This window comes from Nuphar pumila, chromosome 7, assembly GCF_984573655.1.
Source record: "Nuphar pumila chromosome 7, dmNupPumi1.hap1.1, whole genome shotgun sequence".
Classification (NCBI taxonomy): Eukaryota; Viridiplantae; Streptophyta; class Magnoliopsida; order Nymphaeales; family Nymphaeaceae; genus Nuphar; species Nuphar pumila.
This window is the reverse complement of record NC_143255.1, coordinates 123,508,087-123,580,175: the sequence shown is the minus strand read 5'-3', so window position 1 is coordinate 123,580,175 and position 72,089 is coordinate 123,508,087. Positions and strand designations below refer to the sequence as shown.

Below are 72,089 nucleotides of genomic sequence, written 5' to 3'. Positions count from 1 at the left end.
CCTCGGCCCAATTTTTTTTTTAAATGTTTTATGAAGCAAGTAGGGTTCTGGATGTCTCAATGATGTGCCTATGTTTTCTTTCGGCCAAACCATTTTGTTGAGGTGTTTTGGGGAAAGATTTTTGATGGATTATTCCATATTCCTCAATATAGCTCTTAAATTCATTTAAGAGATATTCTCCCCCTAAATCAGTTCTAAATTTTTTTAATTTTTCATCGAATTGATTTTTAATCATCATATGGTAGGTTTTGAATGTTGCAAAAGCCTCGTGTTTATGTTTGAGAAAGTATATCCAAGAATATCTGGAATAATCATCCATAAAGATCACATAATATGCAAATTCGCCTTTTGAGATAACGGGTGTCGGTCCCCAAACATCTGAATGGACAAGTTCAAATGGTTTTGTAGTAAACATAGATCTTTGATAAAAAGGCAAACTTCTCATTTTTCCAAGAGTCAATCATTATATTTAAAATCATTTTACATAGATGTTTGGCAAAAGGTAAATAAGAGATATTGGTGACATTGGGATGTCCAAGTCTTTTGTGCCACATATTAATGTCTTTATGTTGCACAATATTACAAAAAAGATTCTTTAGAATATGAATAAAGTCCACATAGTATAGATCTCCCTTCCTAGAGCCTTCCCCCAATCAATTTCCCAGATCGACGATCCTATATCCAACATTTAGTAGATGAGAATTTTATATCACATCTATGGTCCAAGAGTTGAGAGACTGAAAGTAAATTTAAATTCAATTTTGGTACAAATCTTATTTTAGGAATAGAAAAACCTTGTTCTTCAAAATTTCTGATTTCTTTGATTTCAGGAGAAGTGCCATCCGCGGTTGAAACAAAAGTAAGAGATGAATTTTTTAAATATTCAAAAAGAGACAAAATATTTGGAGACATGAAAAGAGACACCCGAATCCAAAAGCCAAGAAGTCTTACCAGGAGGAGAGAAGGTGGATGTAGCCGCTCCAGAAATTGCCCCCTTGAGAAGTGGTTGAAGTGCTTCCACAATTTGATATAACGATAGAGCTCCATTTGAAGAAGATGAACTTTCTTCCTTTTGGGGTTGAGATCTGATAGCCATAGCTAGCAACTTCTTCCATTTTGGGCAAACCGGTTTGATGTGGCCCGATTCCTTACAAAAATGACACACAACCTTGCTATAGTCTCTTTTACCTCCTTGACTACTTGATCCTTTATTTTGATTTTTGAAATGGGAAGGTTTGTAGGTTCTTAAGTTGTTCCCCGGTCTTGAGACGACATTCACACCATCACTTTCTTCTTGATTTGAGGGAGTTGCATAGACACTTAGATTGTTTTTGCTTATACCCATACGGGTCTCTTCCCCACTTAGTTTCGTAATAACATCCTCAAGTGAAGGGGAAGTAAAAGAAGAAAGAAGAGAGGATCGTATTTGCTCAAATTCGAGTCTAAGCCCATTTAAAAAGTTAAAAAGGTGATCTTCCTCCAATTGCTTATATCTAAGTTTGCTGGCTTCACCACTCCACTTAGGTTCAAGCATGGCAAGCTCATCCCAAATGGATGATAATTTCACAAAATATTCTCTAATAGACATCTCATTTTGTTGAAGAGTCAAGGCTCTATTTTGAAGATAGTATTTGTGAGACAAATCTTTTGAAGTATACATTTTTTCAAGATATTCCCACGCTTGAGAAGCCTTTTTGAATTTAATGATGTTGGCATTGATCCTCGTCTCTACAGATGAGAAAAATCCATGATAGGATTTTAAAATTTCTCATCTTTCATTCTTCATGCTTCTTGAAGTATTCTTCAAGAGCTTTATTTCTTTCTTCACCTTCAAGAATTTTAATTTCACCTTTTTCCATCAAGATGATCTTAGGCTCCGGTTCCGAAATCGAACCTTAGACATAACCCCAAAGCCCTTTTTCTTTGATATGGGACTTCATGTTTTTGGCCCAAACATGATAGTTGGAGCCATTAAGTTTGAAGCCAAGAGAAAAGTGGGAATCTTTTTCACCCATTAAAGAAGAGAGAGGAGAGAAAAAAGTACGTACCACAATAAGATTTTTTATCTTAGTTGGTAGAATATGCTTCTAAAATATTGAATGAAGAGAAGACTCCATGCCAATCACCCAAAAATTTGAAGGCACGTTTTTCGAGGCACCCCAATAGCGTGAATAGCCACATGATCTTCTTTCTTCAAACTAAGCTTTGATACCATGTGAAAATGTTTACAAAGAGACAATACGCATACATGCACTAATACCTCACAAGAGATGTGAACGAAGGCACTCAAATAACACTTGAGCAAATATGCACAAAGGCATAAAATAACACAAATATGCACAATGGCATGTAAAGAATGTCTATATTCGAAAAGAGAAGGAGCTTGAGCTCTCAAGCTTGTTCAAATACAAGGGGAAGTCCCCTATTTATAATACACAAAAGGAGCCACTTAGAGGAGCTCTAATGTTGTCGTTGGAGCCCCTCCAACGGTCACATTTGTGATCGTTGGAGTGGCCCAATGACTACATTGCCCCCCCCCCCCCCCCCCAAGATGGGTACAAAAAGGACAAGAAAAAGAAAAAATAAATGTAAAAAATACAACCATATTTCAATTGAAATATGTGTAAAAGATAAAATGACAAAAATACCCTTTATCGGGCTCAATGTATATATATATACATTGAGTACATTTTAACACAGACTCCAGAGCTATGTGTGACAGAGACTCCATTTTAACTTCAGCTCCGTGTCCCCTTATATATTAGTAGTGTTGGAGACTTTGTGAAAAATGACGTTATCCCCGTGTCTGCAGCCATATCCATGTGACATAGCTCCACATATATCGATCCAGTAGGAAAGACTCCTGGTTTTAGTTTTCAATGGACTAAAGAACGCCAAATCACCCTCAAAGCAGCGCAAGGCCCTTCCAACAACCCTTTCCCCAAAAAGGGCCTAAAGCATTAGAAAAAGGATTGCCAGTACAAAAGATATCAACTTCCAACTGACCTCTATTGCAACCATATAATAGCGAATTGCCAAATCGATGTTTCCTTTCTCCTGGAAAGAAAAAAAAAGGAAAATGTGTGTAAATATTCATCTAAACTTAAGTTGAAAAGCAAAAATGAAGATACAATCAGAAGAAAAGGACACTTAGCAATCACTAAATTCAAAACAAAGGATAAAGAGAACATCATTTCAATATTTTTTTCAAACACCATTTACCTTCCAAGCATTGGCCATGTTACCAAAGCACTCAGCAAAATGAGGATTAAAGAGAAGGGCTTCCTCATTCTTCGCTATGCACATATCAAAGTTGTGAAGCTGGAAACGAAAAGACCATATATTATGAATATCAGCAAGTTCTCTCTATTCCAAGGATTCACATATTTGAGAAATCACCTAAAAATTGTGATAGCACCAAAAGGGGAACACGACACGCTCTCATTATTATCTAAAATAGGCCAACCAACAGAAAACTGATACTTTCGATAACCTGAGAATCTAAACACCTGATAATGAATTGCACCAAGAAGAAGAAGGTTGTCAGCACGCCTAGGATTCTTTTCATAAACAGAATTGCTGTGCTCAAGAGCTTGTTCATAATGTCCAGCTTTGTACTTTTGATGAGCAAGGGTGAAAAGTGTGCCTTCATCAACTGCATCACATCATTGGCAAAAATTTTGCAAACAGTGGTCAGTTATATCCGGCACGCATTAGACCGGAAGTAGCACATAATACAGCCGCATCAAACAATTCAAATTTACCGCATGAAATTATCATATCCAAAAAGAACAAATACAACAAACATCAATTGCAGAAAGGAAACATTTTAACGAAGACAAGAAAACAAAAGTCCAGTGGAATCAACCGCCAAAAATAACTCGAAAAAAACACGCATAAAAAATCTTCAACAACTACGCATTAATTCTTTTCTTTTTCTTCTACTAATTCTGGTGAAGCAAATCGCCATGACAACAGAAACAAACCAAACCCAAATTCATCAATCAAAAGACCCGATCACAACAAAATTTCAACACATAAGCAAGTAAATAAACCGCAGCTCATTTTTTATAGGCAAGCTGGGGTTAGGCAGACCCCTACCAGTTATACAACTATACCATTGGATTTTGAACCTGCAACGTCCCAACACAAGGTGACGTGCACAAGCTGCTCCTACCAGACAAGCGGAGCCCCCGTTGGTGCTCCCTTCCAACTCTCCATCACCAGAAACCCTATAAAAAATCATCCATTTTCCAATCCAAACCCATTCGGCGGCCAAGACAAGAGACAGAAAACACGAAAAAAGATTCATTAGATACCTTCGCGCGATTCGACGACGACGGATCCCGAGGATTTCAAGCAGGAGTCGATCTGTGAGGCGAGGAACGACGACGAATCCTCGTGTTCGGTCTTGACGGGAACCCTAGCGAATCCGACATTGCTGCCCGATCCGTGGAACTGATGCTGCAGCAGCAGCAGCTGCTGTAGCTGAGAGTCGGTCTGAAGCGAGAGCATAATCTTCGGCTAGACGAAGACGGCCCCGCCGAATCGCCGATCCAACGGCACAGAATAGATTACAGAAAAGAAAAAATATTTTTCCTAATCTTACATTAGAAGAAAAAGAAGAAGAAGCCCCAACTCGATGACTCCTTCCTCTCTACACACGTCTGCAAACTCCTCTTTGAACTCCCTCCTTTCAAGCACGCCGAAGAAAATGACAAAAAAGAATTTATTTACTTCTTTCTTTCTTTCTTTTTTTCCCATTTTTATCTTTAAAAAATAAAATCTCGAACCCAGGGAAAGATCTCAACCGGACATCTTGTACGGAAACGTGTCGAGAATAGGTTGGATTCTGCGTGACGTGGTTGCTTGGATCTCGACCGTTGATTTGCGGATGCAGAGATGATGACACGCTCAGCCGCGATCACATTTATTAAGAGTTTGCCCCCCTTTATTGTGGGCCGCCCTTCTTCTTCTTCTTCCATTATTTTTTTTTTTTTTTTTGTGTTCATGGTAGGCATTTTGTGGGCTACATCTTGCCCAAAGACTAGTCAGAAACTAGGGTCCGATATCGAATCCCGTTGGTGTATGAGGGCTGCCATTGCTTTCTCACGGTTGGGGCATGTAAGGCTCGGTGGTTGTGTGCTCAAGCAGCTCAAACAAGTCAACCTGGAGTTTTGCTTTGCAAAGAGGCAGGTCCATTACGTGACCCGGTTCGCGGTGGGGTTTCCATTCGTCATCAGAAAAAAAAAAAAAACAGTCTGAATCCAGTTTGTTAAAGCATGACTTGGAACGATAACAGATTTTATGTAACATATTCTATCCGTGGCTGATCAGGATTTTGCTTAAAGGGGTAAAAAAAAAGCATAAACAAAATATATATATAATAAAATAAAATATAAAACTAAAATATATCTAGGATTTTGCTTAAACGGGGGCAAACAAATTTTATAATAAAATAAAATATAAAACTAAAATATTAAAAGGGCAATATAATTTTTTTATAATAAAATAATGTTTTTTTTCAAAACATTAGGAGGGGTTCGAGCCCCTCGCCCTCCCCTGGCATCCTCTCTCGGATACAATGTGACTTGGTCTATATCCTACCCATTTGCACCCGTAAGAACCAGGGATGCAGAGGGATCATATATAGTTTTATTTTTTTTTAAAGGCAAGTTGAGGTTAAGTGGACCCTGCTTATACAACTATACCATTGGGTTTTGAACCTGCAACGTCCCAACACATGGTGACTTACACTAGCTAAACTCATTCGTATACAGAATTTTAGTACAACACAAGTAACCGGTGGCTGGGCGCGCCCACTGCATGTTGGCTACTGGTAGCTGGGCTACATTTTGGTACATCCCAACACATATTCCAGTTACCCTGCAACGTCCTTAGCTAAGGCGCTACTGGTGGCTGCATGAACCCAGCACGAATGAGTTGATAGCGAGCCAAACCACGAGAAGCTCAGCTTTTTTTTCAGCCCTAGGTTTTACTAACCGGAGTACAGCCAACATGCATTCGGTGGGTCCCTTGGATTATCCAAAAATAAAATATTAGTAATAAGCTAGATATTCTGAATATTTTTTTGGAAGAGACTTTATGAAAAGTGGGGGTGGTGGTTGACATTAAAATGATTACCAAAAAGAAAATATGATCTCTAATTTGGACTTTTGGAATTTGCAGCAGCACACTCTTGTGATAGTAAAGATTTTAAAATTGAGTAGATTCCCTAAAAATCAAATTGGTGTAAGTGGAGAATACGAACTTAATTCCCACCTCGGCACTGCCAATGACGGGAGTGGATACAAACGGATGGATCATACCAATTCCGGATATCAATCTAAAATGCAAACAGTATATATTCAAATGGGAGTCACAATCATATTCAATAAGCTAGGTATATATCTGAATCCAAGATGTAAGTGGTAATATTGGATCCAGTAGAAAAAAAACTATCCAAAATTACTATATCTCAAAAATAATGTATTTTTTTTTATCTCAGAATTTACCAAAATCTACCCAATGACCAAAGCTGCAAAAGGTGAGCATTAAAATGATCATTTAAACCTTCTATGTAGACCTTTCGAAGATATGTGATTTTTCTCTATGATAGAGGTTTCTACTAATTTTTTATCCAGAAAGAATTTTGAAGAAACAAATAAAAAAATAAAAAAACTAGATAGAAATACATTTTCAACAACATCCACTACAAGAAAATTGTGTATTAGCGACAGACGCCAACCGTCGCTAAGTCGTCACAAATCCGTCGTTAAAGACGTTAATGATAGATTTTATGATGGATTAGCGACGGATAATGTCTGTTGCATAACCCTAGTCGCTAAACTGCGGCAGAATTTATCTCTCGCTAAGTAGCGGTGGATCATGTTCGTCGTTAATCCATCGCTAAATAGAAACTGATTTGGTTTTGAGATGAAATTTAATATGTCGCTACTATTTAACGAGGGATATGTATCTGTCGCTAATGTCCATCGCCAATTTGGCGACGGTCATTAACGATTGATTAAATTTTGTCGCAAACCGACGACTGCTTCAAATTGACGACAGAGTAGCAACGAATAACATCCATCGCTAATTTTTTTTTTTAATTTAAATTTTTTTTTTGAATTTTTTTGAAACTCAAAAAAAAAATCTCGTTATACAATTCATATAACCTACTTATAAAAACAAAATACACATAAAGAATACATATACAAGTGGAACAAATTTAACACAAGTTATAAGTTAAGCAATCTTTAACAACCAAATACAGTCCTTGCTAAGTTATAATTAGTTACAAATACGTCAAACAAATTAAACAAATGAATCTAATCCTCGCCAAGATTTTGGGCATCATCCTCTTCATTTTGTCGATTTGCCCCTCCCTCCATGCCTCCATCAGCTCCTCTACGCTGATCATCTCAAGCATCCTACAAGATAACAAAAATGTTAGTATTTATAAACAAAATATAATAAAATAAATTATATGCAATGCACCTAATCTAATGCAACAAAGTAAATGGTTGAATGACATAGATAATAGCAATAAACTGAAGGACATTAACAGAATTCAAATATGCGTTCTAAGACCGAAAAAAAATGTATAGTGACTCAATCATGCAGATATATGTTTTAAGTTTGTCAAAGAATTTCACAGTGATTCACGCATGCATATATAGTTTATAAGGATGTCAAATAATTGTGTTATGTATCACAATCATGCATATATGTGTTACAAGACAGTAAAAAAACTTTCATAGTGATAAAATCATGCTTATACGTGTTCTAATGTTGTCAACAAACTTTCATAGTGATTCAATCGTGCTCATATGTGTTCTACAACAGTAAAAAAAACTTTAATTTCGATTCAATCATGGATAAATGTGTTCTAAAGAAAATTTTATAGTAATTCAATCATGCATATGTGTATTCTATGGTAGTAAAACAAATTCATAGTGATAAAAGCATGCTTGTATGTGTTCTAAGGATGTCAGAAAACTTTCATAGTGATTCAATCATGCATATATATGTTCTAAGGTTGTCAAAAAACTTTCATATTGATTCAATCATGCATATATGTGTTCTAAGGTTGTCAAAAAACTTTCATATTGATTCAATCATGCATATATGTGTTCTAAGGTTGTCAAACAACTTTCATATCGATTCAATCATGCATATAGGTATTCTAAAGTTGTCAAAAAACTTTCATATATGCTAATATCATGCTCATATGTGTTATAAGGCAGTCAAAAAACTTTTATAGTGATTCAATCATGCTCATAATTGTTCTAAGGCAGTCAAAAAACTTTATATGTGATTCAATCATGTGTATCATGTTCTAAGGCAATAAAAAAACCTTATAGTGATTCAATCATGCTCATATATGTTCTAAGGCAGTAAAAAAACTTTATATGTGATTCAATCATGCGTATCATGTTCTAAAGCAGTTAAAATTTTTTATAGTGATTCAATCATGCATATATGCATTATAAGACATTAAAAAACTATCATATATGCTAATATCAGGCTCATATGTGTTCTGAGGTTGTCATAGTGATGAAAGCATGCTTGTATGTGTTCTAAAGTTGTCAAAAAACTTTTATAGTGATTAAATCATGCATATGTGTTATAAGGCACTAAGAAAATTTTATAGTGATGAATTCATGCATATATGTAAAAAAACTTTTATAGTGATTCAATCATGTGTATATGTGTTATAAGGGTGTCATAAAATTTTTATAGTGAATCAATCATGCATATATGTGTTATAAGGTGTAAAAAAAATTCATAGTGAGGCAATTATGCATATATGTATTCAATCATGCATATACTAGCTTGAAATCTAACGACATAAAACAAATGACATGAATCTTTATATTTGACAGGCACCAGAGCTCATATTGAATGCAGACGAAGTTTTCCTGTCCTAAAAAAAGTTGCACAACTTATTACGGACAATATTGATAATGACTTCATTTAAAAAGTATTGTATTTTGTCCTCAAGACGCTGACAGACACCATCCCAAGACATAGCAGGGTCAATCGAACGTTGAAAGTTGATGTTGGCTGGAGAACTCTGAGAGTCATGGCTGCAGGAGGCAACGACTGGTGTGGTGTTCATGTTACTCTCAAATCCAAACACACGACCCCTTTTGGATTTACCAGTTGCAGTTACCCATGCTGCAGGATCAAAAGGCGGATGCTAAGTGGAGTCATCGTCATATTGTTATACCATTTGTTGCTCGTATGACTCCTACAAAGTAATGATTAAAATATGAATTAATAATTTAGAATTACAATACTTATGATAACGTAATTCAAAGTAACTTATATATTATAATGTTTATTAATATAATAAATACATATCGATGTCACTCTCGTTTTCTCTAATACAAAATCTTTCATGCTCTTACGTTTATGTGTTTCAACAAATGCATCCTTGTAAGGTACAATGTCTTTTTTTCTGCTTTCTACAATGTGTCAAACATGTACCTGCAGCAAATACACTCCAATATCCCGCTAACTACTACCATGTTGAGCATCGAATCCGTACTCCAAAAATAAGAACACTTCTATTCTCATACATTAAAATCATGTTCAATATGATATTCAAACTCTATCAAAGCAGTCCTAGATATTCAATACTAAGTGAGTGTGTGAATAGAAAAGTGTTGCATCCAATGAATTAAATAACATGTGATGCACTTGCATCACTTACTCACCACGGGTATTTATCTGATTTGAATTGTTTTTGCCTTTGCATTTTTTTCTTATTTCTTTTTGCATTGCATTTTTAGCTACATGCGATGCTTAGCACTAAGCATCACATAATTAGCTCAGCAACGTACCTGCAAAGCACAAATATACAAAACAATATAGGGAGGAGACTCGACCTCTACCTGACAAAGAAGGAAACAAAGAGGGGTCAGAGTTCCTCCCTCGCATCCCGTAAGAAAGGGAGGGGGCTCGGCCCCTCCCTAGCCAAAAAAAAGGGAGGGGGCTCGACCCCTCCATGGCAAAAAAAAAATTTAGGGGAGGGAGCTGAGCCCCTCCCTTGTATCCCGTAAGATAGGGAGACAGGCAGGGGGCTCAACCCCTCCCTGGTGAATAAAAAAAATAGGGAGAGGGCTCGACCCCTCCCTGGCAGAAAAAATAGGGAAGGGGGCCGAGCCCTTCCCGGCCATCCCGTAAGACAGGGAGGGGGCCGAGCTCTTCCCTGGCGAAAAACAAAACAGGGATGGGGCTCGATCCCTCCCTGGGGAAAAAAAGGGAGGAGGTTGAGCCCCTCCTTCGCATCCCCTAAGACAGGGAGGGGGCTTGGTCCCTCCCTACCGAAAAATGAAATTGCCAGCGAAAAAAAGAAATAGACAGGGGAGTCGGGGGGTTACTTAAGCTGAAGGGGGTCGGGCGACTAGCGTTGGGTGTTAGTTGACAGACCGAGAGGCGGCAGATGGCAGGCGACGGTCGAGAGGAGGCAGAAGACAGGTCGGGGGGCAACGGGTGGCAGACTAGGGGGAGACGGGCGGCGAAGAAGAAAAAAAGGGGTTCAAATCAGGGATTTACGAGAAAATTAGTGACGAATTAGCGACGGACAAATTATGTCGCTAGGTCGTCGCTATTTGGCGATGGGGTAGCGACAAAATAGTTCTGTCGCTAAGTTGCGACGGATATCGAGACATAATAAATTCTATCGCTAATTAGCAACGGATTACCGAAAGAATGTTTTCTGTCACTAATTTCGCAAATAAGCGATATTTTAGTGACAAATATATTTCTCTTGCTAATTTGTTGCAAATTTACGATGGATTTTTTCTGTCACAAATTTCTGTTACTAATTAGCATTTTTCTTGTAGTGATCTAAATCGTTGAAAAATGGTGAATGAACGCTAAGATACCGCTCCAATAACATTCCTTAAAAAAAAGATGAACATGTGTGATTACGTCTGGCACTGTTATTTTATGTTGTTTTTTGGCTACTTATATTAGAAATCGAAAAAAACAATAAAAGAGATGGACAAATTAGGATATTAGCTTTTCAACGCCACCAAGATCACTTTGATCTAATGAGTGGTTTATGATAAATGTTCTTGGAAGATAGACTAAAAGTAGCTAGATTCATATGATTTTTTTTATGAACCTCGCGAAGTTTGCATATAATATATGTAAAAATGAACAATATTTGAGAGGATGAAAAAATTCACATAAAATATATGCGAGGATGAGGAAGTTCACATATATTTTATGTAGACTTTGTGAGGCCTTCTTAATAAAATATATGTGAAGTTTTTTATCCTTGCATAAAGTATATGCAAACTTTCTCACATTCATATAAAATATATGCAAATTTTCTCATTCTCACAAATATTGATCATTTTGCCTATATTTTATGCAAACTTTATCATCATTTATATTTTATGCAAATTAAGTGAGGTTCATAAAAAAATAATGTGAATCTACTTTTTAGTCAAAGGTGTGATGGAACTGAAAAGTTTATCTTACAAAGAAAGTTTCTCCCAAACCAGTCATCAGATTAATGTGATCTTGGTGGCGTTGAAAAGCAAATGCGATGATTTGTCTATCTTTTTATTGGTTTCTGGATTTTTTATGCAAATATCCAAAAAATAACATAGAATAATGGCACTTTGTGCAACCATACATGTTCATCTTTTTTTTTTTTTAATTTTGTTAAGGTTGTTGTATCTCAGCTTAGTCATTTTCTAACAATCCATATGTCATTGGAAATATATTTTTGTTTAGTTTATTTGTTCTTTTATGTGTTTCTCCAAAATTCTTAAATTTTGAGGTCAAAATTTAATAGTAAAGTCTGTCACAAAAAAAATCACATTACTTCGAGAGGTTCGTACATGCAACGGTTAAAATGGTTATTTTAGTGTTCAACATTTGCAGTTTTGGTTATCGGATCGATTTTGATAAATTATGAGTTTTTTAAAAAATATATTAATTTTTATTTAAAAAAAAAAATATAAGCAGGCTCTCTACATGCGAAAATTGCAATCACATTAGAAATTAATCCAAATCGGCAAATCCTATTTATATAATACTTAAAATACCAGTCCAAAATCGAATTATCAGATTAAGTAAATCTGAATGTGATCTGAATGCACACTCAACTCTTACATGAAAGATCCTAATTTGAAAAAATATATTTGATTCAGATTCGGTACTTGACCATATCCTACTGGTTTGAAACCTACCTAGCATTTGAGAAAGAGTGATGAGTACGTTTGTATTTTCACGTATTTTTTTTTTTAAGGTCCACAGAGAAACCACACCTTGATTGCAGACGTGATACCTACAGTCATCGTCCCAGCTGTGCAAAACTATGTGAATGCCCCTCAACGCCCAAATCTTGGGGTTGAAAATTGCCCTTGTGATATGCGTGGGAGGTACCACTGCTGTCGTTACCTATGTGGTCAGCAGGGCCCTGTGTTAAGCTGAGGGCCCAGAATCGAATCCTGCTGGTGCATGGGGTATCACAGCAGTACGTAAGGTTGGGTGGTCGTGTCCTCAGCTCAGAGTTTTACTCCGCAGGGAGGTGAGCCCATTAAGTGACCTGGTTCTCTGTGAGGGTTCCTTAGTCATAAAAAAAAAAAGATATATGTGGCAAGTGTTTGTTGCAACTGAAAAAACCAAAATTTAGTGGATTCTTCTGGTTCAATGGCACTAGTCACGGTGGGTTTTTAGTGGCATTAAAAAATGCCACCAACTTTTAGGCAAGCCAAGGATTTCCGAACTTTTAGAAGATTTTATCATTGAAATTTCAGAAAAGGAAAAGTTGGCCCACCCCTTACATGAAACACGTAGGAGCGGGTTGTGTTGACCAAATCTGACACCATAAATCTACTTAACATGATTCAAATAGTAAGGAATGGGCTCTTGCATCACATTATTACAACATTCTTTGAGGGGTAGGGCTACTAGAATATGTGAATTGGAGTATTAACTGAGATTTTCATAGTTTTTTTTTTCAATTTTTATTTTTAAATTTTACTGTATGGATGTGATCTAAATGCTTGGTTTTATAGAAACCAGCTCTTAAATCATCCCATTGTTATGCATAAGAAAGATCTCTTAAGGCTTGAAAATCAATGGCTGAGATTTTTTTTTATAAATATTCAAGCATCTAAAAATTGCATTTTCCGTAAAAAATAAACTACTTAACAATTGTTTCCTAGCAAATGGACCATGCCAAATACATTTGCAGGGTTAGATTTGCAAAACAAAGTGTTAGAAATTCCTAATGCATACTCCAGTTCGCTTATTTCTAGTTAACATATTCTTGTGGTCCTTGAAGGTTAAATATTTGGTGCATTATAAGCGGTTAATTTTTGAACCCTTGAAAATGTACATATATATGTGGCCATGTAGATCACATCTGATGGGTTTGATATATAACAAATAAAAAATAATGTTTTCCACTCGTAGTTTTGGAACCCATGACTAGCCATTAATTATTTTTTTCAATAAAGAAATATCGACTGCAAATATACAGGGCAGGGATCAAATGTTCTGCAGGATTGAGAAGTGGAAGTGGATCTCGTGAACTTTGATCAGATTTTTACTTATTTCAACAACCTAAATAAATAAAATCATGATCACTTCTAGGGATCCGTATGTGTGGACATCCAAGCTAGATTAAAGATCAAATGATATCGACGATCGATGTTTGTGAGCACCAAACTCGTGATTAAAGATGGGGTTAGGCAGACCCCCACCAGTTATAAATCATACTATTGGGGTTTGAACTTGCAACCTCCAAGTAAAGTGCACTAACAGTGCCTACCAAACAAGCAGAGCCCTGTTGGTGTATCAAACTCGTGTTTGGTACCACCAAATGATCTTAAATTTGAAAGTCATGAGTTGTTTTTTTATGACAAGGAACCCTCACCGAAGCAAGAAAAACTCGAGTGGCCCCCCACGACCACCCAGACTTATGCCTCTGAAATTTGATGGCCATGAGTTAGTTGGCAGTTGGTTGGATATTTCATTTTCCTGCTATTAATAGGTAGCAGTGCAAAAAAGAAAGACATGCAAGTGGCAAGAGTGGCTAAATTCAATTCGACAAAGCCTCATCTTGTTCACTTGTTGAGGTGGCCCCACCCCTTGGAGTTTTGGTAAACCCAGAATTGCTCCAGGTACTTAAAAAAAATAGAAAATAATAACAATAGGAAGAGGGACCAAAAGGCCAATCAAATCAGATTTTTAAACAGTACCATTGTGATGTAATATATATATATATATATTATGGGTTAATATTGATCACTAATGAAGGTACGAAACTAATGAATAGAAATCACTTTTTTCTTCAATTTTTTTTTATTTTTTTCTAAATCAAATGTTACATATGTGATCCTCATAGTTTTTTTTAATAGAAAACTTGTTGTGAATCATGTGATTATGACAAGTAATTAGTTTTTTCAAGGGGTCCAAAAATCAATGGCCCACAATGTGTCAAAATTTTATAACTCAAAAGATCCCATTTTTTACATCAGAAAGGCATGATCCACGACTTGATCCCTTAGCAAACAAACCATGAAGAATGCATCTATGTGGTTAGATTGAGTTGATATACTTGCGCGGTTGAAAGCCTACTTAGATCATAAAATGAAGCGCAACCTTGCTCAATGCCCAAAAAAAGGTTACTTGAACAACCTTTGTCATCCTGCTTAGATCGACAGTCGAGCAATACTCTCAAATCACTATGCTGCGATGTCACAGATCGCTATTCAACGATAACCACAAATTGCCATACAGTGATGTCATCAATCGACTTCCTACAGAAGCAAAAAATCGCTATCTATCGATTTAAGCAAATCCAACCACAGACCGCAAGTCGTCAGTGACAAATGACTATAAACTCAAAAACAAATCCGGCATTGTGGAGATCGGGGCATGCAAAGAGGCATGACAACTAAATTAATAGCCCACACGAGATTACTGTGACACCTCCAATTGCCTTTTGAAATCATTATTGTTATCCTGTGAAAAGTTGTATCCATATATTATAAATAAAAGGCTACTCAATGTGTCTTTTATCTTCCTCACTTCATTTCTTAAGAGGTAAGTCAACCTCTTCATCTGGTACAGGGGAACTTTGTTCGCTTTAACAGCGGAAGTGCAAGTGTGAGTGGTACTCCACAATTTATCACAATCGCTATGTAGTTCAACCTGTGGTTTTTTTTTATATCTGTGGGGTTATTATCAACAAACGTTCATTATCAATTTATACTAGTATCGTTTAACACCGCAAATCAGCATTGACTAACACCCTTTACAAAGGTCGAGTATTGCTGCACAAATCGCTTTCCCGCGATAACCACAACTCGCTATGCAGCAAATATGAAGTTGAATTACTCAGTTACAACGGATAACAATAAATGTTTGATTTGTCGTACAGAATTCATTGATCATGTTGGTTGAGCAGTACATCTTTTAGGTCATAAATAGTCGCACGAGTACTGGAAGCTGTGTTTGTCTTCTACTTCGTGAACTAGCAACAATCAAACTGACGGTTCCTTCATAAACCTGGAGATCCGTCCTCCAACATACAAAGTTGTGGTCGGTAATGCAGACGAAGACAGCTACACGATCAACAATGGCGAATCATGGGTATATTGTCTACACATCGTCTACATGTTCAGCAAAATCCGTCTGTTTCATGTCGTTTTTTGCAATTTGTTTTTTGTGTACTGTATAATGTAATTTCAATATCGTTCGTTGCAATGTCCACATTCATTTCAGTCGAACATCCACCGACGAAGTTGGGCGAAAACTTAGTCAATCACTCCTGGAGGACATCAACCGAATGCACAGTGAATTCGCACAATACAACATGATCAGTAATTTTGTTAGTATGAAACTAGTAGCAGTTGTCTATATACGTAAGCCATGTGTACGTGGGTTAACAACAACATATTTGCTGCAAACAGACTATATCTGATTTCGTCAGTTATATTAAAAGCAACGCACCAAGCCAGACTATAAGAGTCGTAAGCCCGTATTTCATGGTATATCAATTTTATTTTATGTTGTTTTTCGTTATTGATTTAGTCCAATTGATTTGTATGTTATCGTTGGTGTTAGCAATGTTTCGGTTTGCAGACTATCTTACGCCGTTTGCCATACTCTAGTGGATTTCAAGATGGCATACCTTATTGGGTTAACGGTAATCACTGCAGAGACCTTTTGTCAAGTGAAAAGGTAACCAAACAAACCTAGAGTGCAATATTACAGCATAACAAGTGCTAACATCATTTTTTTCGATCTATTTGCAGATATTGATTCCTACACTCTGGCAATCTGAAAAGCATTGAGTCTTATACGTGATGGATTTACACGAAAAACAACTATGGTGTTACAATTTGTTGGAAGTTGACAGTGATTTATGGCTAGACATTTTCCATCTCGTAAGTTTCAATATCTATGTGAGGAACAAGTCGTGTACTGGGGTCATGAATTTACTGTCGGTCGCATTATTCTCAGATCGGTTTCCTCAAAGCCATTTTGGGAGTCGATGCTAGCGAGTGGATCTATCGCACGACATACCATGCTCCTTTACAAGATAATGGTGTTGATTGCGGGGTATTTGTAATGAAGTACATTAAAGCAATATATAATGGTGCAGAACCCTGTTTCGACGTTGTATGCCATTTCTTTGCCTCTGTTATTGGGGATTAAGTGCATGTCTATTGCTTCTACTTTATAATCTGTTTTTGCAGGTTGATATACCCGGATTCCGTGAAGAACTCTGCAAAAAATTGACGTTCTTTCTAATTGCGGAGGAGAAACTGACGGAGGCCTCACGAGCATCTAAAAGGGTTGTAATTGATAAAAGATGTGCGCTCAACCCGCGTGGTTGACAGTCGCTGAGTGAGACTGCGATGTATTTTAATGAACAAAGACTTCTAATGTTCGAAATGATAATATTCAACATCGCTATGAAATGTTGTATGCTTAAACATCGCTTTATTGCTGGCATATGAAAAAAGTGGTGAATAAGAGCCATTAATGTAGCTTTCGTATTTTACGAATAGTACAAAGCGATACGCTTAGTGGTCTACCGTCAACTACACTGCTACCACCATGAAAACTTGTGAAAGATTTTGAAAATTTCTTGAATTTTAAATGACGTTTCCTTCAATTATGATCTTGCAGACATATGAAAAAATTATAAATGGATACGACAACTACGTCGAAGCCGCCTATATGCAAGAATTATCGATTTGTCGGTTCCTTATTCGCGAAGCAAAGTGGAAGTATGTGTTGTGTCATTCAAATATTAATGAAACGTCCTATCACCCTCCGTCAGTTTTCAAGTATATACGTCAGTTTCATTAAACCAAAAGCAAATCTTCAATAAAAATACACTCTGCATTAATGACAAAAATAAAACAATGTCATGCCAGAGGGCTATTCTCAATAGTAATCATTGCGATTTGACCAAATTTTTCGATATCAAATAAATCTACAAGTACGTTCACACGCGTCCCAAGAAATTGCCTTAGGTGTACATCAGTGTACATTATCGTAGGTTCAGCAATACAGCGATTTCTGAGAACAAACCTTTCTTATTGATAAGTTCACGGAATGCGATTTTTAGAAAGATCTTTCATCGTACAGTATTTTTCATTACTGAAGAACAACTTTTACCAGCATTGGTTATGCGTATACAACAATGGTGGAGCTCATGCTGGTCATCCTCAGCGCGACTGCACCGACTGGGTTGCTGTGGAGGAGGAGGGCGAGAACGGTGATGGCGGAGCTCGTTAGGTTGTACAGACAGAGCAATCGACAGGTTTCATTTTACATATTTTGTCTGCCGTTGTTTTTAAACTCAATCAATTGTTGGCATATTTCGTAGCGTATTTTCGACATATGATCCTGCAACAAAACATGTAATGTGAAACCAACATATAACAGGAATAAACAATAACATCGGATACAAAACTCATACAACGTGGAAACAAGGTTCTTCTCCATTGTATATTGCTTCAATATGCTTCATTACGAATATGCCGCAATCAACCCCATTACTTTGTAAAAGAGCATCGTCAGCACAGAGCAACATCCACTCAGCAATGTCAACACTAAGCCCGTTAAGGAATCCCGCCTGTGATAAAGGGATAATATATTACAGTCCGATCCACCTCGAATAGCTACTATTCACCTATGGGCACAAGCTTACCAAATTCATAGCGTCGCGTTCTACGCCAATGTGGCAGTCCAATGAGTTGTAGCACCATAGTTGTTTTTCCAAAAAATTCATCTCGTATAGGACCCAATGGTCAGGATTTTGCCAGAGTGTAGGAAGTAAAATCTGTGAATCGATAAAATAATTTTTCATTCCAGAGACATATCGTGATGAGGATGTTACGACTAAACCTTGGAGAAAAGGTTTGTTCACTTACCTTTCCAAATTTTGAAATGTCTAGGCACTCATCATCGCTGTTCCAACAAGGTAGTGCATCTGTGAATCCAATGTTGTATGGATTTCGTCAGGCGTACATCTGTTGCACAAAATAGTAAGATTTAACCACCAAGAAACGTGAGTACGTCATAAAAGCAAACAAAACAACAACGGACCAAACATACCGTGAAATAAGGGTTGATGATGCGTACTATATTGCTCTTTGGGTTGCTCTGGATGTAGTTGACAAAATCACACATTGTCTGGTTACACAAATTTACAAACTTCAAAACATACAAACCGGAATGACCTAGAAATTGATAGTGGTTAAATACTTACAAAATTACTGATAGTGTTCCCAACTGCAAATTCATCTTGCATCTGCTCGATGTCATCTACGCACTCGTCAGGGCGTTGCCGCCCAACCTTGCCTGTGGATGTTGAACTGTGTGCACCATGAGCGTGGTATTCAGGATTCGACATTGAAATTATTGTCTACAGTAAACAACAATATTCCAAATACGACATAAAAAGGCAAATGTTGACTAAACCGCTCAGGCGTTTCAAAAAATATACGTCTTAAGCGCTAATGTTGGTACTGTCGATGTGGTTGTCTTCTTCTTCGGCGTCGTACCTGGCCGTTTTGCTCCCATCGTCCTCTTCGTTGCCGCCGTGCCTGGTCGTTTTGCTCCCATCATTCTCTCCGTTGGCGCCGTGCCTGGTCGTTTTGCTCCCACTGTCCACTCCTTTGGAGCCGTGCCTGGTCGTTTTGCTCCAATCGTCCTCTCTGTTGCCGCCGTGCCTGGTTGTTTTGCTCTCATCGTCCTCTTCGTTTCCCCCGTGCCCGGTCGTAGTGCTCCCATCGTCTTTGACGTCGTGCCGGGTCAGATTTTCCCTATAGTCCTCTTCTTGGACGCCATGGCTGGTCGTACTGCTCTGATTGTCCCCTTCTTCGGCGTCATGCCTGGACGGAGATATCGATGGCACATTTGCAACGCAGATACGGAAACGTCGTCCTCAGTCAAATACAAAGGTAAAGTCCTTTAATGTGCCGCCCTTTTTCGAAAACAACCCGCTAATTAAATGATTGTGTTTTAAATAAATAAAAATACGTCTTTTCGCATGCCACCCTTTTTTCGATAGTCGTCGCCAAATTAAATGATTGCGTTCGAAGTATTTAAAAATACGTCTTTCCACAAACCGCCCTTTGCGTTTTAAATAATTAAAAATACGTCGTCTCACATGTCGGACTTTTTCAGAAACACCCCGCAAATTAAATTATTCACTTTTAAATAATTAAAACCTCGTCGTTTGTCGGTCGCATTATTACAATCTTTCAGGTATGAATAATCTTTCACGATTATTCTATTGATTATCGGATATGGATACATCGATATATTCATGCAACATACTTTCCTCAATGGTTTTTTAACAACAAACTCTTTTCTTATCGTTATTGACTGTTATCATTTACACCGTCAGAACTCATTAAATTATTGTTCACGGCTTACATCGCCAATCTTTTTTGCGATATTCTTTCGAGGCGGAGACAAATACAACGATTGCTAAACAGAAATGGTATATCTTAGCGATGCTAGAGAGGTTAGGCAATGCCACGATTTTTGAATAAACATCTATTTTCGATTAAAGTTTATTTATTACCGAGATCCACAGACGAAAAGATATAATAATAAAGAATTAAACAATAAAAGAATGTCACGTTACTACAACTCATTATACAATTACAACAAAAACCTAGCATGATAAAAATGGAAAACTACGATTTATTCCGAGGCACTTGACGAATCAGATGAAATATCATAGACTTGTCTCTCACTTTTTATTTGTGCACTGTCTATCCTGCGTAGCATCTTCGTTGCGAGACCTTTATTAAGAAAACTGGTCATCATCTCTACCACTGAGTTCAATTGAATCCCCATAGTGCTTACTTCTGCCCTTAATTTCTTATTCTCCCTCTCCATAACTTCGAACCTTACGGCAGAGACAATGTTCTCTTTTAGTGCAAGTGTTCGCTCTTCCTAGCGCTTTGTTACTGAGAGACCAGTCGTAGTAACCGGAGAGAGACGACGTTTTGGTTGTAGAGGTTGGGCTGCAACATGAGAAGGGGCAGTTGGGAGGCATGGGTTCACAATTTTTTCAATCTTCAGATTTCGCCGCATTGGTTCCCAATACCTTTCGAAATAGAAGGGATCAAATTGTCGTCCTTCAGGTGGTTTCGAAAACTAAGGGATCAAACCACCTGAGTTCCAATTTAATAATTCGTCCCTGTAGCGATCGGGCCAATTCACGTTCCTGCCCCCACCACTATTCATCCTTCTTCTCACTTCCAAAGGCTTATTTGGGATAGACTGCCCCAAGCCAGATTGTAAGAGAACTCGACTACCTTGCTGCAACTCGGCTTCAAAATTGCAGAATAGCCAAAAATCGCGGTCAGACAATCTAGCAGCCTCCGCAACAACGTCTTCATCATCGTCATTCCCATCTCCATAAGGTCTCCACAAAACCTGTACATTGATAATTCTTTTTAATAACGAATGACAAATATATTAAAATTTATTTACGCATGATATGGCAACAACGATATGTACTACGGAAGACAATCCTACAGCGATAAATACTTAAGAATGCTGAACATTACAACGATTTATAATACTCAATGGTAAATGCTGACGCGATTGTAAACAATTTTAGAACATTTACCTCGTTTAGTTGTAGCCCATCTAAAATGGACTTAGCATTATAAACTGCGACGTTTATTCTAGCCCAACGACCGATCTTTGGAAAACCACAAATCGGAGGGCCACAACGTGAACGCAATGAGATAATATGTTCCAACGCCCACGCCTAACAAAAACAATATTATTAGTAACACCACAACCTGCAATGAGATTTGTCTACAATTACTAAGTATGTAATCAACAAATACCTGAACAAATGGCCAAAATCCACCAACAGTTTTCGTACCATTACTCGCACGGTGGAGTTGACTGTACAAGTGTGCGAGCATAGCGACACCCCATGCATAGTCGTCGACTTCGTCTAGGTCTGCTAGGTACTGCAGCCACATGGAACTTATTCTCGAACCAGAACAATCGGAAAATAATATAAGACCAAAAAAATATAGAAGGAAGCCGCGCAACTCTTGGTCAGCTATTTCAGATGCACAAGTAGCGGAGTGCCCTTCCCATTTATTACGAAAAAATGAGACTTTCATTGATGTGGAATTCATTCCACCAGAAATACATTGACTCTATTCGTCCATCGACATTCCTAACAGGGCCGTGCATTTCTCCCTTGCGTTATAGTTTGAATGCCGTAACAGGACAACACTGCCATCACACTTAAGGTCAGTGATCCTCGCCACATCTTCTAGAGTCATGGTGATCTCAAAAGAATCAAACTGGAATGTGTTCGTCTTATCATTCCATTTATTTACCAGGTGGGTCATGGTATTCCAGCAAATTTCAAAATATTGTTGGTCCAAAAGGCCACCGAAGTGAATATTTCGTAATCGGTCCTTCTGATATGCACTCAGCTGACCATACCACGACAGAACTACAGGCCATTGACACCGACCTCTGAGCTTTTCACTTGGTGCTCTACTTCTCCTGTGAACTCCCTGTAACACAAAATAACATATTATTCCTACCAATTGTAAATTAGTTCCATTTGTACTTATAAATACTATTCTACTAATCGCTATAAATAATATTGGTTGCAGACAGACTATCACAGTAATCGCTATACATATTAATACCTAACACAGTAATCGCTATACCAAAATCGCTAAACATGTTATTAAATCTTCATAGACAGAACGAATATATTTACCTTGGTCGCTATTTTTTCCTGTTCTCTATCCAACCTGGGACTTTCTGGTGGGTCTACTGCCTCCAATTGCCTTTCAATCTCCATCTTTACCGGCTCCACCATCGCATGCCTTTCTCTCGCCTTCCTTTTCTCGCCCTCCTTCTCCATCCTTCCTTTTCTCATCCTCCTTCTCTTTTCTTTCTCTCTCCCTTTTCTCCTCCTCCTTCTTCTGCTTCCTTTCTTTCAACCTATTCTCCTCCTCCTTCTCATTCCTTTCTCTCTCCCTTTTCTCCTGCTCCTTTCTCTGCTTCCTTTCTCTCTCCCTTTTCTCCTCCTTTTCTGCTTCCTTTCCCTCTCCCTTTTCTCCTTCTGCATCCTTTCTCTCTCCTTTTTCGCCTCCTCTTCCTTCTCCTTCATTTCTCTCTGCTTTTTCTCCTCATCCTTCTGCTTCCTTTCTCTCTCCCTTTTCGCCTCTTCCTCCTGCTTCTTCCTTTCCCTTTCCTTTTCTTCCTCCTCCTTCTCTTTCCGCCGCCTTTCTTTCTCTTCCAGTTCTTGTTTTCTTCTTTCCTGCAATTCTTCCTCATGTTTCTTCCTTTCTTTTTCCTTTTCTTCCTCCTCCTCCTTCTCCTTCCGTTGCCTTTCCTTCTTTTCCTCGTTCTCCTTCTCCTGCCTTTGCATTTCCTTAGCTTCCTCAAACTCCTTCACCCTCATTCGCCTTTCCTTTTCTTCCTCATACTGAGGAATATTCTGTTCCTCCTCCTTATTCATTTGCCTTCGCCTCTCCTCCTCCTCCTTCACTAGCCTTGCCTTGTTTCGCATTGCACTACGCTCCAAGTCTCTCCTCTTACATGCCGCCTTAGTGTCCTCCACTAAATAGCTAACATACCTTCCAAACTCCTCCACATTCTTCTTCATCTTTTCCATCACCTGTGCGTTTTCTATCTATATTCTCATCAATATTTCTTGCATTTGCCTTCAATTTGTCATCCTTGTTCTGCATCTTCCGTTCTTCAGAGTTCTTCCTTTGGTCCGCAGCCTCGATATTTGATGGATAATCCTCCGCATAATACGATTCCAAGGCTTTTTCCCTGTCTTCATTGTTCTCAATCTTAAGTATATTTTGGTATCTTTCAAAAATCTTTGATAGATGAGACTGGCGGATCACTTCTCTAATAGACAACCCATAGAACGACGGGGTATCTCTAATCTGATGAGGCGCAGACATTGCTAACCTGCACAACACATTACACGATCATCATGATTAAAAATCGTCGTAATATTTGGGTTCATAAGAAACAAATCATTGTATAAGAAGCAATCTTCAGATTGAAGAAAGAAACCTTACACGAAACTCACCGAAACGATGAGAATTTGGATATTCCAACTGTAGAGTAAGCAGTGGTAACAACTAATACGCAACAGAAGGTGGTTATTATGTTGCGGTTGCGCGTAAGACGGAAACAAATGCTCTGGAACAAAGGGAAAGGATGCTCCGACGACTCCAGATGAAAGCAAAGAATCTCCGGTAGAGTGCTTAGAGCGAGAATGGATTGTTTTGAACTATTTGAATCCTACAAAATAACGCTTGCTACATACGCAAACTCTGCAAAACGTTTTGGCGCGATAATGATGGAGGGCAGTTTTGTCCTTTTCACGAACCGATGATTCAGTTTTTTAGGAGGGCATTTATGTTCGTTCGAGGAAGAGGAAGCGAATGACGGTAAAGGGTACTTAAGTCTTTGTTGCGGCACCAAATTACGATGCAGTATGATGCGGGCAGACATCGGGATCCATGCCGGTCTGGATCTTATACGTGGCGTTATTTGGAACCCCTGAACATGAGATCTCAGTACTGGCCCTGTTCGGGGGAGGGGGGGGGGACATATAACCTGCTTTGATCATCAACGGGCTTGCCGATAGCTGCAAGCTCATCACAAGTATTCTTGAAGGTGACAATATATTTTGGTAATGATAAATTACCTTTGCGATAAGTTTGCATTTTTTGAAGGAGATAACACTCACGTTCTTATGAGTCAAGAGCAAACGCTTCCTCTAATGCTGACCATACTTGAGCGGCAGTGTCAAGGCCAACAATGGAACCAAGTACTTGTTAAGAAAGGATACCGGTTATCCACCCTTTTAACAACCAGTCGGATTTCCTCCATGTAGTGAAATCTAGATTCTCAGATCCTACTCCATTGGTTTTGATATTCATGTATTGCTCTGGAACAGTCACGTCACTAGTTATGAATCCTTGAAGGTCTTGGCTTGAGACCCAAGAGCTGAGTTTGCCAAAGGAGGTAGTTCATCGTGTGTGTCAGCTTAAGAGACACAAAATTTACAATGTTTAATGTTGTGGGGGTATGGGAACTTGGAGGAGTGGGCTGTAGAGGATATGGAAGCCATAGATGCGAGACCGAACAAATAGTATGATAGTGGCTCTGATACCATAAACGAAATCACAACTCGTTAGAAGAAAGGCAAAAGAGGAAATAAAGAAGGACAGAACACAGATATACGTGGTTGGGCTAATGCGCCTACATCCACGGGAAATGAGCCTCTTATTCCTTGTTAGGCCAATCTGGCCTTACCGCAGATTTTATATAGCTCTGTTGGAGTTACGATAAGGATTGAGTCCTAGCCTCATATATTTACGATGCTGGCACGATGACCGATGACTGTAGGTATGGCAGGTTGAGCCAGTGCGACCTGGTCTTCGTGCCGGGTGTGGTTTCTTTGTGTTACAAAAAAGAAAATGGTGTGCAATCAAGATTGTCATATGATGGAGGCCCATCATATGACCAACCCGAACTGCCTGAAACAGGATCCACTCATCCCTATCTTCGTACCCTGCTATCATAATCCTTGCGAGATTTCACTGTTCCAGATTGTTTTCATCACATCTGACCGAGTAGATGTGTTGTTTAATGAGTCTAGATATTTTGAACTCCAAAATAAGAACTGTGTGTGCAGGATTTTTGGATGATGCAAAAATCAATGGCCATAAAAGTATCAAAATTTTTTTGTTAAAAAATCATTTTTTTGTTAAAAAATCATTTTTTTGTTAAAAAAACTAGGATCCAAGGGTCAATTCCCATCAAATCACCTATACTGAATTGTCCTACAGTGTCAGATTTGACGAACAGCTTGTGCTAAAGATATAATGGGTATGATATTAGGACATGATGATAGAGATAAGTGGAACCAGCTCCGATGAGCATCGCCTTTTTTTTTTTTTGTTGACAGGCAAGCTGGGATTAGTCAGACCCACCAGTTATACAACCATGCCATTGGAATTCGAACTTGCAACGGTCCAACATAAGGCTACGTGCACCAACTGCTTCTACCAGGCAACAAAAGTCCCGGCTGGTTTACCTTAACCCAACCAATTTCCATCCACACCTCTTTATATGATGCAAGGCCATCACAGAAGATATTCCTCAGAATTTCTGAAGCGATTTAAGGACGTTTTGAGAACTTTCATCCACACGTATATGTGTGTGTCGTGGTCTTAATGATTTTGTAAGGACGTCAACAAAAAAGAAGCCAATCTTCACATAATGACTACAAACTAATATCTAGACACCCGGTGCTATATACGTAATCCATGACGCTTTGATCTGTGAAAGAAAGAGACATGTTCCTTGTTTTGTCCATCCCCACGCTAAGAGACTTAGCTACGTCTCGTTCAGAACAAAGAAAGTGAGTTACATGGTGCAAAAGAAGATGATGAGAACTTTGTTTTTCTAATGAAAGATGAAGACAGCTGTGAATTAAAAACGATACCCACATTGCATTGATCATCATGAGTAAGGAAAGGCAGCTAAGCCTGTTGTTTTAAGGCCAGTACTCCCAACAGCCATGATGCAGGTTCTCATCCAGTCATTTTCTTAGTCTCTATCTAGGGGGTCTGCCTAACCCTAGTTTGCCTTTCAATATATATATATATATATATATATATATATATATATATATATATATATATATATATATATATATATATATATATATATATATATATATATATATATATATATATATATTCGTGGGTAAAGAACCCACTAGTGATGGGAACATTTTTTTGTGTGAATCACGTTGGTGAGCTGTCCAGCCACTAAGTCCAGGTTTTGGTTCGAGTGAAAGAAAATCATACCTCGATCGGATAAAGTATTATATATATATAGTGATATATCTCCATTTGCTTCAAAACCTATAAATTAAAAAAAAGTATATAGTGATATATCATAATAAGTTTTGAATAAAAACCACTATAATTTCTTCTTATTTTTTTCAGTTTTTGCCTTCCAAAATGATGTGGGTCTAGGAAGAAGCTGATTTTTAAGGTATTCATTTGAGAGAGTTCATGATTCTTCATTTTATTGATATTTTGTCATCCATTGTATTGAAGGTAGCTACTTTTTATTTTCCCTCCATCATCTTTTTTTTTTTTGTTTATTTTTCCTTTCACTTTATGGGTTTGTCATGGTCGGAGGTCTAGTCTTCTTTTGTAAATCTTTACAAGTTGCACTCTATTTACCTTATTTTTTTCTTCATGCCATTCCTTTCTGTTTAAGCACTAATTCCTATAGTTCATGGTATAATCTAAACTTTCCTTTGTATGTTGCAATATTTTGGTAGCTTTTGTTTTTCATTTCTATTTCATTTGAACATTTAGTGCAGTGAAAATTTGTAACGACCCAAACCGGGGCTTCTCGAGCTCAGGTTTGTGGACATTAGTTCCCCCAAAAAAATTACCAAAATAATCTCAAAATCAAGCTCAGATTTTTTTTTAAATGTTAATGATAGTAAGGTCCATACATCCATCAATTTTAATGATTATCATCCCAATAAAAAGTATTTAAATTACATATTCTGACTGAAAAAAAAATGTAAGATGAAAAATACTCTAAATAGTAAAAAAGTCTGGTAGTAGTTGAGTCTGAGTTCAAGATCAAATTAATCCTTCGGTTAACAACAGTCTCCGAACCTATAATTGTATCCAAGAGAGAGGGGGTGAGTATACAACTCAGTAAGTTCACATTTACAAATTAGATACGAGAGTTACAACTTTAGTGAGCTCTAAACTCCTAATCTTACTTTAGTTTTCTAATTAAACACACATATTATTTATGAATTTTATTCGTCTTTACTGTTTCTTTATCCTCATTCTCAAAATAAACATTCACATTCTACTCTAATCAGCTATTCTGAAAATAGCCTTATTGGGCATAACAACCCATGTAGACAACTCAAAGTCTACATTTTTTGTCAGACATATGAACCACTTACAACAATATACTTCAAACCGGCCTAAACTATGGACTCATAATCACTGTAGTTCGCTATCTGGTTGTAAGCTAGAAGCCTAAAAATGCTCATTGATAGCTAGTCGAAGAGCTTGAGAGGCTATACCTGCCCCTACAGTGCACAATGAGCTATACTTGCTCCCAAGATGTATGAGGAGCTATACATGCCCCCAAAGTTTGTGATTCATGTTACATCCCACACGTGTCTAGTGGGCAATATTTTCAACTCCTAAAGGTCACCTAGGAATTTTTGAACAAATCCTGAGGTTCAAATGAGGTACACACACCCTAAACAATGTCGCAGACCATGTCTCTCATAGTAGAGTTCCTTATCATCTATGTATTATTATCTTATACATATTATTCTTTTAGGTTTTACTTCTTGGTGTTAGTGTATTATACAATAACTAATGTATGTTCACTAACTACTTTTAACATGTTAACACATATTATATTTCTAAAGATAACAACCCATTACAAAGTCAACTCATTACGTCACAACACTTACAATGCCCCTTCCAAGGCATACGCGTGACATTTTCATAACATGTCCTATCATGAAACTCTAGAACTCTATTCTCATTTTTCAAAATCAAACATTAATATCTAGCAATATTTTTACATGCATCAATGTCATGATTTTCTCCATACAAGATACATTCATAATTGAAATCATGTCATAAGTTAAAAGAATATGTAATATGTATCAATATTTTTAAGCATCATACTGAACATCAAAATTATGGATTCCTAAGCATGCTATTCAGTTGTTTTATTCAAAACATGATAACATCAACATACTTATAATACATGAAATTATATTGCAAGATGCCTAAACTAATCAACATGTATTTTATTTAACTAAGGAGGAATTTGCAAATGTTCACTTACTTAAAAAACTTAAATTTTCAATTCTAAAGAATCACCTTAGTCTTCTCACAAATTCTGATATGAAATAGACAAAAATCTTGTATCATCATTTAGAGTTTCATTTTTTTTAAATTCTAAAAATATCCGTACGCTTTTATGCCAAACTTTGACTCTATTTTTTCAGAGTTTGTCATCATGTCCCTATGCTAATGGATCCTACTTAAAAAGAAGAATTCAAGGATCTAAAATTCACATGAATCCGATATTTGGGTGAAAAGTTATGCCAAATCTATTAATCGGGCATATCAAGGGCAAAATGGTCTTTTGACTTTTTGACCATCCCTAGGCTTGTGAAACTTTTTCTCAAATTCATTTTATGCCGAGTTCTATCTTGTCTTTACACCGCCACACCTAATTCATATTTATTCTCGTCCAGATTTAATTCAATTGAATTTGTTGATTGAGTTTTAGATCCAGATCTAATCTTATTCTAATATAGATATTTAAGTTTTTGAACAAAAACCAGACTGAATCCTTGATCTGATACAACCGATCCAAACCTTGTTCACAATAGGTTTGGTATGAGTGTTTTGTCAACGATGAAAAAACTTAAGTTTGAACTAAATTCAACTGAATCAAATTTGTTTTGGATTTATTGTATGTACACAAGATCTGATATGAGTTTGGATCCAATTCAGATCCAAACCCATATTCAACTTGTATTGAAAAATTGAGACATTCACTGTCTCGACTTTTGCTCCGTTTAATATACATAGATATATCCGCATACATATATATATTCTTATATATATACATATTTTTATTATTTTTATTTTATAAATTATTTTTCTTAAAAACATGGCCTACTCGGTCTAGACAGAGTTGGTCTATTAATAACAGACCTGACTTGTTCTCGACCGAGTCGGTCTTATATATATATATTTTCATTGCGAGACTCGGTCTGGACTACATCCAACCCGAGTCGGCTGACCGACCCTCTCTGACTCGGTCAAGGGCATCCTATACTGAGTTGGTCTAGATTAATGTTGACCTGGCTTGGTTTAGGTCACACCTAGACTGAGCGGTCTGGCCGACTTACTTAGTCCGATTTGTGTTCCAGACCGAGTAGGTCCCTATCTTGTTTTTTTTTTCTCAAACCCAACTCAGTCTGGTTACCCAAACCGGGTTGGGCATGCTGTCAGAGACAAGACAGAGAGTTTCCAGCACCCCTTTCAACCAGACTTGGTCTGCTGGCGTGTTCAGACCCAGGTAGTCCATCATTTTGGGGTTGAGACGGAGAGTAGGAACTCTCTATCTTCCCCTCTCTCTCTTACTGTTGCAGGCGACTAAGGCTGTGCAACACCCCGGCGTCCCACTGTAAACACGGTGGCACTGCCGACAATAACAAATGTTAGTGCAAGAGCAAAATCAGCCTACTGTCTTAGCACTAAAAGGGTAAACTTCATGGTTTATTTGCAAGCAACCAAAAGGAATTGTGCTTACACATTTTCCAATTATGAGATGGCGATTAGCCATGGATGATTTGTGCAAACGCATCATCAACATGGGCTGTAAATAAATAAATAAATCAACATTCACTTAAGAAAACATAATTTCAGTATGTAACACAGTATAAGTATAAAACATTTGGTTAATGCTTCCCATGGGTACCTTGAAGGTAAATCCAATTGCCGGACGCCATGGAGCTAGTCAGGATCACGTGCAATCACATTGCACAAATGCAATGTACTGCTGCACCTGGTTACCCGCTATCTTCTGTTGTACAACTTTTTAGAGGGGGGGCCAACAGCAAATGGATGGTGATCAGGTGCAATCGGCACATTGCATTTGTTCAATGTGATTGAGACACAGAGGTGGATGTGTTGTTGGGCGAAACCCTGTAAAAACAAGATGACAGGGAGCGTACCTGAATTCGCCATTGTCCATGTAGGTAGTTTGGCGTTCTCCTCAGCCGATCGACGCCCACAATGAGCCCAGGCCTAATGTCGACGATGAGCAGGACCCTATTCTGCTAAATCTGAATGCAGAACTGATTTTGGGCAGGATATGACTATGAATTCTCATCATCTTCGTAACCCCTAACCCCCTTATATAATGGAGGAATGGGACAGTTACGTGAATGTGGTCTCTCCACATTCACATAACTCCCACTCACTATCTCCATTATTCAGCCACTTACGTGACCCACTAAGATGGTGTCAAACCGGGTCACACTGTGGGTTGGACCCGTAACCCAAAATGTCCAACATTCTCCCACTTGACCCATTGACACCAAAAGTGTACTAAATCGAGGTGTATAACGTTATCTCGATTTAATTTTTCATGTGGGTTCACATGCCACCCTTTATCACAAGGATGAATCGTATGAGTCAAGGATATAAACACCCCATTATGAAATGTCATATTTCCTTGTACTACACTACAATTCACCTTCAGTGCTTAGGCATGCAAAAAAATTACCTTTATGAATAGGTTGGTCTCTCACATATTCTATTGGTCCTTTAATATTGTTATTCTGCTATTCTCTCTAACCCATATGAGAGATTCTTTATGCAAAATCAACAATAACTCAAAACCTTAGAGAATCAAAACATAAACACAAATGTGATTACATAATGTATTGTCATATATCAGATGGAATAAAAAAGACCCATTCCCTTTACATGTTGGGAATACAATCCCGGTGCTAGCCCTTTAGTAAGGGGATTCACAATCATTTCCTTCGTCCCAATTGTATCAATACACATCAGATGATTCTCAGTCCTTTCTTTAACAACAAAATATTTTAACTCCATGTGTCGACACGATGTTGAGCTCTTGTTGTTATTTGAAAAGGACACAGCTGCTTCATTATCAGAAAAGATCTTTAGTGGTCTCTCAATAGAGTCCACTATACCAAGACTCATAATGAAGTTTCTTATCCAAATGGCCTGTGACGAAGTCTTGTATAGAGCAATAAATTCCGCCTCCATGGTATGAACAACAGTGGTAGACTGCTTTCCGTTTCTCCATGAGACAACACCACTCGGTAGAAGGAAAATGTATCCAGTAGTGGATTTTCTACTGTCAATACACCCTCCTAAGTCCGCATCAGAGTATCCAATGACCTCTAGGTGGTCAACTTTCCTGTAAATCAACATATAGTCTTTCGTTCCTTGTAAATAGCACATGACCTTCTTCGCTGCCTTCCAGTGCGAAATGCCTGGATTTGATTGATATCTACCAAGCATTCCTATAGCAAATGCTATATCAAGTCGAGTACAAGTCAGTGCGTACTGTAAACTCCCAACTGTCGAGGCATATGGGACAACATCCATCTGAGCCTTCGCAATATCATCCTGAGGACAGTCCTTCAAGTTCAATTTATCCCCTTTCACTATAGGTGCCGAACTAGGAGAACAATTTTCCATCCCATATCTTTTAAGAACCTTAAGGATATAGGATTTCTGAGATATGACAAGGACACCCTTAGTTATGTTACGACGGATCTCGATTCCAAGGACATAAGTGGCCTCACCCATGTCTTTCATATCGAAATGAGAAGAAAGAAATTCTTTTGTTTCATGTAAAAGACTCAAATCATTAGTTGCAAGAAGAATATCGTCAACATATAAAACCAAAATTATGAACTTACTCCCACTAGTCTTAATGTAAATACATTGATCAACAATGTTTTCAGTGAATCCAAAGTTCATAATTACCTGATTGAACTTCTTATACCACTGGTGGGAGGCCTGTTTAAGTCCATAAATTGACTTATTCAATTTGCAAACTAAGTTATTTGAGTCATCTTTACTGAAACCAGGAGGTTGTTGCATGTATACCTCCTCATCCAGATCCCCATTCAGGAAAGCAGTTTTCACATCCATCTGATGTAGCTCTAAATCAAAATGAGCTATGAGGGCCATGATTATCCTTAATGATTCTTTAGTTGAGACAAGAGAAAAAGTCTCATTATAATCAATGCCCTCTATCTGTGTGAAACCTCTTGCAACAAGCCTAGCCTTGTACCTCTCCACATGACCTTTAGAGTCTGTTTTGGTTTTATAAACCCATTTACAACCAACAAGTCTAACTCCATCAGGTCGAGGTACAAGATCCCACACTTGGTTCTTTGCCATAGAGTCAAGCTCTTCTTTCATGACATTGATCCAATGTGTTGATCTTTCACTTTCAATGGCTTCTGCAAATGTGAAGGGATCTTCATCAATGTCTATGAAATCATTTGACTCTTGTAAATACACCACATAGACCGAATGGATAGCAGATTTTCTAATTCTGGTGGACCTCCATACAGGTGCTACAGGTGGTTCAAAATGAGCCTCTGTATCCTGTTGTTGTTGTGTATCCTCATCAACAACCGGATCTAGTTGGGATTGATGTTCATTGACTGGACTTTCTCTTACATTACTCGAATGAACAATGATAGAGAAAATCGGGTCATTATCCTCAGCAGGTGTAGAACCTGAATCCTGCATTTCCTCAAAATTAATATTTTGAGATGCATCTATTCCAACAGAACCATTTTCAAGAAATCTTGCTTTATCTGTTTCCACTATTTGTGGTGTATGAGATGGACAAAAAAACCTAAAGCCTTTCGATCTTTCTGGATAACCAATGAAGAAACCACTAGTTGTCCTAGGATCAAAAGCTTTTATATGTGGGTTATACAATTTAGCTTCTGCTGGACATCCCCATATGTGCATATATGACAAAGAAGGTTTTCTACCTGTCCATAACTCGTAAGGAGTCTTTTGAACAGCCTTCGTAGGAACCTTATTCAAAATATGCACTGCAGTCCTAAGAGCTTCACCCTACAAGGTCAAAGGAAGGTTTGAGTGATTCAACATCGCTCGAACCATTTCTTTAAGCGTACGGTTTCTCCTTTCAGCTACACCATTCTGGTAAGCACTACCAGGCATGGTATACTGAGGTACAATGCCTTCCTCTTTTAGAAACCACGCTAATGAACCTTCCTTTTGTCCCATCTCTGTGAAACGACCATAATATTCGTCACCTCTATCTGACCTAACAACCTTAATAACTTCACCGGTTTGTTTCTCTACTTCTTTCTTGAAGTCCTTAAAAACCTCAAAGACTTCAGATTTTTCATATAATAAGTAAAGATACATATACCGTGAGTAATCGTCTATAAAGGTGACAAAATATTTTTCACCCGTATAACACGGTGAAAAAGGGCCGCAGACATCCGTATGCACTATTTCTAACTTTCCATTGCTACGTCTGTCATCTTTCTTATATGTGTTAGACTGCTTAGCCTTTATGCAGTCAACACATGGTTCTATATTCGTAAAATCAAGGGATCAAAGGATTCCCTCTTTTATGAGTCTTTGGACTCTCTCTTTCGAGATATGACCTAATCTTCGATGCCAAAGCAAATATGATTGATCATCCTTTAGACCACGTTTATTGCCAATCATTATGTTTTCAATAGAGTGAGATTTTTGAATTTTGAGTTTGGTTTTTAATCGATACAAACCATCACACATATATGCAGAACCTATATTCATTGAATTTTTCATAATAATAAGTTCAGATTTTTCAAATTTAAAAACAAAACCAAACTTGTCAAGTCTTGAAATTGAAATTAGGTTCCGACTATAAGATGAAACATAAAATGTATCGACCAAATCCAACATGAATCTTGACTTCAACACAATTCTGCAGGCCCCAACGTTCTTGACATGCGAACGCATCTTATTTCCTGAGAAGATGCATCTTTCATGCTCCGTTGGTTCCGTTTTGTTCAAAAATGCCTGCAAAGAGTTGACAATGTGCACCGTGGCACCAGAATCAATCCACCAACTATGCAATGAAACATGAATAAGATTGCACTCATGAGAAACGAATGACTTATTACCCTTATTTTTGAGCCACTTCTTGAACTTCAAACAGTCCACCTTCTTATGCCCTTTCTTTTTACAGAAGAAACACTTTATAGAAGGGCCACCTAACTGGGATTTGGCTTTCGCCTGAGAGTTTGAACTCTCTCCAGTGACTCTTTTCTGATTCTTTCTTTTGAAGGAGCTTTTCTTTGACCTCGACCTCTGTTTATCCTTATGAGAGGCCATATGTGCACTAAGCACCCTCTCACCCTTTAATCTCTCATCTTCCTCAACACACTTACTCAAGAGGTCATTAAAAGACCACTCATCATTATGTGTGTTGTAGGAGATTTTAAAGGGTCCATACTCAGTAGGTAACGAGGTTAAGATCAGATGGACTAAAAAAGAGTCAGAGATGGCGAACTTCATGTCATTCAGTTGAGTCGCAATATTCCTCATTTCCAAAATATGCTGTCGGATGTGACTGTCACCAGCATATTTCATAGACACCAATTTGAACATGAGGGTACTGGCCCTTGCCTTATTAGAAGTGACAAATTGAGCCTCAATGACTCCCAGAAATTCCTTAACCATCCTACAATGAGGAATGACGCCTCAAATATTCTTAGCCACTCGAGATTGTAAAAGCAACATGCTAAGTCTGTTCGAGCGCTCCTACTTCTCAAAGGCAACCTTCTGATCGGCTGTGCTCTATTCTGTAAGAGTGGAAGGTTCGTCAATTCTAAGGGCCAGATCTAAATCCATATAGCTCAAAGTAAATAACACGATTTCTTTTCAATCAAAAAATTTGATCCGTCTAAGATAGGGATACTACTAGAACCGTCGATATGGAAGGAACCTGATAAATCAAGGAACGAAAAACGGAAAGACATTACTATTATTGCTCAGACGAGACTCGTGTTGAAAAGGTAAAAGTGAGACCCTTTATTTTTCACCTTTTCTGAGACAAGCATAGTTGAGCCATTATCGTTTCACTTTGGTGAAAACGACAATACTCATAATTGCTTCGTCTCTTCAATTCTCAAGAAATTAACTTCAGTTGGTGAAACTAGTAGATCATGAATCCAGAGGAAATTCAGCACTGTACCTTTGGGTACGAACATGCTTCATGGGCCGCAATGCACATCTACTATCACACCCTGTGTAAATTTGGAATACAACGACCTACCTTTGGGTAGAATCGATGTTTCATAAATTCACACACAATCATAATTACGAATTTTAATACGGTCCAAAGAATCCTTAATTAACACGACTCAGATCACTTTGGTGATTACACGAATCGGTCAATCAAGATCTTTTACCGAAAAAATCTATTCGTATTATGGAGCACGCCCATGCACACATTTTAATGCATGTATATACATGACATAATATCAGTTCATACTTCAACAAAATGCATAAACTAATTTTCATAAATTTAGTTACAATTCATGCTTAAAATTATCATGCACAACTTAACCAACACTAAATACATGAATTAACATGCATAAGTTATGCATTATTCAAAATAAATACTTTATAAAGCATGAAAAATAACAAAAACATGCCCATATGGGTAAAACCCAGGGTCTTCAAGTAGGAACCGGTCTAGAAATCACTCTAAACCGGTATGAAACCGCCCCGAAACGGTCATCTAAGGGTCTGAACCGGTTTTAAACCTTATAAACCGATACTTAATATGAACAAAAGTTCATAAAACCCTATGACTGTATGCCAAAATCCCTGTATTTCTTTATATTTAAGAAAACAGGGTCTCAGCATCCCGAACCGGTGAAAAACTGGAAAGAACTGGTCAAAAATGGCTCCGAACCGGTTCTGGAAAGGGTCAGATCAAGTTCCTGATCCGATTCAGTCTCAATAGTGTTTGGATCCTGCTTTACATGGATCTGATCCGGTTTAAATGGGATCCGGGTCTGACCCGACCCTTACTAAATACGGATCAGACCCGGCCCGAACAGAACCCGGGTTAGACCCGGTCCGAAACAGGCCCGAGTCGGACCCGGTCCAAAACAGACCCGGTCCTAAATGGACCCGGGTATGACCCGGTCCAAAACAGACCCGGTCCTAAATGGACCCGGGTATGACCCGGTCCAAACCGGATACCGGGTTCGTCCCGGTCCTTCATGGACCCAGGTTCGACCCGGTCCGAAACGGACCCCAGGTACGACCCGGTCCTTCATGGACCCGGGTACGACCCGACTCTTAATGGGTCTGGATCGGACCCGATCCAAAATCAGACCGGGTTAGACCCGGTCCTAAATGGACCCGGGTCAAACCCAATCCGAGAGAAAGACCTGATTCTTTCCGGATCAGACCCAGACCCAGTACCTTTATGGCTCCGGGTCATATCCAAAAAGTGAAACAGCATACCCGATCCACCCAAAAGGGTTTGGATCGGTTCTGTCATCGGGTCTCCTCGCCAGACCCGATCCGGGCACCCAGATAAAAATTTGAAACAGAAACCCGATGGGTTTCTGTTTAATTTTTAGGGAAACCGAAAAGGGGGTTTTCGGTTCCACGATGACCCACATCGCCGTCACGGCGACCGGCGTCGGTTGCCGGTGACCTGCGTCACCCCACGGTGACGCCGGTCTGGCGACAGCCTCCCCGCCCCAGGTAAATGACGTCGCCCCACAGCGACGCTCTGCAGTTCAATGACAGAAGACCGGCACCGCCTGCCGGTCCGACGGCAGCCCCGACAGTGCCAGCAAGGCTGCCGCCGACCAATGTCAGCCCTTGTCGGCAAATCGCCCCACGACGATCCTTTTCCCCCGGCGAAAACAGCCCCCTCCGGCAACAGGTAAGGGTTTAATTTTTTTTTTGTCGCCAGTTTACAGGCTTCTTCGGCGATGAGGTGGGGCTATCAATGGCGCCGACATGACCGTCGCTGTCACCGGCAGCACTCCAGCGAAAAGCAACCCGCCCGATGGCTACGGGGAAATTTCAGGCGATGGTTCCAACAACCATCCCGGCAACAGCGGATCATCCCTGCAGCCCGACGGCCACAAGTATATTTTGATCATCCTTTCTTTTTCTTTTATAAGGATATGATCAGCCGCTTACCGATGAATGTTGCCCCACGACGACTCCACCGATGCCGTAAACGCCGAAACGGCCTACACGGCCACGCGCACCGGAAAATGCATGGCTAGTGGGCCCATAACCCAATGTTGGGCGAAACCCTGTAAAAACAAGATGACAGGGAGCGTACCTGGATTCGCCATTGTCCGTGTAGGTAGTTCGACGTTCTCCTTAGCCAGTCGACGCCCACAATGAGCCCAGGTCTAATGTCGACGGTGAGCAGGACCCTATTCTGCTAAATCTGAATGCAGAACTGATTTTGGACAGGACATGGCTATGAATTCTTATCATCTTCGTAACCCCTAACCCCCTTATATAATGGAGGAATTGGGCAGTTACGTGAATGTGGTCTCTTCATATTCACGTAACTCCCACACACTATCTTCATTATTCAGCCACTTACGTGACCCACTAAGATGGTGTCAAACCGGGCCAGACTTTGGATTGAACCCGTAACCCAAAATATCCAACATGTGCGTCTACAAAATACTCCCCGTGATGACAGCTCAGAAGCTAGATTGACAACTTTTGACTTTGAACTTTGCTTCTTCTTTTTTTTATGACAAAAAACCTAGTGAAAGCCAAAAAAATAAAACCCTCAGGTAAAGTCCCACAGCCACCCTGCTTAAGCTGCCCCACCTCTGAAAGCCATGTGGTAAAGTCTTTAGTTTGTTAGAGGTAACGTGATTTTTACTGTCCTGGTTAAATTCGAGAGGGCATTAATTAAATCAAAGTTTGCTCTGATAGTGCTTTGATCATTAAGAAGAGCTGCCATTGGATGCCGTTCATCCATTTGATGAGGCGCAGCACGAACACCATCGATGGATATGTTGTTTGTTAGAGATGAACCCCATAAAATCTTCGAGAGCCATTCAAGTGTTAGATGAGCAGCATCTTTAGTGGAAAAAAAAATGAATAAATGAATGAAACAAAAGCAAACTTGATGGTGTTCTGCCGGCCGTCCATCACATGGATGAACGGCTTTAGAGCATAAATGTAACATAAACTAAAACAGGAAATTTGTAAGAGCATAAATAGCGTGATAACATCATGATATTTTCGAAAAAAAAAAATATCGCGCAATATCTTCAAAGATCTGGCAACGTTCGTCGTTGTGCCTCAACCCTCGAACAAATCAACTCAACAACGAATCCCCCTCGTTCTGTAGAGAAGAGGAGATAACCAAAGTAAAATGGGTGTTTGGTTCAGAAGCAACGTTAGAGTGCTCAGAGTCCGGTACAAGGGAGCCTCGCATATAGCCGCTCCCCACGTGTCCAAGTCTTGAGGTTGGAGAAACGTCGGGGACAATGGGAGCAATGTTTTCCCATTTTACCCTTAAAAAAAAAAAAAAAAAACTGTTAAAGCATAAAAGAATACCCAAAAAAATGTGCACCACGAGGGGCAGTGGGCCGGCAGGCGGCAGTCAGCGAAGATCGTGATCCACCATGAGGAGCCCACTTTTCTTTTTTTCGTATTTAAAAGGGTAAAATGGGAAACATCTTCCCCATTGTCCCTACGTTTCCCAAACCTCAAGGCTTGGACACGTGGCGAACAGCCGCTCACTGTCCATGTGCTCCGTGGACTTCCTTCCTATTAGCCAAACAAGGACGCAATTCTCTGTAGAATTTAGGGCGGGAATTGGGAGGGTTTTCTCTTGGGTCTTCAGCTGTCCCCGTTCTTTTGGTCTATAAATACCAAGGACACACGCCAAAGGCTACCAAAAAGAAGAGGAGAGACCATCACAGAGAAGAAATCATACAGGAAAGAGAAGGGAGATCTTAGATACGGTTCACAGGAGAAGCCAAAGTTCAACAACACAAGCACACCATGAAGCCCCACGTCCTCCTCGTCTCCTTCCCTGCTCAAGGCCACATAAACCCCACCCTCCAATTCGCCAAACTCCTCTCCCAACGCGGGGTTGACGCCACCTTTGTCACCACCACCAAGGCCTACAACCGCATCTCCACCACCACCACCAATACTGAAATTTCCTTCGCCACCATCTCTGACAGTGACGAATCCGCTCCGATGGTCGACATCAACGATTCCATGTACCCAGTGCGGCTCGAGCACCATGGCTCGGCCTCGCTTGCGGCTCTCATCCGCTCTTTTGCCGTCTCCGGCCGCCCGATCTCCTGCATCATCTACAATTTTCTCCTCCCGTGGGTTGCCGGAGTCGCCACCAACCTCGGCGTGCCATCGGCTCTGCAATGGATACAGCCATCTTCAGTGTTATCCATATACTACCATTATATAGTGAAATCTTTCCACCTCTCTCATGAAATCCAGCTTCCTGGCCTACCTTCTCTTGTCGCCGATGATCTCCCTTCTTTCCTCTTGCCGGGTAATCCTTACCCTCTAAGCATCCCAACACTTTCTAGAATGTTTCGCGCCGTTGATGAATCAAAAACCAAGTGGGTGTTCGTGAATTCCTTCGACGCGCTAGAAGAAACCGTCGTATCATCAATGAAAGATTTGAACATCAATCTCATCGGAGTCGGGCCGCTGATCCCGTTGGCTTTTCTAGACAAGAACAACAACTCTAAGGACACTGCATTTGGTGGAGACCTACTCAGCCAAGCTTCAGATGGCAATGGTAAATCCGGCAACGATATCATACACTGGTTGGACACCAAGCCAGCATCTTCGGTGCTTTATATCTCTTTCGGTAGCTTAGCCGTGCCATCGCAAACGCAGATCGACGAGATCGCGGCCGGGCTATCGGAATCCGGGCACTACTTCATATGGGTGGTGCGGCCGCCGGAAAACTACAGTGGTTTTCCCAGCGGCTTCGATGAGGTGGTGAAGGAGAGGGGGCTTGTATTGAAGTGGTGTTCCCAAGTAGAAGTATTAGCTCACCCTTCTGTGGGGTGTTTTGTGACTCACTCAGGCTGGAACTCAACGTTGGAGGGTTTGGTGAATGGGAAGCCAATGGTCTGCTTTCCTCAGTGGAGTGACCAACCAACCAATGCCAAGTTGGTGGAGCACGTGTGGAGGATTGGCGTTCGTGCGAGAAGGAATGAGGATGGAGTGATGAGTAGAGAGGAGCTAAAGAAGTGTGTGAGTCTCGTGATGGAAGAAGAGGGTGGGAAGGAGATGAGGAAGAATGCCCTGAGGTGGAGGGACTTGGCTAGGGAAGCTGCTAACGAAGGTGGGTCGTCGGATCTGAATATTCGTGCGTTCATTGACAACCTCAAATTGTTAAGTGAAGAAGATAAAAAGATGGAAGAACAGTGAATTTATTTATTGAATCGTGTTTGCATGAAAGTGCGATGTTGGCCGTCGGATTCGTCCAACTTTATCCTGATCGACGGCCTTTGGATGGTCTAAAGGAAAGGCATCATGCAAGACGTACGAGGACAGGATGTAGTTGTACTTCTAATTTTTGTTGGCCAAAGTTTTAGACATATTTTCTTATAGGATTAATATTGGCTACTAATAAATGAAGCTACCAAAATGATGAGTAGAATTCATTTTTTTTATAGATCAAATGTTACACATGTCATCTACATGGTTTGTTTAGTAAGAAACTTGTTTCGAATAATGTGATTTATTACAAGTAATTAAGTTTTTAAAGAGTCCAAAAGTCAACAGCCCGTACAAAATAAGTGAATAGTCAAAAAATGAAAAGAAACTTCTTTATTATTATTATTATTATAATTATTATCTTTGAATGAAAGATGGAAACTTTCCAACGACCATGATTAATTAGGCAAAGGCTGCTAAGCTCAACTACCCCATATGATATCAACAATTTTGGTTTTTATAGTCAAGCTGGCAAAGCAGGTTATATGTCCCCCCCCAACAGGGCAGTTAGCTACATCTCATGATCGGGGGTCCCAAAGAGCACCACGTATGTAAGCATGTGCGTCTCGTATCCTCATGTTTGTCAGCATTAATTAGCGTTGGAGTTTGATAAGATTGCAAAGACTTAAGTACCCTCTCCTCCATTGGTGCAAAAAAAAATGACGGTTCTTGAATAGGAGTGGTTGTAAAGACTTAAGTGCCCCGAAGATGATTATTTAAGACCCAGTCTCTGCACTGCAGGATTATCCGAGAAAGAAATCTCCACTGGAGGAGGCCATGAACATCAACCCTCTCACACTCTCTCTCCATTCTATTTCTGCTTCTGTGCACATCCATTAGAAGATCATACATTGTTCCATCAAGCACCGACTGACCTATACATTGACTCTTGTGAAGCCTGATTCAGAGTTTTTACCCTTACAGGAGGAGGGTTTGGGGGCTCCTCCCAGCGTGGGTATCATTATTCAACTAAATGAGTTGTAGATCCTGATTCAGAGTTTTTACCCTTACAAGAGAGAGGTAAAACCTCATCTCACTCTCTCTCCCTTCTCTCTCTACTTCTGTACACATCCAACAAACGATCCAACATTTCTCGATCAAACACCGACTGACATGCACACTAACTGTAGCATCGTTCAACTTGATGAGTTGTGGAACCTGATTTAGAGTTTTTGCCCTTACAAGAGGGGGGTTTGGGGGCTCCTCCCAGCGTGGGTAGCATCATTCAACTTGAAGAGTTGTGGAGTCTGATTCAAAGTTTTTATCCATTCATATTTTAAGGCATTAGATCTCATTTTTGAACATCCACGCATGTGCAGTTTGCTTTCATCATGTTCAGTTGCTTTCTAGATTATACTTTGAATTCTTGTGTATTTTAGATCTATCGATTTGTATGTAACCAGATCTTATTTTAATCTGAAATTTTTACTGCAACTTCATGCATATGTTTTCATGCTCTCCACCAAAAATCAGATCATTCTGAGTTTGTTTGACCCACTTTAAAAATCAAGATTCAAAACCTGTTATTTTGCACCCTCAGGATTTTAGCAGAATCAGGATCAACTTGCGGAAGTGATTTCTCCCTAACCAGAGATGATCTTTTCGATCTATAAAAAAAGTTGTTTTCTAAATTGAATCTAGTTTGTTCATACCAAATTTCAGCGATTTTTATGGTGTTTTCGTACCAGTTTCGGGTAAAAAACCATAACCCTGCCACCCTGTGTCATTTTAACGGCTCAGATTTTGATCCATTTTGTTTGAATTTTATTTTCCTAATGGAAGATCATTTTTCAATTCTGTAAAACGGGTTCTCTTCGTTTATGTGTCTAGTTCATCCCTGTAAATTTTCAGAATTTTTCATGGTCAATTACTATTTTATTTTGATTAAATACCAGAACCTTGTATCCAGATTTTATAAATGTTCTGATTTTGGCCCCCATATCATGACTGTTGTAGCACTTCTTCAACAAATCGTTATTTGATTGACAATATTCTTCAGCAAATTATTGTTATGATTTTTTTGAGTCTCTAATGAGTCTCTACTATGATTTGTAGTATTTTTGGGTCTCCAACGAGCCTCACAATGATTTATAGTGTTGTTCGATCTTTTAACTATGATTTATAGTGCTCGTTGGAGACCCCAAAACACTATAAATCATAGTTAAAAGATCGAACAATACTATAAATCATTGTGAGGCTCGTTGGAGACCCAAAAATACTACAAATCATAGTAGAGACTCATTAGAGACTCAAGAAAATCATAACAATAATTTGCTGAAGAATATTGCCAATCAAATAACGATTTGTTGAAGAAGTGCTACAACAGTCATGATATGAGGGCCAAAATCAGAACATTTATAAAATCTGGATATAAGGTTCTGGTATTTAATCAAAATAAAATAATAATTGAAAATGAAAAATTATGAAAATTTACAGGGATGAACTAGACACATAAACGAAGAGAACCCGTTTTACAGAATTGAAAAATGATCTTCCATTAGGAAAATAAAATTCAAACAAAATAGATCAAAATATGAGCCATTAAAATGACATAGGGTGGCAGGGTTATGGTTTTTGACCCAAAACTGGTACAAAAACGCCATAGAAATCGCTGAAATTTGGTATGAACAAACTAGATTCAATTTAGAAAACAACCCTTTTTACGGATCGGAAAGATCATCTCTGGTTAGGGAGAAATCACTTCCGCAAGTTGGTCCTGATTCTGCTAAAATCCTGACGGTGCAAAATAACAGGTTTTAAATCTCGATTTTTAAAGTGAGTCAAACAAACTTAGAATGATCTGATTTTTGGTGGAGAGCATGAAGACATATGCATGAAGTTGCAGTAAAAATTTCAGATTAAAATGAGCTCTGGTTACATATAAATCGATAGATCTAAAATGCACAAGAATTTCAAAGTATAATCTAGAAAGCAATTGAACATGATGAAAGCAAACTGCACATGCGTGGATGTTCAAACATGAGATCTAATGCCTTAAAATATGAATGGGTAAAAAATTTGAATCAGACTCCACAACTCTTCAAGTTGAATGATGCTACCCACGTTGGGAGGAGCCCCCAGACCCCTCTCCTATAAGGGTAAAAACTCTGAATCAGGATCTACAACTCATTTAGTTGAATGATGCTACCCACGCTGGGATGAACCCCCGGACCCCCCTCCTGTAAGGGCAAAAACTCTAAATCAGGCACATAAGTAGAGAGAGAAGGGAGAGAGAGTAAGAGGGTTGGTGTTCATGGCCTTCTCCAGGAGGAACCCTTTACCTCCCTTGATTTCTTCTCTAGAGAGAGAGAGGGTTTTACAGTGTTTTACGAAGAAGGAAGAAGAAGAAGATGACGATGGAGCAATGTAGGATCGTCTGTTGGATGTGCACAAAAGTAGAGAGAGAAGAGAGTGAGAGTGAGACGGTTGATGTTCATGGCCTTCTCCAGGAAGAACTCTTTGTTTTCCTTGATTTCTTCTCTAGAGAGAGAGAGGGTTTTACAGTGTTTTACAAAGAAAGAAGAAGAAGACATGTTTGTCCTTTTTTTGAACAAAAAAAGAAGAAGACTTTGAAGAGTCAACATCATCCTCGACTTTCTGGATGGAGGACATGTTTGTCCTTTTTTTGAACTGTTTGTTTTTTCTTTTTTGAATGAAGGGCATTTTTGTCATTTTCTCAAACCATCACTTTATGAGAAGAATAGCAAGAAAGGGTACTTAAGTCTTTGCAACAACACCAGAGTCCGATGCAAAGTTATGTCAACATACACGGGAATACAAGCCCCATGTGCTTGTATATGTGGTGCTCATTCAAAGCCCCGAACACAGACGTGGGATTCAGTGAATCATCGGGGGCGAACATACACCACCCTCTCCAAGCTGGGGTTGGGTGGACTACTCGAGTCAGGGGATGATCTTTCTAATTCTTGTTGTTTGCCCCTTCAGTTTTACAGTGATTAAAGCTAACTTTGTCTCTCTCATAATTATACTATAAAAGATGTCTATAAACATTCAATTAAACGTCATCAGATAGGATGAATTTTCAAAAATGTACATGACTTGTTCTCGCACACCAAAGATTACATATGTGGTCTTCTGCTGTTTAGATTTACGTACCTTTATCCCCAATGATAGCTTCATTCCATCTTTTTTCATATATGCCATATTACAACATGAAAGGTTATGTCTCAACTTTCCTTGACCCTTTTCTTTTAAATTTATTCCCTGACCATCTTTCTAAACCCGACTTCACACTAACTGCAGGTCTTTAGTTTATTAGAAAAAGGTTGGTTGCTCTTCTCCAAATCTAAACCATCCATTGGCAATGAAGGAACAAATGTTCCTCTTATTCTTATGCTTGTTTGCAAAATTCACGATTGAAACCCTAACTTCTTAGAACAGATTTGAGTAAGCAATTTCCTATCTATTGCCTATATATATGAGAGCGAAGCACATTATATGTCCCCCCCACGCAGGTGCGTCTTTGGGAGTCTGAATGAGCATCATCTATGCAAGCACATGGGGCTCGTATCTCTGTGTGTGTTGGCATCAGTCAACATTGAAGTTCAGTGCGGTTGCAAAGACTTAAATATCCTTTCTCGCCATTTTCATCATGAAACAATGATTTTAGGAAAGAACAAAAATATCCTCCATCTAGAAAAGGAAGGATGATCTTAACTCTTTAAAGTTCAAACATTCTATTTTCTCCCTAAGCAGTAAACTCCTTTGTTGTAACAAAAACACTTCGCAATATTTTGCCCTAAACATTTCACATCACCCTTTGACAATGCACCATCTGCTGTAATAGGAGCTCTCTTTGACGACACACTCTTTACCATCGTATGTTGTTGTCAGAGCACACTTTGTCATTGTTTGCAGCCGTCGAAGTATCCTTTGCCATCGTCTGCTGCCGTCGGAGCACCTTTTACTATCGTCTATTGTCGTCAGAGCACACTTTGTCATCGGTTGCTCATGAGAAATAGTTAAACTATTAGAGGAATCAACATTTTATCTATTGTTCATCATGATATCAAGGTGCAAGTATCAAACTTAGTAGACAAAGAATAACGATTTACAAAAGAGATAATGATGACAGCGTCAAACTGAGTAGACAGAGAGTAGCGATTTATAATAAAAATTAGATCAGAGAGTAGCGATTTAGAATATAAATCAGATAAGAGAGTAGTGATTTACAGTAGAAATGAGATAAGAGAGTAGTGATTTACCGTAGAAATCAAGACAACTTTTTTGATTTTACGATTCTTATGCTATTTTGAGAATTTCTTATCTCTCTCTCTCTCTCATTGATTCTTTTTGCATGCAGTTGGTGTTTATCAATTCAACCCATGGACTGTTGGTATTCTGACAAAATTTCCAAGCTAGCTTAGCTAAAGTTGCTCTATTAGTATCCTCGACGCTTCTAATGCCGAAACCCCCTTCCTACTTGAGTATACATACCTACTCCCAATTTATCAGGTGATGATGTCTGCGACTCTCATGATCATTCCAAAGAAAGTTGTGAATGATCTTCTCGAGTTCTCTAGTAGTCGAGGTAGGCAACAAAAATAGCTCATCCAAAAGATCACAAATGAGCTAAGGACAAACCGAATAAGAATAGTTCTCGCTGCCAATGCTAGAAGTTGATCATGCCATGATTCTACTCGGGCTCTAAATTTATCAATTAACTTCCCACACATGCCCTTTTTTAACATTCCTCTGAAGAGTGGGAGCCCCAAATAAGTAACATGTAGTATTTTGGCCTACCAACCCATCCACCTTTAAATTTGGGTGACCCAAGCAAGGGTTAAATTGAAATGAACAAAGAGCAATTTTTTTTATTGATTTGAAGGCCCAATTGTTGTTTGAACTTTTCCATTAAGGATTGGAAATGCCGAATAAATTGCCTCTTGTCCTGTATGAAGAAAAGAGCATCATTTGCACATAAGCTATGGTAACATGTGAAACTTCTAAATTTCATAGGGGCTAATCGGCTTGTCCTCACTTCCTTATTCATGTATTGGGTCAATCTTTTCATAACCATCAGGAATAAGTATAGGGACATAGGATCCTTGATAGGGAACAAAGTACTTGCTTCACCATTAATAATGACTGCAAACTAGGGACTTCTAACACATTGCATAATGATCTCAACCCATTTTTTATTAACCTTGAATTTTTTAAGCATGTTTTATAGAAAATTCTCATCTATCTTGTCGCACACTTTCACCAAGTCAGTTTTAAACATAACATTTTTCTTATTTTCTGTTGTCATGGGGTCTATCATTTCATGGACTAGGAGAATGCTTTCTTGAATTGATCTCTCATTCAAAAATATTGCTTATGATTCTTTCAAGAACCCCTTGTATGTTCATAATAATTTTGGTAATAATCTTGTACATAATGTTGCACAAACTGACAGGTTTGTACTGGTTGAGCTTTTTTTTCCTTTCCACTTTCAGAATAAAAAAGATATTGGCATGATTGATACATTGGAGAAATTTTAAGTCTTAAAGAAATTAGTTATTGCCGCACATACTATAACACTTGTGATTTTTTAAAACATTTAAAATAATATTGATAAAGATTTTTATGAGAAAGAAATGTAAAACAACAATTTAGTTTAAGTTAAACTTTAAAAGATCTTTTTTAAAGAATTAAAGTTGATTTTAGTGAAATTTGCATTCAAAATTTAACTTAAAAAATTTAAATTTTAATAGAATAATTGACAAATTTTGTCGAAATAAAGTCAAATATGATTTCAGATAAATTTAGGTTTAATTTGATATCCATGTAATGTAATTGTATGAAATTAGAATTTGGTTTTGGATGAATTTGAAATTTAAATTCTAAAATAATATAAAATATTAAATAAAGATTTCATGAAATAAAAAACTTAAATTAATTAAGTTTCATAAAATGGTAGAGGTTTATAGGGTGGGTGTCCCCCTATATATGTGGGCCCATCCTATGTAGCATCTCATGCTAAAATTTAGTTTGAAAATTTGTAAGTTAAAATCTTAGAAAATAATATTTCAAAAGTTTCATAAAAATAAAATAAAAGAAAAAAATAAAGAAATAAAATTTTAAAACTTACCAAAAACCAACACAAGGAAACATGTGTAGAATTTCAGACTTAAAAAGGACATCCTCTAGGGTGAGACATCACATCCTAGAAGGCTTTCATGGTAGGAATAATAGGCAATAAAAATATAAAAAAATAAAAATAAAAATAAAAATAAAAGAAAAAAAATTAAAAGTCAAAACTTACCAAATAAGTTTGTACTAGGATCTAAACTATATGGATTGGTATTTAGGAGGTGTGACAACACAAGAGGGGTGCGTCCCATGCTTGTGGACACCATGTGCTTACTTAGACTTTGTGATATACATTATGTAGCTACCTAATGTGGCTATATAAAATTTAATATATAGTTATGTAATATAGTAAGTAGAATTAAAAAAATAAAGGAGAGATAATTTAGAAAACTTGTAAAATGAATTTGGAAAAGTTAGGGCTGAAAACTTAGAAGGATTTGGAAGGTTGAAAATGAGGGGAAGAAATATAAAAAGGGCCAAGAGGGGCTCACGCCCCCACACCTCCTTGGGATTCCTTTAGATTTTTTAACTTTCTCTCTCTTCTCTTTTCTCTCCCTCTCTCTCTTTTCTCTTTTCTTTTTTGTTTTTTTCCTCCCTCTGTTGTGTCTAGGAAGTGTGAATCTTCATTAGAGTGAGACTAATCAAGAATTTGCAACCTCACACTGAAGGAGTTATGCACATTGATTCATCGAATCGATCGTTTCGACGTTTGCACTTACTGATTTCAATGAAACAAGGTAGCATATGGTAGTTTAATATATATATATATATATATATATATATATATATATATATATATATATATATATATATATATATATATATATATATATATATATATATATATATATATATATATATTGGTAGTCAAAAAAGTTATAGACAGCTATCTATAACTTTTTTTGGACCACCATAAGCTACCGTGCTTTTGAAGGTTTTTTTCTATGATATGACCTAAATGCTTTCTTGGATTGTCCCGTTCAGACAGTCCGATAGGTTTTTATAAAATTTAAAAATTATCATAAATATTCAAAACTTATAAAATTATCTTTTGTTTGAAAAAACATGGTCAAAATACCGTTTCTTGGCAAATAAACTATGTCAAATGCACATGGTCAAATTCACGAAAAACAACTTGAAAATGCCTGCTCGCTTGTGGTCAAAGGCGGAGCTGGGGGGTGGGGGGGGGGGGGGGGGGGGGGGGCTGGGCTGTAGCCTAGTCCTGCCTCCTGGCCCAGTTAATTTTTTTTTTAAAAGCCCAGTCCTAGCATCAACTTCTATCCCAGCTAACAGTTTCCAAACAGCCTTAATCTCTCTCGTTTCATTTTCTATATAGTCCTTAAATTTGGCAGAATTCACATATCCTAAGATACTTGTATCATACCCTTTGGTCTCTCTAGAGATGTCAATGAATTGGGTTTCATTCGGTATCTGACCAAAATTGATTCTGTTCAGTTGCATTTAGCAACCATAATCATGTCTGATTATAATTAGCAGAGTCGTACCTGTGTTTTATGGGGCCTGAGGCGGAGGTTAAAAATGGTAGTAGGAGTTCGGGGGCAGCGCCTCCGAATTTTTTTTTCAAAGAATCAAAATAACAATAAAATTTACATTCACATTAAACAAATATAATATTTCAAATATTTATATTATATTAAATAAGAATGTATAAAATATTTATATAAACTACCTAACAATACTCGTTGGCCTTAAAAATGGCTCCCTAATTTTTTTTTGGGCCCAAGAGCCCTGCGGCCCAAGCCTCATTGGCCTCTTTACAGGTCCGGCTCTGATAAATAGATGTGGATATGGTTTTGCTTTTTTTGCTATTGAATCCAACAAATATCCAAATTTGATGGATACCAGAATCTGTTTACATGTAAAAATGTGGATATGGTATGAGCTTTTCACCATCCAAATCCAAATTTGAATATGTTTAGCCAATATCCCATCCAAATCTGAACTGTTTACACATCTCTCTCTCTCTCTCCAGGTTCTTTGCCGCAAAGCCAATGAACCTAAGAACACTATATCAAGCATAGCTATGTATGCTTCTCTTTCTCTCTCTAGCTAGTTTACAAAGATGGTTACATGGTCTAGTCAATACTACAGGATGAGGGCTTTGGTGGTGTCTGGTCATGGATATCATTGGGAGTGGTAAAATCCACTTTCCGTACTAAGCCAGGTACCTTGATTTACCGTTGAACTTGGCCTCTCTGGAAATGATTCCAAGTTCAATATTACTACTGATTTTTCTCTGTCAATTTGGTCGGGCCTGACCTTGCGGTAGGATCCAAATCCTGGATAAGGCCAAATGGGTCCAATAGGGCTATTGGGTTGGTGGGGCAGTGGCTTACTAGCTGGACCCCTGCTAAGTTGGTGCAGTTCTTGCTCGAATAAAGATCTTGCCCGAATAAAGCCGATACAGGTGTGGATCTTTAATAAGTGGTCCATCCAATAAGGTTGGACCAAGATACGGCTCCACTTTTGGAGGCATGAAGTAAGAGATCGGGTGATATGCCAAATCACTGTCGATTGTGACAATCTATGACCAATCGATGGGGCCGCTGATGATGACATCATGAGCCCCATTGGGGCGGGCCCCAATGTTTGCACAATGAACGGTCATGATGGATCGTGATGATATTCCAAAGAATTAATAAACGGGTTGGATTTGGTTTAGATGTAGGCTATAATGATCCCGAAATAATTGTATGTGGCCTAATTGGTTTCTGAAATCAAATTTGGATAACGATGAGAAAGAGAGAGATTTTGGGTGTATTTGGGGATTAGGGTTTTGGGCTGTATTTAGATTTATTTTGTCATAAATAAAATTTATGCATTTTATGAACTTCAAATTATCGCACCGGTGTTATATATTGCCATTAGATAATGTTTAAGAACTTTCCGTGTCGAGGTTGAGAAAGATTGGAGCAAATAGTTTGATTTGTCGATATGAAATAGATTTTTATTAATAATTGTAGCCATTTTTTATTTTATCTTAAAAAAAAAATTCTGGGGCGCTGCCCCCAACCCCAAGCTATCACACTATTTTTTTTTGCTAACTTTGCATAAGTGTAAATATAAATAAATAAATATAATTTGAATATGATTTATGTAACATAGTAAAGCATGAAACAGTTGGTTAAGATCTTTCAGGGTTGTTTTTTTAAAAACAAACCGATCATGCACTTAAGCGTAGCTCTGTGCATCACAAGTTCAAGTCCTAGTTTGAGTTAGGAGTGAGTTATTGGGCTAGTTTACTAGCCCTTGCTCATGAGAGCAGATCTAGTGATCAGACTGAGTAACGTAAGAGGTCACATTAATCAGCTATTGAGAGGGGGAGGAGAGGATGGGATGCTTTGCATCGATCCAGTCGTTGGGCCAAGTAAGTTTGCAAACTATTAGCATGATTTCTCCAAAATCTTGGGTAGCAACTATAGACTTTGGGCCCCATGTGTCAATGGGTCGGGTTTGTATCAGGCATCTGACCCAACAAAAATCCGAAGTTACATGTACGGGCATAAAAATACGGACCCGAATATTATTTGGGTCAATCCAAACTTCGTTGCAGGCAGCCCCAGTTTGGGTTATGATTTTACTGTCCTAATTATATCCAAAACGATTTGGCCATGAATTGGACGGCTAGGATTGAACCCATCCTATTTCAAATGATGAGATCCGTGTCAGAGTTGGGCTGGGCTGGTCCTACTCATTCTAGAGACTGGAGAGGAGATCCGTGTTAATATAAACGGTGTTGTTATCGGTTCAGAAGCAGCGTGGGACGGCACGTCTTGGGTCCGTGCAGCCCCCGCCCTCTCTCCATTTGGCCAAACAAGAACCCAATTCTACACTCTGGTACAAATCCCCCTCGTCACAATGTGATGTCATTATATGTTCATCTGATTTGGTCGCTAGATTAAAGCACCCGATCGAGAAACCCTCTGCTTCGCTTTTCATTTTCATGAGATTCTAAACCACACGTTTGGTTAGCTGTGCAAATGCATCAATCGGACGGTTAGGATCGTCCTAAGATCATCTGCATCATAAGTCAGAGGACAGGAACTGGAAATTGGTTGATGGTCAGAATTGAAAGACAAAATTTTGGATGGCAACTAGGAAGCTCCCTTAGAAGGCTTTGCTGGTCTTCACTCTCTTCCACTATAAATTTCAAGTTGCACACACCAAATTCCAGAAAGAAGGGAGAAGCCAAAGTTGAAGAACGCAAGCACACCATGAAGCCCCACGTCCTCCTCGTCTCCTTCCCTGCTCAAGGTCACATAAACCCCACCCTGCAACTCGCCAAACTCCTTTCCAAACATGGCGTCCACGCCACCTTCGTTACCACCACAAAGGCCTATAACCGCATCTCCTCGACCACCACCACTACTGGAATTTCCTTCGCCACCATCTCCGATGGTGATGAATCCAATCTAACAGTAGACATCACAGGCCCCATATACATGGCGCAGTTCGAGCACCACGGCTCGCTCTCACTCGCTGCCCTCGTCCGCTCTTTCGCCTACTCCGGCAACCCGGTCTCTTGCATTGTCTACAATTTCCTCCTCCCGTGGGTTGCCGGCGTCGCAACCTACCTCGGCGTGCCGTCAGCTCTACAATGGATACAACCTTCTTCAGTGTTCTCTATATACTACCATTGTATCGTGAAATCCCCTCACTTGCTCACTGATCTCTCTAGTAAAATCCAGCTTCCTGCCCTACCTTCTCTTGTCGCCGATGACCTCCCTTCTTTCATCTTGCCAGAAAACACTATTTCTGTCGTCATCCCGATACTCTCCCGCATGTTTCGAGCCATCGATGAATCAAAATCAAAGTGGGTGCTCGTAAATTCCTTCGACGAGCTAGAGGAAAGCGTCGTATCATCAATGAAAGACTTGAACATCAATCTCATGGGAGTCGGGCCGCTGATCCCGTCGGCTTTCCTGGACAAGAGCAAGAACTCTAAGGACACTGCATTCGGCGCAGACTTACTAAACCTTACTTTGAACGGCAGCAGCAAATCCCACAATGATATCATACACTGGTTAGACACCAAGCCAGCTTCTTCGGTACTTTACGTCTCCTTCGGCACTTTTGCGGTGCCATCACAGACGCAGATCGACGAGATCGCGGCCGGGCTATCGGAATCCGGGCACTACTTCATATGGGTGGTGCGGCCGCCGGAAAACTACAGTGGTTTTCCGAGCGGCTTCGATGAGGTGGTGAAGGAGAGGGGGCTTGTATTGAAGTGGTGTTCCCAAGTAGAGGTGTTAGCTCACCCTGCTGTGGGGTGTTCTGTGACTCACTCAGGCTGGAACTCAACGTTGGAGGGCTTGGTGAATGGGAAGCCAATGGTGTGCTTTCCTCAGTGGAGTGACCAACCAACCAACGCTAAGTTGGTGGAGCATGTGTGGAAGATTGGCGTTCGTGCGAGGAGGAATGAGGATGGGGTGATGAGTAGAGAGGAACTAAAGAGGTGTGTGAGTCTCGTGATGGGAGAAGAGAGCGGGAAGGGGATGAGGAAGAATGCCCTGAGGTGGAGGGACATGGCTAGGAAGGCTGCGAACGAAGGTGGGTCGTCGGATCTGAATATTCTTGCGTTCATCGACGATCTCAAATTGCCAAGTGAAGAAGTTAAGAACATGTAATATTAGTTAATGTGCTTGTTGAATTATGTTTGCATGAAAGTGTGCCGTCCAATTTGTGTAAGTTCTTGCATCATGCATGACGCATGAACATGTAATGTAGTGATGCTTCTCATTTCTCCGTCCGGAGCGTCATTAGGCCTTCGCCGAATATGTCCAAACCACCGATTCTCTCTCATCTTATTTTCAATGAGTACAACACCTACCTTCTTAGGTATCTCCTCGTTCCGAATCTTATCTGTTACCTTTTCTACTGCAACAATAATGGAATTTTTGTTCTCTAAAAAACAAAAGATACGCAGGTTAAAAATTTGGTTGAGATGGCCAAATCGGGATTGAACGCTACGATTGCACATCAGCTAACTTGGACAGACTCTGAAGACTTTTCTTCTAAGAAAGAATGGGACCAAGTTCGAACCATGCGCGCGGATCCTTATCCATGGCACTCGAGTATAGTCCTCGGGCAGCTCCAACGATTCGTATTGCTTTAGAGGGTGTTCTTACTCTTGTTAAGCTTTAGCAGATTGGGTTCTAGTTAGCTAACAGATGTTGCTTACGCGAGCTTCAAGAAGTGACTATTGATCATATTTTTCTATGTTGCCCACATGTATCTTCTATATGGTGCCAGGTTAGAAGACTTTTTGGAGTTCACATTAAAGCTTGTAGGAGGGTTATCTTTTAACTGGTTGTCAGATTTTTATGGGAGGCACAAAATCAATGACGAGCATGTTCGAGACAGTGTTTGTTTCTTGAACCCTTGATAAAATTCGAAAATACATCCTACCGTTGATGAAGCACTCATCTCATCAAGTGAGCTTAAGATGGTTGTATGCAAACAGATGGAGACTTGCACCCGCGGGTTGCATAAAGCCTTTGATTTACAGCAAATATCAACAGTCAAAAATAACAACGGTAAGTTTATAAAGGTGGGATGGCTGGTCAGACAAGCGGCTCTAGCAGTTCGGGAGTGGATGTGGTAGACAGAGATTATGGAAGACGTAGATGCACCGAGACTCATTGTTGAAAGTTCTTGATGAGATTGTGTGCAATTAGTTTGGAAATGATTTCATGGGAGGACGTCAAGAGATGGGGTGGAAAGGGTGGATCCGAATATGTGCATTTATTGCAAAGTTTTAAGATGCCTAAGATGGTCGAAAAATGCATAAATGCTATTTTTCAGCGGTTCATATTGTCCGGGAAAGTAGATGGTGGCCCCAATGCTTTGGTGGGCTGGCCAGTCGTTTTCCAACCACTCCTCCATCTAGGGGGGCTCTCATGCATTGCATCAGGGTTACTCAAGCCTTGTCACTTGAACACAGCTCACTCAAAGCGTGAGGAGTCCAAACTCTATTTTTAAATAATTATGTTTATTTTATTTTTATTTTATGCATTTTGTATTTTTATTTTTTATTAAGATAGTTTTCTATGGCTGTTAGGATTTGTTTAGGCCATCGGAGGGTGTTGCGGGTTTTTTGGTAGTTTTATATTTTTTTATGATGCTTTTTTATTTTTTAGCTTAATTTTTAAATTCAATCATGCTAGATCCGAACTGGGGCAGATCTGAATCCAGCATAACTGCTGGTTTGGATCCAGTTGGGAGGAGGGGGGAGGGAGAGGCGCATTTAAGCCTCCAACCTGTTGGCCCCCCAAAGACCCGCTATTGGGCCCTTGGGGCGGCACTTGAAAGCTCGAGAGAGGCGTTAAAAGCATCTCTATAACGATTGTGATTTCTTTAGAATTAATTAAATAATAATATATAGATTTTTAATATTTAATGTCAACATAAAATTTAAATTACCACTTGAGTAGAGTTTGAGAATTTGCTTGATACGAAGTTAAAATAGACTTGAATTTCACTTAGAATTTAAAGATAGTTTAATTAATGGATTTGGGATGAATCCTAAGCTGAAAAATTATTTTGAATTGGGTTTAGATTTTTAATCAAATTTAATTTGGATTTAAGTTGGGTTTAACTTGGATCTAATTTTAGAGTTTATTGCGAATTGAATTGTGATTTCTATATTTGTTTGAGTAAAAATAAATTAATTAGCCAAGAGTTGAGTAAAAATAAATTAATCATTTCTATATTTATTTGGGTTGGATATATATATATATATATATATATATATATATATATATATATATATATATATATATATATATATATATATATATATATATAAATTTATTGAAAAGCTTTTTGAGTTGGGCATTTTCCTATGAGATTACGGATCATGGACCAACCCATTTTCAAATGGGTTGGGCCAGAACCAACATATAGGAGGCCCCATGAATTTTTGAATTTAAGAGGGAAATTAGTGGGGCACACTCAATGAGGACACCCCATCTCTCTCTCTCTCTCTCTCTCTCTCTCTCTCTCTCTCATGGTGCCATTTGAATGGCCCATGCTTGTTTTCAAGGTAAGCCTAATATAGCCAATTTATAACTTTTTATTCTTTGTTCTTTTTTTTCATTTTTGTGAAACATGGAAAAGGGGTTTGGGAGAAAGGAAAAAGGGGTTGAGGGTTGACTGAGCTCAACCCTCTAACTCCCTTTATTCTCTCTCAACTGTCCATCTCATTCTCCTCTGCTCATCATGTTTTAAAAACACATTTTTAGAGAAGGGGCTGCCCATTCTCATGTTTTTGCTAAGATTTTTCTCTCTTGTCTCCTCTCTTCTCCTCCCTCTACCTCCCTACCATTTTTTTTCACTGCCTTGAGTGGGAAGTTCTTGAGAGGCCACACCCTTAACAACTCTAGTGTAGAGAAGGGTAAACCTTGAACTCTTCTCTACACAGATTTGAAGAGCTGATTCTTTGTTGTTTTGTTTCAGTTCAATGTAAGGTTCAATGCCATAAGGATTGGATTTTTTGTCTAGAACAAATATCCAGATGAGGTGTTAATCTAGTTACCTTGTTTAAATGATTTAAAGCCGCCTACTATGCTGGTATGCTGTATTTTATTTTATATTTCCAGCATAATTGATTTTCTGTTCCAGCATGTTATTTCACATCATGTTGTATGTCATTTTCAGCATGTTACTATCGTATATTGTGCTGTTTTTTTTTTCTTATTTCTTTTCCAGCATATTATTTTAAATCATGTTGTGTGTCATCACCTTAAACTGTGTTGTGTTTTCTTTTCCAGCATGTTATTACTTCACCTCATGCTTTGTTTTATTTTAAATTCCCAGCATGTTTAATTTTATATTTCCCACATGTTTGATTTTGTTTCTAGTATGTTATTACCCTATATCATGCCACAATTGATTTTCTTTCCTGCATGTCCGATTTTTTTTCTTCCAGCAATTTAGAAAAACAATGGGTACTTGTTTTTGTTTTAGTAGTCAACATATAGCAGCCAACGCAATATGTAGTCTACATTCCATATGTAGGTTGTGTAGGTGCAAGTGCATTTTGAAAGCCTGAGTTAGATTTAGTGGTCTGCATTTTCTTTGGTTCTCAAAATATTGATTTATGAATATATAATGCATGCAATTGGCATATAGCAGCCACTGCTACATGTAGTCTGCAATTCATATGCAAACTGCATAGGCGCAAGTCTGTATATTAAAAACAAAAAAAATCTTGTTTAAAGAAACCCACAGTATTTCTGAAAGCCTATGCTGTTTTATAAAAAATTGTTTAAACTTGTGCATTTTTCGCAAGATTGCAGTGCTTCAAAATATATATATATATATATAGCAGTGATATCTCGCAATCCTACATTGTTTTAAAAATCTGTAGGTATCTTGCAATGATTCAAAAGACTTCAAGGATTTTGAAAAAAAATTGTTCGTGCCCTGTGCAGTGATTTTTTCTAGTTTCAAAAAAATATACAAACTTTAACCACATGTGTGTGTGTGTGTTCAGATCAAGGTCTGAACCGTGCTATGTAGGTTCAGTCTAAATCTGGACCGGCAAGACCTGGAGCAAACCATTTCATAAAAATATATATACAAGTGTATACAGTTTAAAAAATATGCATATATGGTATATATATACACGTAGTTCAAAAAATATTGTTTCAAAAATATGTATATATGCAGTTGGGAGGTCTATATGTAGTTTCAAATATATATATATATATATATATATATATAGATTGAAAGTATGTGGTTCAAAGATAGATAATGCATTTTTGTGAAGATAGAATTACGATTGAAATTATATATGAAGTAAATATATATATTGGAGCATGTGATATAAACAAATATACATAAGTTTAATTTATTTTACTAAGTCTGAAATTGGTTACATATTGTTAATATTTCAGAAATGTAAAACTTCACATGTATTATGAGTTTCGAGATAAGGCAAGTGCATGAATGCATGAACTCAATATGCAATAATAATGTATGTCATGAATGCTAAACACGATATGCATGATGTTCTATGTATAAGATGCATGATTGCACTATTATTGTCTGTGTTTGACCATACAATTTAAGGAATCCTCGTAGTGCCAATAAGCACAATTGTGTGAATAGTACTATTGTTGCATTTAATATGGTGATGCATGTGAGCCATGTTGGCATAGCTCATGTACGAGCTCGGGTCTGATAAGAACACAAGAGATAGCAAGAAAGCACTATACTTTGAATAATACATGCACACATTTCACACATTTGACTTGTTATGTTCGCCTTCATTGGCGAAGTGCTCATATGGGCTATAAGGGCACCAAAGAAACACATAATGAGTTTAGGTACATATTACTACATCATGATATGATTGTTGCCCTTGATGGGTACTTGGGCTTTTAAGCCTTGATTTACCTAATAAAAAATGATAAAGCATTTAATTAAGAAAAAACTCTATAGCCCATTCACATTGATGTTCTACCTTAGAGAATGTAAGAGGTACAACATCGAGTGACACCAATATATGTAGATTCATCTACATGCCTTACTGAATGTTTATGGGAGCAATGACATTGCTATAGTCTCCAGTCACTTGGAGTTAGGGAGGTCAAAGATATTTAAGTGTCCTAGGTGATATACTCTACTACTGCAGTTAGTCATAGATGCATCTTTACTGAATGTTTATGCCACTGTGAAAATTTTCTTGGCCAAGGGTTGCCCATTTTAAATATTCGATCTTTTAGGCACTTTAAAATAATGATTCATATGGCATAATAAACACCCTCCTCATTAGATATGAGAATTATACCCAAGTACCCAAAGATGTTAATTAAGAAAAACCAGACTTGCATTAACACAATGATTGTAATTTGTTTTCTAATCCTAAGATATATGTTTTCTCTTTATTCTGCTCCAATTATATCATAATTATGTTATTTGTTGAAATATGTTATCATATTGTAGTAAATGTTCTAGCATATACAATCTTAATATTAGTAGTATAAACTTATCGGCTTTCATAAGTCTGACCCTGTAAAACCTGTAAATTTTTGATATTTTATGAGAAATAACATTGAATTAAGGTTAAAATATTATTTGAGATTAAGATGAGAATTAAATTATAATTCAAACATTTATTAGGATTCATAATAAATTTCTAGTGGAGAATTTATTCTTAATCAGGGTTTCAATTTTCAATCGGATTTGAATTTGAATTTTGATTTAATAAATATATCTTAAATATATGTATTAGATTATAGTTTAATTTGAATATAAATTAAAACTTAATTGAATGTTAATTCAAGTTTGAAATAAATACAAAAAAAATTATATTGAAATTGAATTTTAAATTAAATTCAAGAGTAATGTAACTGTGACTCTTTAGTATACTTTTAATAAATAAAATAATATTAATGATAAACTTTATGAGAAGGAAGTGTAAAAAAATATAAATTAGCCTAAAAAAATTTATAAGAAACATCTTATGAAAAAATTAAAGTTGTTTTAAGTGAAATTCGCATTCAGAATCAAATTTATGAAAAAAGTAGAATTTAATTAAATAATTGGTAAATTTCATCGAAATAAAGTCGAATAGGATTTCAGATGAATCGACTAATTTGATATGTATGTAATGTGAATTCAATAAATTTGAATTTAGTTTAATGAGTTTGAAATCTAATTTATAAAAAAAAAATAAAATAAAATACTCAAATCGACACTAGGTCCTGCTGACCCTGGTAGAAATCGCTTTCAAAGTTCATTTTTGAGGAAATGACAATTTTAGAAAAAAAATTACACAATCTAGATAAATTGAAAATGATAAGTAGAACCAAGTGTTATGTATAGGCTAAGTAGGACTTAGAAAAAAATTCTAAGTATATGAAATATATTTCATCGACCCTATTGAATTTTATTTCTTCAAAATTTATTTCTGAATAATCCAAATTATCCTTGGGAAGGATACACAAGATAAATAATTTAAATATATGGATTTTCAAATTTTAATAGAGGACATGTAATTACATTTAAGCCTAATTCAAATTTCATTTAGTGTCATTTCATGTAATTCCACATTTGAATTTCTAAAGAATTGAATTTCAAATTTAAAGTGAATTAATTTAGAATTTCACTTAGTGGAATGAAACTCAAAAATTAATTAAATTTTATAATTATGTAGGAGTCCATAGGTGAGCTTTAAAATCAAATTTATCTTAAAACTTGCCAAATAGCAAAACATAAAAACAAAAAGTCAAAACTTGTTTTTTCTTATACAAGAGAGAGAGAGAGAGAGCTTCTATGAGAGGGACGTCCATTTCAAATGAGGGAGATGGCTGAACTAAAAATAAATATAGTAACCTAATGAAACAAAAAAGAAAAAAAAAATAGAAACTTGACCTAGTCAAACTTGCTTGCCAAGCGAGCAAGTTTGACAACTCTTGCATATGGAAAGGTTAGAAACCCCCAAGGGTGGATGTCGACCAGCCTATGTAGATCTATATTTTACATTATATCCACTAAGTATACCATATAAAATAATAGACTAAGCTTACTAGATAGGGAAAAAAATGTATAAGGCAAATAAAGAAAAGGGTTTTAAGGCAAGTTAGAGAGTCATAAAAATGTTTTCAAACACCTAAAACATGTTTTATTAACTTTATTATTGAGAACGTGATACATATTAATGTTTTTATTATACCTCTACGTGTAAAGCACAAAATTTCATAGCTACTATGAGTTTTTGAGCTCTATTCATAGATTGAGCATTGTTTTGTGATATTCAGAACAAAAAAGTATGGGTATGCACCAGAATGTTCGTAACTCCCTCATATGGATGAATTTTTACAAACGGTTTACGGCATCGGAAAGCTCATAAATTTTTTTGTAAACTATGAAAAATTAAGCTATGATCATCGATTAAATTTTTTTCTGTAATCTCTATAACAGTCGAACAAAGTTGAGCTTTTTCGCAATATGGAACCAACTCAGGAACCGGCTACCGAATACTTACATAAATTATGTATTAGAATGCATGCTCTTACGAATGGATGTCAGACTGTATATGCATTGTTAAAACAAAAATTTTTGTATGGAATAATGTGCCCATTCATGGGACTTGAATTGAATGCTATGTGAATGAATGTGCATGCCTATATGACCTTTCACTACTTAAAGGACCAATGTATATGTATTGCAAACTAATGACAATTGTGAATTGACTGTTTATGCTATGTTTTTCCTTTATACGACTGTCATGATGATCATGTTGATAATGATGATGATGTTAATGCAATGGATGCATGCAATGATTAAAAAAAACTATCATTTTATTTATGTGTATGCACATACTTTTGCAAAGAAAGAAGTATGAATATGTTATCAAACCTAATGTATAAATTATGCATCCATTGGCTATGAACTGGCCAAATCCTCTTTTTAGATTCCTATACGGTGTTGTATGTAAAACATTTAAGTTAAAGAAGTTAAACATGTATTACTAAAGTAAGGGCTTGCAAGGAGAGGGCAAACGATACTTACGACTTCGTGAAAATAAGTTTTAAGCACGAAAGATTGCTCCTCCCTAACCACGAAGATAGAGGAAACCCTCTGCACTAGACTGCAATATAGAAAAAAGAAACTTATGAGTGGAAGTCCTATGAACCAGGATAATGGTGTTGAGAGCTTCTCTCGTTCATGTCGTCTCTCCCTCGGTACTGGAGAAAGGCGTCATGCCAGGCCAAAGCTACCACTGTTTGAAAATATTGCCTGTGTCATGGCCTTGATCCAGGTATAAGCCTATGTTTGTACCCACGTAGCTAAGGAGTGAAACTTAAATGAATATGCATTAGATAGGCATGGCATGCATCATCTAAGAAAGAAAAGTTAATTAAAGATAAGAATTAGCTCATGCATATGATAAGCTTTTATAATGGTAAGTGCATGCATTTTTAATTATGTTCATACAATTTTAATTATTTATGCTTGAATGAATGATGTATTAAGATTAACTTCACAAATATATGCTTGTATTAGATATTAGAAATGCATACTTAAATTTGTTGTATTTACTTTTGTAATTAAATGCATAAAAATTTATAGTAATTCCTGCCTACAAGTTTCAATTTATGTGTTTTGTATAGTTCTACTCTATTGAGACAAGTGTTGTCTTACCATATAAAATTTAATATTTTTTTAGGAAGTGAGTGAGCTCATATGAGATGACGGGAGGTTGCGGTGGGGACCAAGCTATGCCTTTTCCAATCTTCGAACGTTTTGGATTAAGAGCAATTTTAGTTGCTCAAAAACTGATAATTTAATTTGTTAAATAAATATTTATATTTAATTTGGACATGTATGGACTTTTAATTCAATTTATGAATGTTGATTTCTGATTTAAATGCTTGTATGGTTATGAATGTAAACGAGAAGTAACGTGCTATGTTTTTTGTTTCATTTGATTTTTCTGTTGTAATTTTATAAAAGAATTTAAAAGTATTTTAAAAAAATTCTATGATTTTTGAGATACAAATTTTGGGGTGTTACATACTCTATTTCATGGATATTATAAGTGATGCTTGATATGCAGTGTAATAGTGCAATGCAAGGGCAAGGCTTGTAGATCATGTTTCTATCCTTCTATCGATCCTATAATGTTTTTGTATTTTTGTATCTTATTTAGACTAAGATGATTTTTCACTCGTATATATGAACATGTTTTTGTTCAAATAATTGTTGGTACATTATAATCTATGTTGGAATGATATTATATTTTATTTTCTTTCCTTTCATGTGGAGTCAAATTTTCGATTAAATCTTTAGTGTATAAACTTGGATCCAGTCCAATTTAGAGTTGTTAGTTTCTGTAATCCCCCCAGGGTTGTCCAATTCAAAAACCAAAATTATGTTTGTTGTGTATTGATCCTCTCATTCGAGTTGAAATGTATTTAAAAAAAAACTGGTTGAAAATTTTACTTATTTTGAGTTGGAAATTCTGGGGAGTTACAAAAAAAGCTCCAGTAAACAGAGTTGCTTAGGTTGCTGGTTGAGCGACCATTGGTCCGACTGGAGCAATGTTGGTGCTAATGATCATGAAAGATTTGACTGACGTTCATCTCAGGAGCTAAGATGTCTCAACTTCTCCTTGGCGCATAACCCCTCTAGTTCCTCTTTTCTTGTGTCGTTTCTTTTCATTCTTGGTGCTATTCCTAAATCGTTGGATGTTTATGCTGAAATTAAATATTATGTGTTGCTTCATTAATGGTTGAAATTTGATTTCAATCCCTGAAAAATATTTGTCAATGCGTTTGATTCAGTTTCCCAAATCTATGGTGATTTGATTCGTATTGACTGTTATACTTTATAAAACTGAAATTTATCAGATCTGATTTTTGCTGTTGTGAGGTTGTTGATTCAGACTGAATCAACTATGTATTTTGTGTGTGGATTTTCATTCTTTTCATAGAAATTTCTGTTATGAATATATTTTTGTTTCTTTTGTGTTTTTTCGATTCATGTTGATTGTTTTGCATATGAAAATTTTGGTAAACCAGATTGCGTAGTTTTGGACATCGCATGTCTCTTTAGGATAGATTTATTAGACATTTTCATGATTTTTTCTTATTGAACCTATATAGAAAATCCTTGCCAAATTTCTGTTTTCGAGGCACTCACCAAGTGTTTGGTGAAATGCCTCAACAAGTTTGAATATGTTAATTAAGTCTGATTTTTTTGGTGCATATTCTTATTAATTTTATTTTGTATTTGCATGTATTAGAGTATTATTTTTGAAGTGTTTGGATGTCCAAATATACATTTTAAAATCCATCCATATTAAAGATATTTTGAGTTTTGCCTAGATTGTGGGCCTTGTTAGCATTTATTAGGTTTTGCTTGGGGCATGTATGCCAATTATGTATATTAGTGTTTGGGGACACGATCATATCCCGTATCTCCCTTAGAAGTCGCCATTAGACTCAAAGTTTATAATTTACATAAATTCAATGAGGCACTATTGGCAAAATAGTTGTGGGCAATATGTAAGAAAGAGGGCAGGTTAGCAATTGTTTTCATTGAAAAATGCAATATGATCTTGGCCCTGGAACTGGTAAGAAAACTAGAGATAGAAGCGTGGCTCAAGTGTTTGGAAGGGATGGTTCATGGTCCTTAATGATTTCTGTCAGGCCATCTAGCTAGTGGTGAGGGATGGCAACATAACTCCTTTTTGCCAGGACTACAAGGAGTTCCCTAGCCTCTATGACACCATAAGAGGTAAATATCTAAAGTCAAGGAGGTATGGATGGAGTTTGGGAGATCATTTTGTGAAGGCATTCGCCTGACTTGGCCTTTCAACAATGGATGGTTCTTACAAGCCAACTATCGTAATTCTCATTTGTGCAGCGTGAGGACTCCATTAAGTGGGCGTTAATGAGCTATGGCAAATTTAAAACATCTTCCTTGTATAAGATGCTAGGTACTTCGTCCGTTTCTTGGCTCTCTAAGAAGGGCATTGTGGGGGAGGGAGTCTCCCTCTAAGGGACTCCCTTATGGGTTGACTAATCGTACAAGGTCAAGTCAATTTGGAGCTCAGATTGAAAAGTCAAGGTTTTCACATGGCCAACAGATGTGTGTGTTATGTTTATATGCACAGAGGAATCCCTCTCTCATATATTTTGGGACTGTGACTTGATGAGTGACATGTTGAACCGTGTCTGGAAGATTTTAACTTGGTTTGAGACAATTTTATTTTCCTTAGAGATATCTTAGTTGTTGTACGACTGAACTCTTGCCATGACCTTTTTTTCTCTACACTTCCTGTCTCACACGAAGAGGGAGCTTGGCAGTTATTTGGGTCTTGCAACACGTAGCTTGCCTTAGAGTTCAGAAGCTATGTAAACCTAGCGGAAGCGGAGTCGAGGCGGTGCATATCTCATGCATTTTTAGCATAACGAAATTGTCTTAAGCAATAGTGTTGAATGAGTCAGTAGTGCAGCAATGCCAAAGCCTTTGGCATATAAGCGTCCAAGCTAACGAAAGGCAAGTGTATTGCCTTCTTGTGATGAGCTTACGAGAAATTGAGGGTCGTAGAGCCAGCTACACGTCCGAATAAACATCACAAACATTTGAGTGAACATTGGGTTTTCGAAACCCACCAAATGAGAAGCATATTGTATTTTGAGACCTGCAGACTCTGTGAAGCATAGAACATATCCTAGTTGCTAGCATGGCATAGTAAAATTTCTTAGCCAAAAGAAATCATTGTCACTCAATATGCACTCATCGAACCCCTTGCAAGAGTGCAAAGTTGGGCGAAGAGTGCAAAGTTGGGCGATAAAAGCGAGCCTCTCTGATGTGCTACTCATGAGATATAGAAGACCTTTCTCTTGACTTGCATTGGTGCAGGTCCCTCGTATCATGGAAGCTTATCTGGTTAGAAAGAAATCATCATATTTTTAAGGGCTAGTGCAATGGCCTTCAGACACGTCTTGCCAAAGTAAGATGGGAAGTTGCCGACAAAGCTCGAAGAAGGTCGCCAGGTCAAGCGATGGACTGGATTGGGAAAGGCAGAGCGAAATATGATTAAATTTTTTGTTGTTATACCCTGACTTGTAACGCCCTGCCCTGCCCTGCCCTGTTTCTGTTTGTTTTATAAAGGTGGGATGTCTGGTCAGAGAAGCGGCTCTAACAGTTTGGGACTGGGTGTGGTGGATAGAGATTATGGAAGACATGGATGCACCGAGACTCATTGTTGAAAGTTCTTGACGCGACTGTGTGCAATTAGTCCGGAAACGATTTCTAGGGAGGGAGTGAATAATTGCATATGATTTTGGCTTACCAAATGCAACCAAAATGGATACAATTTGGTCTGATATCGATAAAATTTGATTCATTGACATCCCTACTGCCACACCTTCTGGAAGGACCATACCATGAGATTGGAAAATAAAGCTTGTTATTACTTTCCAAACCAAAATTACAAAAAGAGAAGTGGAAAACCAACAATAAGAGAAAAAGGAACATCCCATCCATTCTCCCCAACATGGAGCAACATATACTATATATATATTCACACACGCAAATTCTTTTCTCAAGCCCATTTTGCCATCAAAGCCATGGCACCAGCACCCAAGAACACTGCTACATAGCCCTTAAATTGAAGCTTGAGGTCGCCCTGCAACTTGGGCCCCAAGAAATCTGCTGCTAGCAAATCTACCAACGCCATGTAATTCAGCAGCCCCGCTGATACTGCGTTCAGCACCCCCTCCACAATGAGTGCAGTCTGGCTGTTGTCGCTGTAAATACTAGACAAGCCAATGCCCAAGCCGATCCCAAATGGTGTCGTGATGGAGAAGAAGAACACCATAATGACCTTGACCTTTATGTTGTATTCAGCCTGAAGATTTTAGCAGCACAGGAACACAACTTTATCACATTGAACCTTCAATATATATATATATATATATATATATATATATATATATATATATATATATATATATATATAAGGAAAACCCTCAACGAAAACCGGGTAACTTAATGAACCCGCCTCATTGCAAGGTAAAACTTCCAGTTGAGAACACTACCGCTCAGCCTTACGTGCCACAACCATGCTAAAGCAACAAAGTATATGACGCATTGATTTTCTTTCATATTGACAACACTACCGCCTTACGTGCCACAACCATGCTAAAGCGACAAAGTATATATGAAGCACTGATTTTCTTTCATATATATATAAAGCATTGATTGACGTACCTGGAGTATGCAACCACCTAGACCCATGCCTTCAAAGAGTTGGTGGAAGCAGAGGGCAGCCACCAAAGACCTAATTGTACAGGGGTTCTCAGAAGCCCCTAGCGACAAGCCTATCACCACGGAGTGAACAACAATGCCCAACTCCAATACCTGCAAGTGAATCACTTTCTCATTAGATATAACAAAGGGAAATGTTAAAAAACGCAATATGACTTAAGAGTTAATTTACTAGTTAACCCTTCAAAAATGCAATAAATAATTAATAAAAAAATGTTAAGAGAGAGAAGATGAAAAATTCTTAAAATAGCAGAAAAATCATAAAACCAAAAAAGTTGCCTTGAATAGAGAGATGAAATTTTCTCAAAATAGCAGAAAATGTAAAAATAAAGAACGATGCTTAGAGAGAGAATCGCGATACTACAGCAACGACGAAATCTTCCCCAAAACAACCAAACCCCAATAGCGCACTTATCACAAGCACTAAACTTAAAGAAGTGAGAGAGAGAGAGAGAGTAATGAAAATTTCTCAAAATAGCAAAGAAATTGCAAAATGAAAAAAGGCGGCCATGGAGAGAGAGAGAGAGAGAGAGAGAGAGAGAGAGAGAGAGAGAGAATACGGCAACAAGATATCTTACCAAAGACGAGCAAGCAAGCACTAAACTTGAGAGAGAAAGAGAGAGTCTATGGGAACGACGATATGTTCCCAAAGACAAGCAAGCGAAACTGAATTTAAAAGAGAGCGAGAGAGACAGACACAGAGAGTTGCGATACTACATCAACGACGATATCTTCCAGAAACAACGGAATCTCTGCAGCCCACCTATCGCAAACACTAAACTTAAAGAAGGAGAGAGAGAGAGAGCGATGAAAATTTCTCAAAATAGCATAGACATCGAAAATTGAAAAAAAAAATCACGCCAGAGAGAGTAAATCTAGATACTACGGGAACGACAATAGCTTCCCAAAGACAAGCAAGCAAACACTAAAAAAGACAAAAAAAAAGAGAGAGAGAAAGAAAAATGTGCGCAGCCCCGAACTCCCGCATACCTGAGCCACTACTCGGTGCCGAAGCAGCTTTCGACCCTTTCCATCCTTAACCGAGGCGGTCGCCTCCTCGTCCCCACGTCCAAGCTCCACCATCTCGGCTGCCACCTCCACCGGCGCCATCCTCTCATGCAGGCTCGTTGCGAACGAGTCCACCATCAGCGTCAGCACCGCCGACACCATTGCCACGAACGTGGTGAACGGGAACCTCCGCCACGGGTTCTCCGGCAGGCACTCCGACGTCAGGTCGTCGAACGAGTCCGGCAGCACGTGCATGTATCCCGTCGCCAGTATCACCCCGCTCGAGAACGCCTTAACGATCACGAACACCTTTCCCTCCGGGTTAAGCACCGGCAGGGACCGAGTAACCAGCGGCAGGCAAACCCCCACCATGCTTGCCACCAGAATGGAGAATATTGCCACCAGTTTCAACCCGAGCGCCGCCGCTGGGTCATGGCACCCGCCGGTTTTCGCCTTGCACTCCGCTGGCGGGGAGTCGGCGACGCTCTTGAGAGGAAAAATCGTGAAGATGAAGATCACTAACAAGAGTAAGCGACTAATAGAAGAACAAGAAGACATCTCGACAAATTTTTTTTCTCTGTTACTCTTTTTGGGCTGCTGCTTGGCTGCGTTCGGGTTAGGGTTTATATAGTAGTAAGGCCACGTGGTAGGAGACGTACGGAGAATGCCGGAGTGGGTCCGGCACGGGCTCTGCTCATGCTGACGTGTTCAGTCAGATGATTCTTTTGCCCTTGTTGAATTGATGTGATTAAGTGTGGTTTACTTTTGTTTTTTTGAGAGTTTTTCGGTTTTGGCTGGGGGTATAATTGGTAATGTCACATGACGTGGATGTCGTTGTTTGGACTTGTCAGCACGTACACATTTGGACACATGTCCGGCCACGGAGTTACACGTTTCTATCGTTATTGACACGCGGTTTAGCAGTCCAGGCTGAGAAAACGTGGAGAAAATGGGGGCATTGTCTCTCCCATTTTACCCTTCCGAACTGAAAAAAATACCCTCTCCCTCAATTCCTGTGATGAACGTTGGGCCCTGCCGGCCGTTTTTTTTTTGAGCAACCGGCCGGACTTGTACCGCAGCCCTCGCCTGCCTTGACCTCAAGGCTTCCGCCCCGACTTGGCAACCTCACCTGACTCATTTTTTTGTCCTCGATGCAACTGCCTGACCAGTTCGATCCCAGACTCAATCGACCGACTCATACAGCTCCGCCAACTCTACCTGGGTTCCAACCGGTCGACCGGCAAGATCCTGCAAATGGTCGGGGACCTCCACAATCTCACAAAACTGAACTTCTCTGAAAACTTCCTTTTCGGCAGGATTCTGACGAGCTTCGATCGTTTGGCCTCCGAAGCTCGATCTCCCTTAGAACAACCTCCCATTTGTTATATTCGGTAACTGGAGGACGCCCTTGAGAGTCCTGCCCATGAAGACTCGATCCCCTCTACCATTTTTTTTGCTTGGTCTTATATTTATCTTGCTTATCTGGTAATAGCATAAGGCACTTTGCCTTTTCTTCTCATGAATGTAGGTCCATATATATGGCCGAACCACGTTAATCGTTGTCTCTCTCATGTGCAGTCAAGTTTTTAACATGGTATCAAAGCAGTTTCATGATTTTTTATGGTGTTCACCGGTCGTAGTCTCTCATGACAAAAGACAGAAGATCGACTACCGACAATATACACTTACTCAAAATCACCAACACCTTCTTCTCAGGAACTGATTACCTAAGTTGGGCAAAGGCTATAAAACTCTTTTTAAGTAAAAAATTCAAAGTTGGATACATCATTGGAAAAAAAGTGAAGCCTAATCCCTCAGATTCTACCTATAAAAAATGAGAATATAAAAACCATATGCTCATGAGTTGGATATTAAACTCATTAGAATCAGCCATTGCTAGAAGTTTCTTGTTTATGAACTTCGCAAAAGAAATTTGGGATGCGGTTAAAGAAATCTATGGTGAACATTTCAACCTTGCAAGAGTATATGGATTGCAGCTTGAAATTGCTAAGTATAATCGCGAAGATAAGCCTTTTATCATATATATTGTCACACTTAAGAGAATGTGGAATGACTTGCTCAAATATCATCCCCCAACGAGTGACATTCTTGAAAACAAGAAACGCCTCGAGGAAGATAAAGTTTTGAAAGTTCTGGTCGGCCTTGGGCCTGACTATGAGAACTTGCATAGCCAAATTTTAATATCGACTTCCCTACCATCATACAACACCGTTTGCACCATGGTTCAACGTGAAGAGACCTACAAGAAAGTTATGAATCCAGGACCAAAGCACAAGGAAGAACAATCAACACAAATGGCATTTCAAGTAGGTTTCAAAAAACATCTTAATTACTCCCTTTGAGACAACTAATAGTATTATCCAGGACCGAATCAAAACAAGGCCTAATAGTGGTCACACCAAAGATTGTTGCTGGGATCCCGTTGGTTCGCCCAACCGTGACAAAAAAATGGGTACAAAAAGAGATTCAACTAATTTTGTCACTAAAGATGATTTGACTTGGTTCTTTTGGCAGATGGCCAAGACTAATCGGGCCACTACGTCACCAGTCAGCGATGTCCTTGCAGACCAACAAGGTAAGATTCAAACTTTTTTCTCGTGTCTCTCAAATAATGAATGGATTGTTGATTCTGGGGCCCCGGACCACATGACAGACCACGTCAACAGTTTGACTAATTTTGAAAAATTGGTATATATGGCAGATGGTATCCGAAGAAAAAAATATTAAACTTATCAATTATAACTATACAATTCTTATTGTCCCTAAACTTGTAGCTAACATGATATCTGTGAGTAAGATTATAAAAACTCATGATTGTTTGGCTATTTTCTCCTCAAAGGATATGATGTTTCAGGACAGAAAAATGAAGGTGATTGGTAGAGGCATTGAATGTGACGGGTTGTACGTATTCAGTCAACCAAGTAAAACACTTTTATGTTATAGCGGTACTTATAGTTTATGGCACTCTCGTCTTGGACATGCACCAGCCAGAATTCTAAAACTCTTACTTTCTGAACTTCATAATGATAATTTATTGCGCAATGCATGCGAGTTTGCCAAGGTAACTAGACTTCCTTTCCAAAAATTTTCTAGTCGTAGTAGCAAGTTTTTTGAGGTTGTTCACTCTGATGTGTGGGGTCGAGCCCCCCATAGACTCTATTCTTGGTTTTAAATATTATGTTACCTTTATTGAAGATAAATCTCATGTGACTTGGGTATATTTCTTAAAGCATAAACACGAAGTGGCCAAAGTGTTCAAATTTTTTTATAACCTTGTACTCACTCAATATGAGTGCAAGATAAAACATCTAAGATCGGACAATAGAGGAAAATACATTAATGAAGTTCTTGGTGATTTCTTGACCCAACAAGAGATATTGCCTCAAACCACTTGTGTCAGAACTCCACAACAAAATGGAGTTGCAGAGAGGAAAAGCCATCACTTACTCAATGTTTCCCGGTCTCTCATGTTTCAAATGAACATGCCAAAAAAATATTCGGCGGATGCTATAACTATCGCATGTTATATTATAAACCGTATCCCAAGTTTCAGTTTGAATAATGAAATTCCCATGAAAAGTTTGAGAAATCGCAAAATTTCTATCAATCATTTGAAAGTTTTTGGGTGCAAGTGCTTTGTCCACCTTCAAGAAAAAAATTGAAACAAACTCAAAAAAGGAGCCATTAAATGCATTTTTTGTCGATTATTCTACTTCAAAAAGGGGTTTTAAGTGTTTTGATCCTATCACAAAAAGGTTGCATGTTTTGAGGGACATGAAATTCTTTGAAAATGAAGCCTACTACACGTCCCAATAAGGAGGAAAACCATCTCGATATGACCAGTCCCATAACCTTCTTACCTATCCCAGAGACAGTTTTTGAATCCATCCCTAATGACCCAGATGACTCTCAAATCCAAGCAACAGTCAACCCTTCTATACTAGATCCAAATCCCATTTCTGAGCCTTATGCAAGCCAGACCACGTCCAATTCCATCCAAGAGAGTGGTAATATAAGGAGATCTTCTCGACCCACTCGACCCTTAGTCAGATTCAGAGATTACTACTCTTATTCTGCCACTAAAAATCCCAAAGCCCTGTCTATAGAACTTCAATTTGATTTCTCAAGGTTGTCCAAGACTTATCAAGCCTATCTATTTAAAATTTATTCTCAACATGAACCATCTAGTTTTAAAGAAGCGTTAGAGATATCAGATGAAAAAAGGCATTGAACAACGAGATGGAAGCACTGCTAAAAAACAATACTTGGTCTCTTGTCAAGCTACCACAAGGAAAGAAAATGGTTGGATGTCGATAGATATACAAAATTAAATATAATAGTGATGGATCTGTAGAAAGATATAAAGCAAGGCTCGTAGCAAAAGGGTATACACAAAAAGAAGGTATTGATTTCTCTGAAACCTTTGCTCCAATTGCA

General features: G+C 38.3%; 2 protein-coding genes and 2 pseudogenes across 3 annotated transcripts in view; 2 read left to right on the top strand and 2 right to left on the bottom strand.

Moving 5' to 3' along the window:
- LOC149833298 (putative UDP-N-acetylglucosamine--peptide N-acetylglucosaminyltransferase SEC) overlaps positions 1–4,724 on the bottom strand; it is a 17,271-nt gene extending 12,547 nt beyond the window's left edge. The window contains exons 1-4 of one of the 2 annotated variants that reach the window (XM_090015042.1): positions 4,320–4,724; positions 3,510–3,655; positions 3,223–3,321; positions 3,007–3,057 (exon numbers count right to left, since the gene is read on the bottom strand). In XM_090015042.1, coding sequence (XP_089871168.1) covers positions 3,007–3,057; positions 3,223–3,321; positions 3,510–3,655; positions 4,320–4,515 — 492 coding nt within the window. In that variant the 5' untranslated portion in view covers positions 4,516–4,724. Of the gene's footprint in view, positions 1–3,006; positions 3,058–3,222; positions 3,322–3,509; positions 3,656–4,319 lie in introns of those variants that run through there. The other variant, XM_090015043.1, reaches the window with a different exon arrangement.
- Positions 4,725–39,133: 34,409 nt separating this feature from the next.
- On the top strand, positions 39,134–40,676 carry LOC149833297 (UDP-glycosyltransferase 75C1 pseudogene; annotated as a pseudogene).
- Positions 40,677–52,024: 11,348 nt separating this feature from the next.
- Positions 52,025–53,497, top strand: LOC149833296 (phloretin 4'-O-glucosyltransferase pseudogene; annotated as a pseudogene).
- Positions 53,498–65,884: 12,387 nt separating this feature from the next.
- LOC149833295 (fe(2+) transport protein 2-like) lies at positions 65,885–68,189 on the bottom strand. The gene is made up of 3 exons (XM_090012778.1): positions 67,614–68,189; positions 66,567–66,716; positions 65,885–66,204 (listed from the first exon to the last, which is right to left on the bottom strand). Exons 1-3 carry the CDS (start codon positions 68,187–68,189, stop codon positions 65,899–65,901), a joined length of 1,032 nt encoding a protein of 343 aa, XP_089868904.1. The 3' UTR covers positions 65,885–65,898.
- Positions 68,190–72,089: the final 3,900 nt, after the last annotated feature.

Excerpts from the sequence above, each read along its gene's own strand:
- LOC149833295 (XM_090012778.1), bottom strand. The coding sequence starts at position 68,189 with ATGTCTTCTTGTTCTTCTATTAGTCGCTTACTCTTGTTAGTGATCTTC. Across the intron at positions 66,717-67,613 it reads GGCACCGAGTAGTGGCTCAG|GTATTGGAGTTGGGCATTGT; the intron begins GTATGCGGGAGT and ends ATTCACTTGCAG. Across the intron at positions 66,205-66,566 it reads TAGGTGGTTGCATACTCCAG|GCTGAATACAACATAAAGGT; the intron begins GTACGTCAATCA and ends TAAAATCTTCAG.